The sequence below is a fragment of the Thalassophryne amazonica genome, chromosome 12 (genome assembly GCF_902500255.1).
Source record: "Thalassophryne amazonica chromosome 12, fThaAma1.1, whole genome shotgun sequence".
NCBI classification, from domain to species: Eukaryota; Metazoa; Chordata; class Actinopteri; order Batrachoidiformes; family Batrachoididae; genus Thalassophryne; species Thalassophryne amazonica.
In genome coordinates this window covers 44,994,232-45,066,320 of record NC_047114.1, presented here as the reverse complement: position 1 = coordinate 45,066,320, position 72,089 = coordinate 44,994,232, and the positions used below count along the sequence as shown (strand labels likewise).

The following is a 72,089-nucleotide window of genomic DNA, read 5'->3' as shown; positions in this document are numbered from 1 at the left end:
TGAAGAAATGCAAAGTCTTTAAAGAAGTTCCTCAGTGTTTGTTTTTGTTTCTCAGCCTGAACCAGAGAACTCCAGCACTTTGTCTTGTCAACAAGAAAAATAAGTTATTTTAAAAGTTAAAAGCGTCACAGTGCTCAATATGTTCATGCCAGTATTCAGCCATCTGACATCTTCAGTGTTCTGCTTGTGACAAAAATAAATCCCATTAATTAAAAAAAAAAAAGCATAATAATAACACAAATAAACACAGTGGTTTTAACGAAGTCCCTCAATGTTTGTCTGCTCTGGGTGCATTTCTCAGCGTGAAACACAGGACGCGGCACTCTGTCCAACACTGTCGTTACCTACAACAACCATAATAACAAAATGACTGACAGGAGGAAATGAATGTCATCGGATCATTGTAAAAGGAAACCTTTTCAAGAACAAAAATAAATAAATAACTATATTAACCAGTTACCACTGTTTTAAATAAGTGATTCTGTTCTGGAACATAAAAAATACATAAAGTGTCTGCTTTTGCTTTCGTTCCTATAGCAAAATATGAAATGTTTCTGGTTTTCCTTTTAGGAACCAGTTCAAATCCTTGCCTGAAGTCAGATTATCTGTCTCTGTCTCATGCAAGACTACAACAGGGATAGAGATTATACTCAATCCATGAGTCTGGGTCCTTGGACAAGATACTTCACCAACATTGACCCAGTCCATCCATCTGTAAATGAGTCCTAGTCTTCTCTGGGTAAGTAACATGCATTGGACTGGCATCCTGTCCATTTGGAGTCGTAGACTCTTATCTGTTTGACATTACAGAATCCCAGAATAAACACAGGCATAAATGGGTCTCAAGACATATAAAGAACTTACTTCTTATTCTTTATGCACATGTGCATACATACAGTATGCCAGTCACACTTATACGAGGTCTGTTAGAAATGTATCATACCTTTTTATTTTTTTCAAAAACTATATGGATTGGATTCATATGTTTTTACGTCAGCCAAGCTTGAACCTTCGTGCGCATGCGTGAGTTTTTCCACGCCTGTCGGTTGCATCATTCGCCTGTGGGCAGGCTTTGAGTGAGCACTGGTCCACCCCTCTCGTCGTTGTTTCATTGCGAGGAAATGGCGGAATGATTTGGGACATGCCTATCTCGGCTTTCAGTGCTTACCAGTCGAGTGAGTATAAGAGAAATTGTGGAGAGCTGGGCTTGTCCCAACTTGTCCTTTAACACTCCGAACGGAGGTGTTCCTTTGTCTCGCTTCATCAGCGAATCGGTCGTGACGCGCGAAGCCTCCGCGTGGCTTTCCATGACAAAATCTCTTGTTAAAAGTGAAATCTGCCGGAAAATGGCTGATGTCCAGCTCTTGTGATAACCAGAGAAATTGCACACGATGGTCCCAGCTCCACACAGCCATCCGTTTAGAAATGATGTGGTGGTTTCTGCCTCTCGATGGCAGCTCGGAGTGCGGTGCACCATGCGCCATTGTGGGCCGTCCTTAAAGCTGTAGTAACACTCCTTATTCTCTGTGAAGCCCGTAAAATTTTCACTGAAAGCCAGATAAATTTTTCGAATGGTTTCCAGCTGCCTGTCTCTAACAGTTTCTGAAAAAATTCTGATGGAAAAAAAGCCCAAATCATTCCGCCATTTCCTCGCAATGAAACAATGACAAGAGGGGTGGAGCAGTGCTCACTCAAAGCCTGCCCACAGGCGAATGATGCAACCGACAGGCGTGGAAAAACTCACGCATGCGCACGAAGGTTCAAGCTTGGCTGACATAAAAACATATGAATCAAATCCATATAGTTTTTGAAAAAAATAAAAAGGTACGATACTTTTCTAACAGGCCTCGTACTTGTGCACAAGAGGTTTAACAAAATTAACTTGATTTGAACTGCACAACTTAAATGGCTCTGTCTTGGACAACTTCAAATTTGAGTACCATACATTTAACCAAGAGCCTGTAAAGACTTTGTGGAAATAATACAACATTGTTTTGAGTACTTTTTTTATGAACAATAAAACAACCATTAAAATTGCAGCATAATGGGCAATAAAACACATAAAGAATCTCTGAACATAGAAATAATAGATTATAAAGGCTTCTCTCTCTCTCTCTCTCTCTCTCTCTCTCTCTCTCTCTCTCTCTCCCGGTCTCCAGCTGCCGCTGTCCACTGTCCATGCTGCCATATTTCATCCAATAAGTAGCTGTAACTGCTACATTAGCTGTGCACACATGGAAGGAGCCGCTGTCACTCTTAAATCTGTGTGCATGTGCCGTCTCTTGAGAGAAGGAAATGCGCATAGCTGATAGGGTCACGTCTTCTCAGTACTTGACTTTATGCTTTTAGGATTGTTTTTTTTTTTTTTTTTCACAAACTGTCAGATTTGATAGACGGCTAAGCTCAGAATGCAAACATTAATTTAGCCAGTGATTGACATGTTTGTTCATTTTCTGGTACAGTATGAAGCAGCGGTTAAGTCAGGCTATACTGCGCGTCCCTCCCATTATTCACATTCTAATCTTCGCACACGTCAGGTGGTGCACTGAAGGTTTTCAGACAGAAGCTCTCTCCACACCCATCTCAAGCATACCACAATGTCAGTGTACAGTGTGCATGTGTTTTAGGGCCATTGTGTGTGTCATTGGGTGTCGCCTCGTCTACAGGTCAGCAGAAGAGACCTGGTATATGAAGAGGAAATGTGCAAAAAAAAAAGTTTGTTCTGCTACAGTTAATATTGACCTGCTTGAGGTCATCAGTTTGTTTTCTCAAACCATGAGTTGTGGCCTCAGTAAACGTTCAGCCATACTGAATTAAAATCCAAATCAAAGTAATTTTAAAGCCTATTTAGATGGGATTCATTTTACATGTGGACGTGGGGCAAAGTCATTATGACCACAGTTCATCAGTGATTTTTATCCAGTCTAAATGCTCTGTTTCAGTCATTTTTTCTGAGTGCGCTTTCATGTGTTGTTAACGATTCCAGCACCTTTTACCTTCTGTAAAACAATCTGTAGAAATTACCTCAGTAATATCCTCTGGAAGAGGAATTTTCTATCATTGATCTCAAGTATGAAGAACAAATGTGAATACTTTGTTAAATGAACAATAAAACATTTTTTAAATATGCCCATAAGGAGCAAACTGACCGACATTTGAACACCAAATTTGATGTAGATAGGCTCAAAATTGAAGATTTCTATAAGCATCACACAAGCTCACATTTTCACTCATATATATATATACATATATACATATATATATACATATACATACATATATATATATATATATATATACACAAGGTCTGTTAGAAAAGTATCCAACCTTATTATTTTTTTAAAAAACCATATGGATTTGAATCACGTGTGATTGCGTCAGACAAGCTTGAACCCTCGTGCGCATGCGTGAGTTTTTTCATGCCTGTCGGTTGCATCATTCGCCTGTGAGCAGGCTTTGAGTGAGGTGTGGTCCACCCCTCTCGTCTATTTTTTATTGTGAATAAATGTCTGAACGATTTGGATCTTTGCTGCATCAATTTTTTTCCAGAAACTGTGAGAAACCTCCAGGTGGACACCGTTCGAAAAATTAATATGGCTTTAAGGGACGATTTTATGGGGATTAAACAGATTACGGGGTGTTACTGCTGCTTTAAGGACGGCCCACAACTGCTGAGAGCGCGACGCGCTCCCAGCCCTCATCGACAGGCTGACACCCCGCTGGAACAACCAGATAATTTCCAACGTGAAAGCTTTGTTGATCCGGGACCTCCTCTGACTTTCACAAAAAGGCAGAAGATGTGGACATCAGCACTTTTTCCGGCAGTTTTTTTCATGGAAAGAAAAGCGGAGGGACGCGCCACAGAGCCGTTCATTACGCGGGACAAAACCTCCTCGGTGTTGGTCTCTCAGGACAGCTTTCAGGTGGATTTCAGACGGATTCCGGTTGCTTTCCAGTCCTGTGAATATCCGATTGTGATTGTGCATGAGCTGGACATGCCAGAACATGTCCCGTGAGGCTTCATCACGGCGTTGCTTTGCGCCAAGCGGCTGCACCGCGACGCGCGGAACTCCTCCGCACATCTTTCTTATTGTGCCGGAAAAGTGCTGATGTCCACGTCTTTTCACAATTCCTGTGCTAGTCAGATGACATACCGGATCAAGACAGCGTCCAGTTTAAAAATGAACGACACATTTCACTGTTACAGGAGTTTTTGTCATGGAAAGAGAAGCTGCTCCACCGCGCGTCGCGGTGCAGCCACTCGGCGCAAAGCAACGCCGTGATGAAGCCTCACGGGACATGTTCTGGCATGTCCAGCTCATGCACAATCATAATCGGATATTCACACGACTGGAAAGCAACCGGAATCTGTCTGAAATCCACCTGAAAGCTATCCTGAGAGACCAACACCAAGGTGGTTTTGTCCCGCGTAATGAACGGCTCCGTGGCGCGTCCCTCCACTTTTCTTTCCATGAAAAAAACTCCTGTAATGGTGGAATGTGCCAGAAAAAGTGCTGATGTCCACATCTTCTGCCTTTTTGTGAAAGTCAGACGAGGTCCCGGATCAACAAAGCTTTCACGTTGGAAATGATCTGGTTGTTCCAGCAGGGTGTCAGCCTGTCGATGGGGGCTGGGAGCGCGTCGCGCTCGCAGCAGTTGTGGGCAGTCCTTAAAGCGGCAGTAACACTCCTTAATCTGTTTAATCCCCATAAAATCGTCCCTGAAAGCCATATTAATTTTTCGAACGGTGTCCACCTGGAGGTCTCTCACAGTTTCTGGAAAAAAATTGATGCAGCAAAGCTCCAAATCGTTTAGACATTTATTCGCAATAAAAAATAGACAAGAGGGGTGGACCACACCTCACTCACAGGCGAATGACGCAACCGACAGGCATGAAAAAACTCACGCATGCGCACGAGGGTTCAAGCTTGTCTGACGCAATCACACATGATTCAAATCCATGTGGTTTTTTAAAAAAATAATTAGGTTACTTTTCTAACAGACCTTGTATATATATATATATATATATATATATATATATATATATATATATATATATATATATATATATTCAAGGTTGGGTAGGATTACTTTGAAATGTAATCCAAAAGTAATCAGATTACAAGTAATCCAAATGTATGTACATACATACATGTAATCCACATGTATTCTTTCAAAGTAATCCTACCCAACCTTGTATATACGAGGTCTGTTAGAAAACTATCCGACCTTTTCATTTTTTTTAAAAAACTATATGGATTTGAATCATGTGCGCTTGCATCAGCCAAGCTTGAACCTTCATGCGCATGCGTGAGTTTTTTCACGCCTGTCGGTTGCGTCATTCGCCTGTGGGCAGGCTTTGAGTGAGCACTGGTCCACCTCCCTCGTCGGATTTTCAATGTCAGGGAAATGGCTGAGTGATTGGAGCAGCGCTGAATCAAATTTTTCCAGAAAATGTGAGAGACAGCCAGGTGGAAACCATTCGGAAGATTCAGATGGCTTTTGGTGAGGATACTTTCGGCGTCACACAGATTAAGGAGCATTACAACCAGATTAAAGATGGCCCACAGCGGTGGAGGGCGCGCCGCACTCCGAGCGGCCATCGACAGGCTGAAATGACCAGATCATTTCCAAAGTGAACGCTGTGTTGATCCGGGACGTCGTCAGACTATCACATTCCACTGTTACAGGAGATTTTGTAATGAAAGACATGCAGAGGAATTCGCACGTCAGGACGGAGCCGCAATGGCGCACAACAAAAAGCACATCCGTGTTGGAAGTCTCACAGGACAAGTTGTGACATGCCCAGCTGTTACACAATTTCTCGGATACTCACTCGACTGAAAAGCCACCGAAAGCCGTCTGAATCTTCTGAATGGTTTCCAACACGGACATGCTTTTTGTCCTTAATCTATGTGACGCCCAGAGTATCTTCACCGAAAGCCATCTGAATCTTCCGAATGGTTTCCACCTGGCTGTCTCTCACAGTTTCTGGAAAAATTTGATTCAGCGCTGCTCCAATCGCTCAGCCATTTCCCTGACAATGAAAATCCGACAAGTGGGGTGGACCAGTGCTCACTCAAAGCCTGCCCACAGGCGAATGACGCAACCGACAGGTGTGAAAAAACTCACGCATGTGCACCAAGGTTCATGCTTGGCTGATGCAAGCGCACATGATTCAAATCCATATAGTTTTTGAAAAAAATTAAAAGGTCTGATACTTTTCTAACAGACCTCGTATTCACCTCCATATTAAAGATATTATGAGGACTGCTTTCTTTCACCTGCAAAATATAGCGTATATTCGTTTTGTAAATTGTGTCGGTAGCATGGCCCAAGCAGAGGGTCACCCCTTTGAGTCTGGCCTGCTTGAGGTTTCTTCCTCAAATCATCAGAGGGAGTTTTTCCTTACCACTGTCACCTGTGTGCTTGCTCTGGGGGTTGGTAAGGGTAGCTCTTACCTGTGTGAAGCGCCTTGAGGCAACTTTCTTGTGATTTGGTGCTATATAAATGAAATGAAATGAAAAAAATGAAATAAAATTAATCCCATCCTGTCTGTGGCTGATGCTGAGATCCTGATTCATGTGTTTGTTTCTTCTAGATTGGACTACTGCAATGTTCTATTTTCTGGTTTACTGCAGTCCAGCATGAGGTGTCTCAAATTCATTCAAAATGCTGCTGCCAGTCTTTTGACAGTAAGCAGACCACATTACGCCCAATTTGCTGTCTCTTCACTGGCTTCCTGTCCCTGTGAGATCAGATTTTAAGGTTCTGCTATTAACCTATAAAATTATTCACGGACTGGCACCTCCCTACTTAGCTGACCTAAATAAACCCTATGTACTGGCCTGGGCTCTGCATTCTCAGGGTGGAGGACAACTTTGTGTCCCTAGCGTGTATAAAAAAATCTGAGGGTACAGAGCTTTCTCTTATCATACTCCTGGTATGCGGAATGATCTCCCCGCATCAATAAAACAGTGAGATTCTGTAGAGACTTTCAAGTCCAGACTTAAGACGCATTATTTTCCCTTTTGTATGGTTAGCATACAGGCATAGTATGTTATTATGCGTTTTACTCTTTAAAATTTATTGTATCAGGAAACGGAGTGGGCCGCGGCCTCAGCTTTATCTAAAGTCTGTGTTGTGTGGGCCGCCTGAAGAGGAGGTACTACTGGCCCACCACCACCAGATGGCGCCCTGCCTGGAGTGCGGGCTTCAGGCACGAGAGGGCGCTGCCACCACGGACACAGCCGGGGGTGACAGCTGTCACTCATCATCTCATGACAGCTGTCACCCATCAACACTTCATCATGCTACTCCATAAAACGCGGACATCATCTCCACCTCATTGCCGAGATATCATCGTCCTGTGAAGGTAACAATCTCAGCCGTATAAATAACTGTGTCTAGTAAACTCATTTTTTGCAGCTGTTTTTTCCTGTGGAGTGCACTATCTGGAGATTGGCGTGACCGGCGACAGCTTCGCTTTACACCCCACCAGATAAGTGCTGTGTGACAGGAGCTGCACGAGTGTGGATGAGAGGTGGAGGTGGAATCTCCACCATTGCTGTTACTGGGTGTGCACACACCCACATCTTGTTGTTTCTGCTTCTTGCCAGCAGTACCAGATCCGACATTCGGAGACGGTGGCCACCTGGGGACTCGGGACTTGGCGGCTCCAGTATTCTCCGGGTTCAGTGGCGGAGGAAATCGTGTGGTTCCGGTTCTTCTCAGGACAGACGTCTTCTATCCTCGAGCCTGCCCACACGTCACCCTTGTGATTGACTGTTTGCAAAATTTCACATTCCTCTGTATTGTGGTTGTGCTCATTCACAACAGTAAAGTGTTCATATTCGACTCTTTCATTGTCCGTTCATTTACACCCCCTGTTGTGGGTCCGTGTCACTACACTTTCCCAACAGGATATCTCGGCCAACGTCATGGATCCCGAGGGGCGTCACCCATCTGTTCAACAGCCAATGGAAGGGCAGGGTGCACGGGCGTCTGCAGGAGGCGTGATCGGTGAGTTGCAGCAAATCCTCACCGCCTTTACTGCTCGGCTGAATCAGATGACCGAGCAAAACGTCATCCTTAATCGTAGGATGGAGGCTCTCACCGCACAGGTGGAAGCGCGCGCTCAGGGCGCTGCTGCGGCTCCTCCTCCTGCCGACCCGGTGCAGGATATAAACATTCCACTGGTCGTTCAACGAACCCCCCCACCATCCCCTGAAGCATACATAAGTCCCCCAGAGCCGTACAGGGGTTGTGCGGAGACGTGCGCGGACTTTCTTATGCAGTGCTCGCTCGTCTTTGCACAACGTCCCGTAATGTACGCGTCTGACGGCAGCAAGGTGGCTTATGTAATTAACTTGCTTCGTGGTGTGAGGCACGCGCTTGGGCTACAGCGCTTTGGGAGCAAAATTCACGGCTCCTTACCACTTATACTGGGTTTGTGAGGGAGTTCAGAACAGTGTTTGATCACCCTAACAGAGGAGAGACTGCTTCAACAGTGCTGCTGTCACTGAGACAGGGGTGCCGGAGCGCAGCCGAATATGCAGTCGACTTCCGCATCGCGGCTGCGAGGTCCGGCTGGAATAACGTTGCGCTCCGCGCCGCCTTCATAATGGACTGTTGTCGGTCCTGAAGGAGCACCTGGTAGCGAAGGAAGAACCGCGGGATTTAGATGGGCTTATCGATCTAGTTATACGGTCAGACAATCGGTTGGAGGAACGCCGTCGGGAGCGAGACGAAGGACGTGGCCGGGCACGCACCGTCCCTCTCCCTTCCGGGTCCAAAAGGGTTCCGCCCTCCCCACGCTCCACAGCCGCAGCGCTCCGTGGGGCAACAGCTCCCCCTGCTGACGTTGCTAGGGAAACGCACAGGGCCAAAATGAGAACAGATGACAGAATGAGGAGGCTGGTCCGCGGGGAGTGTTTTCTCTGCAGCTCAAAAGCGCACATACAGAAAAACTGCCCCAAACCATACGATTGTGCCATTGATTTGATTCCGGGCGCGGAGTTCCCGTCCAGCAGGCTGTACAATCTCTCACGTCCTGAACGCGAATCAATGGAGACCTACATCCGGGACTCATTAGCTGCCGGGCTGATACGGAATTCCACCTCCCCGATGGGTGCAGGTTTCTTTTTTGTGGACAAGAAAGATGGTGGACTCCGTCCATGCATTGATTACAGGGGGCTGAATGAAATTACGGTTCGCAACCGATACCCGTTGCCGTTGTTAGATTCCGTGTTCACCCCCCTGCATGGAGCCAAAATCTTTACAAAGTTGGATCTTAGGAATGCGTATCACCTGGTTCAGGTCCGGAAGGGAGACGAGTGGAAGACGGCATTTAACACCCCATTAGGTCATTTTGAGTACCTGGTCATGCCGTTCGGCCTCACTAACGCCCCCGCGACGTTCCAAGCTTTGGTTAATGACGTCTTGCGGGACTTCCTGCACCGATTCGTCTTCGTATATCTGGACGATATACTCATTTTTTCTTCGGACCCTGAGACTCATGTCCAGCATGTACGTCAGGTCCTGCAGCGGTTGTTGGAGAACCGGCTGTTTGTGAAGGGCGAGAAGTGCGAGTTCCACTGCGCTTCTTTGTCCTTCCTGGGGTTTATCATCTCCTCCAACTCAGTCGCCCCTGATCTGGCCAAGGTTGCGGCGGTGAGAGATTGGCCCCAGCCAACAAGCCGTAGGAAGCTGCAACAGTTCCTCGGCTTTGCAAATTTCTACAGGAGGTTCATTAAGGGCTACAGTCAGGTAGTCAGCCCCCTGACAGCCCTGACCTCTCCAAAAGTCCCCTTCACCTGGTCGGATCAGTGCGAAGCCGCGTTCAAGGAGTTGAAACGACGGTTCTTTACTGCACCAGTTCTGGTGCAGCCCGACCCTAGCCGCCAGTTTGTGGTTGAAGTGGACGCCTCTGACTCAGGGATAGGAGCCGTGCTATCCCAGAGCGGAGAGACCGATAAGGTTCTTCACCCGTGTGCCTACTTTTCTCGCAGGTTGACCCCAGCTGAACGGAACTATGACGTCTGCAACCGAGAACTCCTTGCGGTGAAAGAGGCTCTTGAGGAGTGGAGACACCTGTTGGAGGGAGCGTCTGTGCCGTTCACGGTTTTCACTGACCATCAGAACCTGGAGTATATCAGGACCGCCAAGCGGTGAACCCAGGCAAGCCCGCTGGTCACTGTTCTTTGGACGTTTTGACTTCCGGATCACCTATCGCCCCGGGACCAAGAACCAGAGATCGGATGCCTTGTCCCGGGTACACGAAGATGAAGTCAAAACTGTGGGATGGAACTGTCGGATCCACCGGAGCCCATCATTCCGGAGTCCACTGTCGTGGCCACCCTCACCTGGGACGTGGAGAAGACCATCCGGAAGGCCCTGACCCGGAGCCCGGACCTGGGGACACGTCCGAAGGACAGATTGTACGTCCCACGAGAGGCCAGGGCTGTGGTCCTAGACTTCTGTCACGGTTCCAAGCTCTCCTGTCATCCAGGGGTGCGAAGGACCGTGGCAGTTGTCCGGCAGCGCTTCTGGTGGGCGTCTATGGAGGCCGACGTCCGGGAGTACATCCAGGCCTGCACCACCTGTGCCAGGGGCAAGGCAGACCACAGGAGGTCCCAAGGACTGCTCCAACCGCTTCCTGTGCCACATCGCCCCTGGTCCCACATTGGTCTGGATTTCATCACGGGCCTCCCACCGTCCCAGGGCAACACCACCATCCTCACGATAGTGGACCGATTCTCCAAGGCGGCCCACTTCGTGGCCCTCCCGAAGCTCCCTACGGCCCAGGAGACAGCGGACCTCCTGGTCCACCACGTCGTCCGTCTGCATGGGATACCAGCTGACGTAGTCTCGGATCATGGTCCCCAGTTTTCCTCTCAGGTCTGGAGGAGTTTCTGCAGAGAACTGGGGGCCACCGTGAGCCTCTCGTCCGGGTACCACCCACAGACGAACGGACAGGCAGAACGGGCCAACCAAGAGTTGGAACAGACCCTCCGCTGTGTGACATCCGCACACCCGACGGCCTGGAGTGACCACCTGGCCTGGATCGAGTATGCACATAACAGCCAGGTGTCTTCTGCCACTGGCCTCTCCCCGTTTGAGGTGTGTCTGGGGTACCAGCCCCCTTTGTTTCCCGTGGTGGAGGGAGAGGTCGGTGTGCCCTCGGTCTGGGCCCACCTTCGGCAGTGCCATCGGGTGTGGCACACCGCCCGTTCTGCCTTGTTGAAAGCCCAGGCAAGGGCTAAGGCCCATGCAGACCGCCGGCGGTCCCCGGCCCCTGCATACCAGGCCGGGCAGGAGGTGTGGTTGTCGACGAAGGACATTCCCCTCTAAGTGGCCTCCCCTAAGCTGATGGACAGGTTCATCGGACCATTCAAAATCCTCAAGATCCTCAGCCCTGCCGCAGTGAAGCTCCAACTCCCAGCTTCACTGCGGATCCACCCGGTTTTTATGTTTCGAGAATCAAGCCTCACCACACCTCACCCCTCTGTGCTCCCGGTCCGGCGTCGCCTCCTGCCTGGATCATTGACGGGGAGCCGGCCTGGACAGTACGCCGGCTCCTGGACGTCCGTCGAATGGGCTGGGGGTTCCAGTATTTGGTGGACTGGGAGGCGTATGGACCTGACGAACGCTCCTGGGTGAAGAGGAGCTTCATCCTGGATCCGGCCCTCCTGGCCGATTTCTACCGCTGACACCCCGATAAACCTGGTCGGGCGCCAGGAGGCGCCCGTTGAGGGGGGGGATCCTGTTGTGTGGGCCGCATGAAGAGGAGGTACTGCTGGCCCACCACCACCAGATGGCGCCCTGCCTGGAGTGCGGGCTTCAGGCACGAGAGGGCGCTGCTGCCACGGACACAGCCGGGGGTGACAGCTGTCACTCATCATCTCATGACAGCTGTCACCCATCAACACTTCATCATGCTACTCCATAAAACCCGGACGTCATCTCCACCTCGTTGCCAAGATATCATCGACCTGTGAAGGTAACAATCTCAGCCGTATAAATAACTGTGTCTAGTAAACTCATTTTTTGCAGCTGTTTTTTCCTGTGGAGTGCACTATCTGGAGATTGGCGTGACCGGCGACAGCTTCGCTTTACACCCCACCAGATAAGCGCTGTGTGACAGGAGCTGCAGGTGGAATCTCCACCATTGCTGTTACTGGGTGTGCACACACCCACATCTTGTTGTTTCTGCTTCTTGCCAGCAGTACCAGATCCGACATTCGGAGACGGTGGCCACCTGGGGACTCGGGACTTGGCGGCTCCAGTATTCTCCGGGTTCGGTGGCGGAGGAAATCGTGTGGTTCCGGTTCTTCTCAGGACAGACGTCTTCTATCCTCGAGCCTGCCCACACGTCACCCTTGTGATTGAGTGTTTGCAAAATTTCACATTCCTCTGTATTGTGGTTGTGCTCATTCACAACAGTCTAGTGTTCATATTCGACTCTTTCATTGTTCGTTCATTTATGCCCCCTGTTGTGGGTCCGTGTCACTACACTTTCCCAACACTCTGGGTCTTTTAGTGACGCTTAGGACTAGTGGCCAGCAATCATCTTAGTATTTCTTCTGTTTTTCTTGTTGCTTAATGCTGACAAATTATACTATATTTGTCATCTTTCTGATGCCTGATTGTTTTTTTCTCTTTGTTTAAGGTGCGGCCCCATCCAGAAGTGGGAGTGGGTGTCTTCTTCTGCAAACCTCCCATCCTGTACACCAGCATGGACTCCCAAAATGTCCTGTATATTTGTATTGTCAATTGTGTTGGTAGCATGGCCCAAGCAGAGGGTCACCCTGAATCTTGTCTGCTTGAGGTTTCTTCCTCAAATCATCAGAGGGAGTTTTTCCTTACCAGTGTTGCCTGTGTTCTTACTCTACAGGTTGGTAAGGTTAGATCTTTTTTGTGTCAAGCACCTTGAGGCAACTTTGTTGTGATTTAGCACTATATAAATGAAAATAAATTGAGTTAAATTGAAATTGAATTTTTTCTGGGCGTCTCCCCCACACACACCCAGCAACCTTCTGGAATTTGAAACATGTATCCAGGTGCTATTATTATTGGTAATAGTGCTTTCAGATAAAGTTGAGGCTAGTTTTTTTTTTTTTTTAAAACAATGCCTTCTCTGTTGAAAACTACCAGGTGACACCTGCCCAGGGTCATGGGAAGGACAAAATGGAAGCGATTTCATGAATGATTTATTTCAACAAACACAGAAGCAAAGAAACCCAACCAAACTCAATAAACCAAACCCATTTGTAAAGCTACAAAGACTAAATGCTACCAGCTCATGAAGCAATCGGCCAGCACACGTGATGCCTTCATGATGTCCTTAAAATGAGAAGACAACAGACAGAGGAAGCACCCAGCTGTGACTGCTGAAGCAAGAGACAAATCCTGTTTAATGCACAGCCTCTCCAGTCACAGCCAGGCAAACCTGTAAGTCCTTCAGAGGCGTTATACGTGCCTCGTCTTCACAACTTTCATCACATATTTACGATCTCCTGAAATCAACTCTAGGCTTTCTATGTGTGGACTTAGAGATAAAATATTAGCCATAAAACAGCTCAGAATTCAACTGTCCAGTTTCTTCTGGACACATAAAAATCAAAGTGTTATAATTCCTATGTGCTCACATTATTTGGAATGCTTAAAGCTGGTAGTCTGCTCTGTGATGCTAACTAGAAGGGCACTCAGAGAGAACATACATCTACCAAAGCCCAACAACTCTCTGTTTACATCTCTGTTAACCTTTTACTTTCACCCTTTGTTTTTCATTGTGAGAGGGTTATTTGTTTGAACTTTACTCTCGCATGCTTCAATCCTGCTAACTTTTGATCATTCATCCTTGTTTCCGAGTGTGCCATGCAAGAATGGGGCTTCTCTTGAGACAGGAGTGGTTTGGTTTTGAAGCTGACAAACCGGTTTCATATCTTCGTTCGGGTTGTTTATTGTTTGTTATGATTCCACTCACCATCTCCTGCAAGTATTTCTGTTATTTCCACGTGCACCTGTTCATTCATCCTTCTGTTTTCTGCTGCACACCTGTTTGTCATTAGTTAGTCTTTTTAAGCCACTCCCATTTGTCTTTCCTTGGCTGGTCGATTATGTTCATTCCTTGTTTCAGTCCCTCATCTCGTTCGCCTTAAATGGTAAATGGTAAATGGACTGCATTTATATAGCGCTTTTCCATCTGCATCAGACGCTCAAAGTGCTTTACAATTATGCCTCACATTCACCCTGATGTCAGGGTGCTGCCATACAAGACGCTCACTACACACCGCGAGCAATAGGGGATTAAAGGCCTTGCGGAAGGCCCTTAGTGATTTTCCAGTCAGGTGGGGATTTGAACCCATGATCTTCTGGACTCAAGCCCAACACCTTAACCACTAGAACATCACCTCCCCTGGTCTTCACCCTGAATTCCAGGTTGTAAGTGTTTTGTTCCCGCTGTGTTTTTTGACAGCTGTGTTTTGTTACTCCCTCCTTCAGCTTCTCACTTTGGCTGTGGTTATTTTTGGATCTGTTGTCACATGGAAATACCTTGTCACTGCTGTCTGATCACTGTCACATTGGAGAATTAAAACACCTTGTATTTTGAACTTAAGGTTTTGTGTCCTGGCTGTCATGCATCCTGGGGTTCTATTGTACTCAGTACGTACATGTATACCATAACAGTTAATCGCTTTTTTCTTTCAAATAAATATATGATTAGTCAACTTCTCAGGTGGCCACCAACTAGCCACACTGATTAATAGTTTTTGAACCCCTGAGAGAATCCTGCCCTGGACAAGGCGCAAGTCCATCACAGGTTACTTCCATAGTTCCACAGCCTAAAACTGTGTGTTTTACAGCTGGATGGACTGTGGCAATGCAGATGATGTGTCTCGTTCAAGGGCCCAGGCAAGTAGCCTTTGAACATCGGCCTACTATGCATGTGAATCTCATCAGTGACAACGATTTGATACGCACTTCAATACACTACCAGCGATACGACAGGGATAAATGACAATACGATGGGATACGATTCACCCGTTCCCGATTCAATGCAATTTTGTATGTATCTGATGGCGATTCAATTCCTCACAATGTGATACGATTAGGGATGGGTATTGATAAGATTTTATTAAATTCGATGCCATTATCAATTCCGCTTATCAATCCGATTCTTTATCAATTCCCTTATCAATTCCTCTTGTGAATTTTCTATGTACGAAAAGTAGGCTTTACAGGTTTTCTATGTCAGCAGCATTTTATTGAGTCTTAAAGTAAATAAATATGAAATTGGTCACTAAAATCTGTAGATGGTCACTGGATCATTGATGTACATGATGGATCCTAGATCTCTGGACATAAATAGAAATAAACAAAAGCTGTAGCTTTTGTCAAAAGCATTTCCTTTCAGATATTAATGGCACAAATATAACTCCATAGCCTCTGAGGTGAGCTCCTCCAGCTGGCTGCATGTCAAGATGTAAGTCATAAAAAACGCAGGACGTCTCATTTTGGGAAAAAAACAAACAAACCCAGTTTTGGTTGGTTGCAGTTTATTGTTTGTATTATAATGTTTGGAAAGACGTGTCATTTGATTTAAAACATCGATTTGCTCTGAAGTTATTAATTCTGACCAAATTCTGCGCAGCTCTTTGGAGCTGTGCACTTAGTCCCACAAAACAGAGGATATTATTATTATTATTATTATTATTATTATTATTATTTCCTTTACCTGATGGTAAACTTCAGTTAACGCACAAGTGTTCACGCCAGTGGACTTGCCGCTTCTGAAAACCGGTGAAGCAGAGAACCAGCAAACAGCGGGTCGAAGCGTTGCTTCATTGCTTCAAGCAAACAAGCTGCAGTCTGCAATCAACATACAGAAATAATCATTTTCTCAACAAACAACCTGGTGCATTCAATGTGCTCCGGAAAAAATTGTTGGAAGCAGGCAGCGAGCAATGCAACACGATTCAACCTGTCAATTGAATCGATGCACAGTGAATGAACCAATGCACTCGCGTTGCACACATTTGTATCTAGATACCAATTCGTACTGATTAATCTCCACATGCCTACAGTGTACATATTGGTAATTCAACTCTGATCCTACGGAGCCACCCACTCTGTGCAGGAAGAAATCAGCATAAAAATGACACAAACCTGAGTTATTAAACTTTTGTGTGCTTGAGTATCATTTTTCATTTTAGGTTTAATTTTAGTTACATTGAAGTTTGAAGAGTGATATAAATGAATGCTAATATACTTACACATTAAGTGCACTGTAAATCCAGGTATGTCTGAGTCCTGTATAAACCCAACCCTATTGGAACCTATGCCTATCTCTTGATTCCATAAAGCAGGGGTGCCCAACCTTTTTTCAACCGAAATCTACTTTTAAAGTTGAGAGTGTTTTGACATCTACCAAGCCATATTGAACACCATAGCATAGCAGCAATTTATTATGCACCAATACAATAACACAATTTTCTGGCACAAATATGAAGTTTTAACAATAATAATACATTATTGCAGTAAATGTGTGTAGTACAAACAATAAGCAAAAATAGGCCTAGGACTGGCCTGTAGCAACACAACAAACAACTCGAATAATACAATCCTTAATTCAAGTTGGAAAAGTTGTTCCCTACCTTAGTGGGACTTCTGGCACTGAGAGGAGGCAGCTAGTCTCTCGTAATACAGACAGTAGGAGCTGACTGCCAGCCGTAAGCAGGCCACAAGGTGGTCATCTGTAATGGTGGATCTGTATTTTGACTTGATGATTTTCATGTGTGAAAAGGCAGATTCACACAGAAAAGTTGATCCAAAAAGTGCAGTCAAATTCTGTGCAGTTTGTCTGAGGTTGGGGTATTTCTCTTTCTGCATTAGATTCCAAAATTGGACGTTTAAGCCAGGTGTTGCTCTGGATTTCATCTCAATGTCATTTTTCAGTGTGAGGATCTCATTCTCAACAGCACAGCTATCCAGGTTGAAAACTGATTCTGTTTTGGATGTTATACAATCCATATTAATATTTTCCCCATATGGAAAATAGAGAAAAGTGAGAACAGGCTCAATGGAAGCAAAATCAGTAAAGCGCCTGTCAAATTGACAAGATGCTTTGCACTTGCTCAGCATAATGTGCACTCTCAAGCTCCGCACAGTCTTTGCCTTGACACTTAAGTTCTGCATCTATGTGTGGAAAGTTCGTAGATCACACTGTTGCAACCTGCCCAATAGCAAGTGTAACTTGCTTTTAAATGTGTTCACGGAGCTGATCATGTTGATGATGTGTTTATCTTTACCCTGCAGTTCTAGATTCAAGTTATGGAGCTTGTCGGTCAGATAAGTACGAAAGGCTAAATCCAAGAGCCACTGACTCTCTTCTAGCTGTGCATATTCAGCATGAGTTGACTGTTTCAGAAATTCTTTAATTTCAGGCAACAATTGAGAAAACCGTTCCAGAAATTTTCCTCGGCTAAGCCATCGAACATCTGTGTGCAGCAGCAGATCTGTGTGTTCTGCACCTGTCTCCTCCAGCTCTGCATGAAATAATCGCCTCTGCACACTCCTGGCTTGAACAGAACAAGCTATTTTGTTGGCCACATCCATAACATCTTCCATATTTAAAATCTTCCCACACAACTCACACTGTTTGCACAATCTGATGAACCCACCAGCACGTCCAACCATCGCTGGAGCCCCATCGGTGGTTATGGAAATAAGTTTGTAGAGGAGCAGCTGGCTCTTATTAACAAATTCCATAAAAACCTGAAAAATAGCTGTGCCTCTCGTGTGCCCTTTCAAAGCCAAAATTGTCAGCAGCTCTTCTTTTACATTCATGTTGTCAAAAACCATTCTAATAAAAACACATAGCTGTGCCACATCCACAGCATCAAGAGCACAATTTAGAACTAGAAATTGGGGGGGACAAAGTGCGAGATCCACAGGGCTGAAGGCCATAGGCCAGGGTCTGGGGGCCGCTTTAGGCCCCCAGAAGCCAACGGTTTCTAGATAAGCTCAGATGCATTCTGAGCATCCAGAACAGTAATTTTAATGTTTTGAGAAGACCATAAAGTGGACACCATTTGACTTATGTAATTTGAAACTGTGGATATGTGGTAAAATGTATTCATAAATATGAAAGAACAGGCTCTTAATAATTATTAACTATCACATACTGTATTTTTTTTTCTCAAGATTTCTTTTTGCCTAAGTTTGAAAAAACAACAGATCATAAGTTTAGGATAAATTACTTATCATGAATTTAATTTTCGAAGTGGCACTAATGACAACACTCATACTGAACATAATTTCGCTTGCATAGACTCATTTTGGAGATCAAGCAATAATTGCAGATGGGCTTTCTGAGGTCCCAGATAGCTTTTCTGATTTCCTTTTCTAACTTTCAGAATTTAGTAAATTAGCATATGGTCCATTGATACTTATGTTAGACACTAGTCCCTAGAGGCAACTATTTTTGGTTTCAAATCTGGGCAAATGCAGTCACACAAAATTCCGAATGTGACAAACAAGAAACAGGTGTTGTAAACAAGTCAATGCTGGTAAAAATACAAACTTGCAGAAACAAAGATACTATTCTGACATGGTTTGCACATAAGACTGACATGGTTTTGCACATAAGACTGGCATAGCATGTTTCAAGTACACACATATATGTCAGAAGGTTATGGGGGGGCATACCATATTCTGTCCCCCCAGGTTGAAAAGGTGGGGGGGCATGTCCCCCCTATCCACCACCAAATTGTACCCATGCACAGCATCAGTGGATTCATCGAATTGCAGAGAAAAACACTCACATGCCTCAATATCCTCAGTTGCCATTCAATATCCTCCACCATTAATTAAAGTTTAACAGACTTTCTTGAGAGCTGCGCATCCTGAATAGCAGACACAATCTCCTGATTTTTAAAATTGGCAAAGAGCACATCTGCAGCTTCCATGGACGCTTCTTTCACAGTCTCACCATCCTTGAAATATTTCTTTTTCTTTTTGCCAGAACACAGCTGACATGATAAGAAGCTGTGGTTGCAGCCTTACTGGTGGTATTTGACCGGGTGAAAAGGGCCTGTTGTGCTGCAAACTGGCTTTTCAATTCCTGCACTTTTCTGGCACGAAGAGTTCATTTAGCCGGGAAGCTAGCATCGTAGCTCTTGTGGATCGTCTTAAAATGCCGCTCCAAATTCCCTTTCTTCGGTAATGCCACGTTGGCATTGCAGATAAGGCCGATGGATTTGCCATTTGAATAAACAAAAAATAATCTTCCTCCCACTCTGGATGAAAATGATAAGTTTTGGATCTTTTTGCATCCGCCACTGTACACTCACCTCGCTCTCCACTGTAGCTCCTCATGACCTCTTGACCCTGTGCATGCGCAGATAGAATGAACCACGGGAGGTTTTTTTCCATACCTTCATGCGATCGACTGGAAACCAGCCCGCGATTGAGTGAAGCAGATTAGAGTTTACACCTCCCCCTGTTTTTTACAGTTTCAGAATGATGCAGCATTAGAGAAAGATTTTCTTAGAAAAGATGCGAAATTTCAGTTCCAGTTTTCTAGAGGGCACATGTGAGACTACAGTCTACATTTAATCCATTATATTGTATGAAAATAATCCTTCTCAGTTCCCCTCCACCATGAAGCTGTGAGTGGTATTTCAACAATGATTGTTGTACAAAAGCTTCAGATATCTGTTGCTGAGATAAATGATGACTGGAGTGCAGTTTGAAGAAGAAACGAAGTGATAATCATGAACCGTGGCTAATGACGCATGCGCAGTGAAGGCAGGGCAGACCGATTTTTAGGGGAGACTGTTCCGTCGGTGACACCAGGTCAACTTTGAAGAGGCAGCGGACCTAGCAGCTCACCCACACTTCCCTATCCTCAGCCAAATCCTGTAACTTCCAGGGAATCCAGACACTTTCCTAAGACAACTGGGAAATATAATCCCTCCAGCGTGTCCTGGTCTTCCCTGCGGCTTCCTCCCAGTTGGCTGTGCCTTGAAGACCTTGCTCAGGAGAAGACTAGAGGACATCCTCACCAGATTCCTAAACCACCTCAGATGGCTCCTTTCAATGAGACGAAGTATAGAATAGGAGTAAGAATAGGAGTGTAAATCGACTGGTAGATTGAGAGTCTTGCCTTCTCATTCACCTCCTTCTACACATGGGTAGACTGGCCATTGGGAGTACTGGGATTTTTCCTGGTGGCTCGATCAGTAATGGGCTGCCTGTTTTTTTTGTTTGTTTGTTTTTTTTCTGTGCTTTGCCATGGTATCTCTCCTGGCCCAGTGAGAGAGACATACACCGGCGCACAGAGTCCAGCTGCAGCCTGCAGACACAGCATAGGCCCAGTGGCTCATCTGTCAAAAGAATACCTGACTCATTTGTGGCCCTATGATAGGCTACAGTGGTCCAGGAGTCCCACGCATGCATGTTTGAGACCCCCCATCCAGTCACCTTTAATGATGAGCAATCATGATGAGAGAGAAACAACATAGCAGAACACGAAAAACAAAGCGTCTCACAAAATAGTAGAAAAACTGAAAGGTGGTGCAGAAAAACTGAGGGAAAAAAAAAAGCTCTTGTTACTGATGCTGCTAAGGGAAGAAAAATGTCAGAGATGTTTGCTGCAGGGGCTGGCCTGGGAAGGGTGCCTGTGGGTCCCTGTCAGTGTCAGTGAGACTCCTGCTGCTATGTAGGTGGTACAGTAGCAGGTGGAGATTGGTGGTGGTGGCGATGATAGGAGGTGCAGTACAATTACTTTCCTCGGCTATCTATTATACATTTATTTTAGTCAAGATCTGACAACTTGCATAGATATTGCTCAGTAATCATTTAAATAATGCATACATCTTTTGTTGTTTGTCTTTCACGGGGCTCTCTATTCGTGTGATGTGACCTACAGGACCTTGCTGCCAGCCTGCCAATGCCATGACAGTTTCACCTCCTATGAGTGAGTGAGTTAATTTTAAATCCTTTCTCCATTATCCTTCTTAAGCCCAAGTGAGCAACATACTGTGTAGTCATCATTATTTTATTTTTTTTCAAAGCTCTAGAATATAAAGGGATATTGTTCAGTATAGTAGTGTTATTAAGGGCTTGTGTGTTTATATGTATTTCAACAGGGGGCAAGTTGGCACTGTATCGGCACGCGGATTGTAGTGGTGGGCAAGTATGGACCAAAAAGTCCAGGGCCACTCCAGCCCTGCTTATACACCACAACGATCTGTTGTTGTCCAAAATCCTAAAAACAATGTCACTGTCCAGTTACTTATAGGCCTGACCTTATACATTTGTAAACAGATGAAAAAAATGATTAGAAAGGAATAAACATTTTGGTGTAACAAAAAACAGCACGTTAGGGACTTTGTTGAAGTTGTTAAATTGGTTGTTGCCATTGTTCTTCATTCCTGAGCCTTGGAGGACATTGATTTATTGAAATATCCTATCTCTGGTTTGTATCATGCTAGATGTCTAAGGGCCACATTGAACGTGTCGGTCTATCATTTTGACGCCTTTGCTTGCATTGAACGTGTTGCAAACATTCAACACATTGGACACAGCAACAGCGTGCAGAGGGGGCGGAGATGTCTACATCACAATCGGGCTTTTTGAGAACCTGTGAACAACCCAAACAATTGGCATCATGGATTTGTGACAGGAAAAAGCAAAACACTCAGTCTGCCAGTCATAACCACAATATTAAGAGAAAAAAAGCAGAAGCATGAGTGGCAGACATCACCCTGCTGGGAGAAGCTTTTTTCAGTGACTGTTTGGCCCGTCACAAGTATGTGACACTTACGAGCTGGAGTGGCCGGCCAGACGAAGATGAAGTAGGAGGTATTCAGGCCAGAGACTCGAGCAGAGACACACACACACACACACACTCACACACTAGCCGGTGTGACTCAGCAGACACACTCAATCTGAAATGCTTCACTTTTGGATATATCCACACACCCAGTTTGACCAACGGAGCTTCTGCAAATTTGTCTGAGGTGAGAGTAATCTAAAAATAAAATGTGACGTAGTGCACCGCTGAAGATCTGTCAGCTAACTTTAGCTTAGCCTTTAGCTGCAGAATGGCTCAGTCGAGCTGAGAGAACATTTTATATTTGTAAATTGTTGAATCTATTTTATTATTACCAAATAAAGCTACACAGTTTTTTATTGTTACTGCTATGACTACAAGACACAAAGAACCTTAAACTTTTTGTTTTACTGTTTCGTGTTTCTTTATATTTAAAGAAATATATTTCTTCACTTGTCCCACATCAGGAACATTTCAACATATGCTGTGCAGAGAACCTTGCAATTACAGATGCACTTCAAAAACTTCCAGTGTCTCCAAATACTCCAAGAGGTCGAAGTTGCCGAGGAGACCATCATCTGGTTAAATGTCCTGAGAGCCCAGCACCTGTCGTCTCTGAAAACTCACACCTGTTGCTACACTTCAAAATAAAACAAAGGCTGTTTAAAGAGGAACTTTTTCTTTTATATTTTAACATTAAATGACTGAATCATTAAACACACCATGAAGTCAAAGTTCAGTCAAAAAGACACTTGCACAGGTAGAAGAAGCCCCACCCCTATTGTGCACAATTTCAAAGCATTCACAATCACTAGAATAGTCAAATTCATATTTTAATAATTACTCTGTTGTGATTACAACAATAAAAGCATTCACATATTCAATGAGGATGTAATTAAATGTTAAAATGACTGAAATAAAAATGATTTCATCATGAGGTTTATGTCACATTGAGAAATCCTAATTAACAGACAAACTGCAGTCATTGGTACATCATCTCCTGTTGTGTTTATAATAAATATTTATATTTATTTACAGTGTCTTTTTTCCTGGTTGAAATGCAGATATGAATGAATGAATCTACCAGACTTAAAAATGTACACATTGTTTTTCATATTCATTTGTCTAAAAATAAATATCCAAGGTTTATTATCATGTTAATCAAGAAATTATTTCATCTGAAACAACAACAACAGATAATTTATGGTTTTAATTTACAGATGAACATCGAATGTAAGAAGTATTTTTAAATTAAAAATGTACACTCTAAGAAATAAACAAATTGAATTAATAAAGTTAAGGTAACTTTTTCCATATAACATTGTCAATTAAGTGCAAAACAATATTGTAGTTGAAATTAATTAAATCAAATGAAACATTATTACTTAAATCCCTAAAATGAACAATTATATTGAAAATAATAGTATTACATTTACAACCCTTGTGTTTAGAGTGTACAGTAATCAGAAATTAATCTTGAGGGGAAAAAAATTGTAAGGATTTTCTTCAGAAAACTGCTGTGTATAAATGAATAGTTCTGATGTTCCTCTGGCACACATTTCTGCGCTCTGTTGTCTTCCGTGTTTTGGCCTGATGCCTTGTTTCTATTGGACGCACAAAGCTACGTCACAGCGTGCAGCGGTGAAAGATGGAGTGGGTTGAACTTTGACTTGACAACAAGCATCAATACGTCCTCCTGGCGGAGCATTGCGCTAGCTCAGTTTTGCAACGTGTCAATAACAGTGTTTCTCATTGACAACAATGGGTTTTAGAATGATGCTCGATGCGTTTAACGCCCTGAACGCGTTCGGTGTAAAAAGCACTTTACTCTTCTGGTTGCTGATTGGTGGGATTTCTATTCCTCTATTTGTTTAAAGTGTTAAATCCAAACACTAAAACTGATTATTCCGTCACCTTGTTTTAAAAGTGGCCACACCCCCTGTTCCTACTACAGACAGATGGAGAGCCACACGAGCAGGAGCAGCATATCAGGCACACCTGCCATGATGTGGAAATATATTCCACACAGACCACATGATAACAGAATCATTTCACACCTCAGTGATCCTCCCCACATTCTCTTTGTGTGCATGCATCTGTGTGCGAGTGCCTTCGTGCACATCTACTCGGGTGCTGGCAGACTGAATATGTACTTTGACAGACTCTGCTACTCACAAATTTCCATATGATGAGCCCGGAGGCTGTCATGACAGAGAACAGTGCAGGAAAAGGGGACAAAAAGACAAATCGCAGTCCTTCAAGACATCACAGTCTGCAGGGTGAAGCAGTGTTCTTCTGAAATGGAATGCCACTGAACACTGTGTTCTCAGGGACCAGCATCATTAACAGATCAGCATTAACAGAATGAAGCAGCATCCTGCTGTCATAATGACTTCGTCTGCAGGCGCATGTGTCAGTGCACGCTTCCTGTTTACCATTCCTTTGTATGCACGTGCAGCATGTTAATGTTCGTGTCACTGTGTCCTCTAGCACACGTGTTTATGTAGCATCTGTGCACGCCGATCAGTGTGATGTGGAGTATGATGATCCCTCCTCACGCCTCACAGCCTCTGGCAGGCAGAAGGCTAATAATAAATGCAAATTACAATCAGAGGAGTAGATCGGAACTGGAGAGGATAATTGCTTCATTATGGCTGCTTGTGTGTGTGTGTGTGTGTGTGTGTGTGTGTGTGTGTGTGTGTGTGTGTGTGTGTGTGTGTGTGTGTGTGTGTGTGTGTGTGTGTGTGTGTGTGTGTGTGTGTGTGTGTGTGTGTGTGTTGTATAACAGACAAAGATGGAGTGACCAAATAGCAGGTGCTTACGTCACAAACAGACCACATAATGGGAAGAGTAAGAGTGTTACAGCATTGATTATTTTATTTTTTGGCAAAATTTTACTTTTCCATGATCAGTACCAAGTAAAGCTAAAAATAGGGAGGGGTGTTATTTCAAAAAGTTTGGAAATCTATAAATGTTTGCATGGAATATGGAAATATACATGAAATAAACCATAGCAGGATAAATTTTGGGTCATTTGGTACCAAAAACCCATATGGACGGAGCCAGTGAAGATATCGGGTTCAACAATATTGACAAAAATGTCATATCTTGAGAACCGCTGCACCTAGAGACTTAAAATTTGGCTCCAAATGTTGCTTGTCCCCAAGTTTATATTCAACTTCTATAGTAACAATAAGCTTATCTGGTGTTTTTTTTAAGAGTAATTGACAAAAAAAACAAACAAATCATTTCAGTACATATGTTACGATCAATTGTAACAAACAAAATCTATGTAGTTTTTATACTCATTTTCAGTTGAATATAATCATCACATGTAAAGAATGACATGGCCAAACGCTCCGTCCATATGGGTTTTTGGAACAAAATGACCAAAATTTATCCTGCTATGGTTTATTCCGTGCATATTTCCATATTCCATGTAAACATTTATAGATTTATTATGTTTAACTTCAGAATATGACAGCCTCAACACTGCATTTAATCTATTATTAGACTCAATTGGCTTTGCTCAAAATGTAAATGAGTCCACCCACCACTTTAATCATATCTTAGATCTTGTTCTGACTTTATGGTATGGAAATTGAAGACTTAACAGTATTCCCTGAAAACTCCCTTCTGTCTGATCATTTCTTAATAACATTTACATTTACTCTGATGGACTACCCAGCAGTGGGGAATAAGTTTCATTACACTAGAAGTCTTTCAGAAAGCGCTGTAACTAGGTTTAAGGATATGATTCCTTCTTTATGTTCTCCAATGCCATATACCAACACAGTGCAGAGTAGCTACCTAAAGTCTGTAAGTGAGATAGAGTATCTCGTCAATAGTTTTACATCCTCATTGAAGACAACTTTGGATGCTGTAGCTCCTCTGAAAAAGAGAGCTTTAAATCAGAAGTGCCTGACTCTGTGGTATAACTCACAAACTTGCAGCTTAAAGCAGATAACCCATAAGTTGGAGAGGAAATGGCGTCTCACTAATTTAGAAGATCTTCACTTAGCCTGGAAAAAGAGTCTGTTGCTCTATAAAAAAGCCCTCTGTAAAGCTAGGACATCTTACTACTCATCACTAATTGAAGAAAATAAGAACAACCCCAGGTTTCTTTTCAGCACTGTAGCCAGGCTGACAAAGAGTCAGAGCTCTATTGAGCCGAGTATTCCTTTAACTTTAACTAGTAATGACTTCATGACTTTCTTTGCTAATAAAATTTTAACTATTAGAGAAAAAATTACTCATAACCATCCCAAAGACGTATCGTTATCTTTGGCTGCTTTCAGTGATGCCGGTATTTGGTTAGACTCTTTCTCTCCGATTGTTCTGTCTGAGTTATTTTCATTAGTTACTTCATCCAAACCATCAACATGTCTATTAGACCCCATTGCTACCAGGCTGCTCAAGGAAGCCCTACCATTATTTAATGCTTCGATCTTAAATATGATCAATCTATCTTTATTAGTTGGCTATGTACCACAGGCTTTTAAGGTGGCAGTAATTAAACCATTACTTAAAAAGCCATCACTTGACCCAGCTATCTTAGCTAATTATAGGCCAATCTCCAACCTTCCTTTTCTCTCAAAAATTCTTGAAAGGGTAGTTGTAAAACAGCTAACTGATCATCTGCAGAGGAATGGTCTATTTGAAGAGTTTCAGTCAGGTTTTAGAATTCATCATAGTACAGAAACAGCATTAGTGAAGGTTACAAATGATCTTCTTATGGCCTCAGACAGTGGACTCATCTCTGTGCTTGTTCTGTTAGACCTCAGTGCTGCTTTTGATACTGTTGACCATAAAATTTTATTACAGAGATTAGAGCATGCCATAGATATTAAAGGCACTGCGCTGTGGTGGTTTGAATCATATTTATCTAATAGATTACAATTTGTTCATGTAAATGGGAATCTTCTTCACAGGCTAAGGTTAATTATGGAGTTCCACAAGGTTCTGTGCTAGGACCAATTTTATTCACTTTATACATGCTTCCCTTAGGCAGTATTATTAGATGGCATTGCTTAAATTTTCATTGTTACGCAGATGATACCCAGCTTTATCTATCCATGAAGCCAGAGGACACACACCAATTAGCTAAACTGCAGGATTGTCTTACAGACATAAAGACATGGATGACCTCTAATTTCATGCTTTTAAACTCAGATAAAACTGAAGTTATTGTACTTGGCCCCACAAATCTTAGAAACATGGTGTCTAACCAGATCCTTACTCTGGATGGCATTACCCTGACGTCTAGTAATACTGTGAGAAATCTTGGAGTCATTTTTGATCAGGATATGTCATTCAAAGCGCATATTAAACAAATATGTAGGACTGCTTTTTTGCATTTACGCAATATCTCTAAAATTCGAAAGGTCTTGTCTCAGAGTGATGCTGAAAAACTAATTCATGCATTTATTTCCTCTAGGCTGGACTATTGTAATTCATTATTATCAGGTTGTCCTAAAAGTTCCCTGAAAAGCCTTCAGTTAATTCAAAATGCTGCAGCTAGAGTACTAACGGGGACTAGAAGGAGAGAGCATATCTCACCCATATTGGCCTCTCTTCATTGGCTTCCTGTTAATTCTAGAATAGAATTTAAAATTCTTCTTCTTACTTATAAGGTTTTGAATAATCAGGTCCCATCTTATCTTAGGGACCTCGTAGTACCATATCACCCCAATAGAGCGCTTCGCTCTCAGACTGCAGGCTTACTTGTAGTTCCTAGGGTTTGTAAGAGTAGAATGGGAGGCAGAGCCTTCAGCTTTCAGGTTCCTCTCCTGTGGAACCAGCTCCCAATTCAGATCAGGGAGACAGACACCCTCTCTACTTTTAAGATTAGGCTTAAAACTTTCCTTTTTGCTAAACCTTATAGTTAGAGCTGGATCAGGTGACCCTGAACCATCCCTTAGTTATGCTGCTATAGACTTAGACTGCTGGGGGGTTCCCATGATGCACTGAGTGTTTCTTTCTCTTTTTGCTCTGTATGCACCACTCTGCATTTAATCATTAGTGATTGATCTCTGCTCCCCTCCACAGCATGTCTTTTTCCTGGTTCTCTCCCTCAGCCCCAACCAGTCCCAGCAGAAGACTGCCCCTCCCTGAGCCTGGTTCTGCTGGAGGTTTCTTCCTGTTAAAAGGGAGTTTTTCCTTCCCACTGTCGCCAAGTGCTTGCTCACAGGGGGTCGTTTTGACCGTTGGGGTTTTTACGTAATTATTGTATGGCCTTGCCTTACAATATAAAGCGCCTTGGGGCAACTGTTTGTTGTGATTTGGCGCTATATAAATAAAATTGATTGATTGATTGAATACAAAACTGCATGGGTCATCTAAGAGCACATACAGCTGCCATCCGGCTGATAACAGGCAAGGGCGCAATTGAGAACTAGAAATTGGGGGGGGCAAAGTGCGAGGCCCCCAGAAGCCAACAGTTTCTAGATAAGCTCAGATGCATTCTGAGCATCCAGAACAGTAATTTTAATGTTTTGAGAAGACCATAAAGTGGACACCATTTGACTTATGCAATATGAAACTGTGGATATAAATACTTTATTCTGTTCATTGATTTTATTAACATCCTGGTGTAAATATAGGTTGAATGATAGGTTGAATTAAAAAATTTCATTAAAAAACAACTGCAATGTAGTAAAATGTATTCATAAATATGAAAGAACAGGCTCTTAATAATTATTATCTATCGCATACTGTATTTTTTTTCTCAAGATTTGTTTTTGCATAAGTTTGAAAAAACAACAGATCACAAGTCTAGGATAAATTGCTTATCATGAATTTAATTTTTGAAGTGGCACTAATGACAACACTCATACTGAACATAATTTTGCTTGCATAGACTGATTTTGGAGATCAAGCAAGGGGAGGTGATGGTCTAGTGGTTAAGGTGTTGGGCTTGAGACCAGAAGATCCTGGGTTCAAATCCCCGCCTGACTGGAAAATCACTAAGGGCCCTTGGGCAAGGTCTTTAATCCCCTATTGCTCCTTGTGAGCGCCTTGTATGGCAGCACCCTGACATCGGGGTGAATGTGAGGCATAATTGTAAAGCGCTTTGAGCGTCTGATGCAGATGGAAAAGCGCTATATAAATGCAGTCCATTTAAGCAATAACTGCAGATGGGCTTTCTGAGGTCCCAGATAGCTTTTCTGATTTCCTTTCAGAATTTAGTAAATTAGCATATGGTCCATTGATACTTATGTTAGACACTAGTCCCTAGAGGCAACTATTTTTGGTTTCAAATCTGGGCAAATGCAGTCACAGAAAATTCCGAATGTGACAAACAAGAAACATGTGTTGTAAACAAGTCAATGCTGCTAAAAATACAAACTTGCAGAAATAAATATACTAATCTGACATGGTTTGCACATAAGACTGGCATAGCATGTTTCAAGTACACACATATATGTCAGAAGGTGGGGGGGGCATACCATATTCTGTCCCCCCTGGTTGAAAAGGTGGGAGGGACATGTCCCCCCTATCCCCCACCAAATTGCGCCCATGATAACAGGGGTAAGAATTATGATCCCTTTAGCATCTGGCCTATATGCACTTAGCCATGATAGCGAACATTATATACTGTATCTTTGTGATGTCAGTCATGTTGACATGATGGCATCATAGATCAGAAAGATTAGGGCTTCCATTATGAGCTCATAATTTAAGTGTTATGATTTCTTTTATGAGCTGGAGCCACACTGCTCTGACCACACGTGATCTTGTCAGATCTCAGATTGGAATAGGTCCTGATTTGTAATTGGTTGGAAGATTGCCTGGAATCAGTAGCGGTTTTTGGTACACGTGAATTGGTTAGCCGCCTGGGGTGGCAGCCAAGGCACCATGGGCAGGAGCACTTTAAAAAAAAAAAAATAATCTGCACCACAAAGGGGTTTTCTTATCGGTGTGTGTGGAATTGGCAAATTGGTGCCCCCTGCAGCTGTACAGGCGCACTTGCTTGCTGAGAAGGAAGGTACACAGAAGCAGTGTGAGAAAGGGGAGGAACACGAGGCGGACAGTTCACCTCTGAGTTCCTCTAATGGAAGTGACAAGGACGGGGGGTTAGTGGGCTAAAGTTATTTACACCTCGACTCCAAATAACACACATCTCATTCATGATATTACAAATACAGACCTATAATTCTTCCAGGTTTTTTTGAATTGTGTGAAATGGCAAATAAAAAAAGGTGATAAAAAATGATTATATATGGTCACACGGGTCAGATGGTTTTCTCTTAACTTTGACTTCTGGTCAAAGTGAGGCAGGGGGCAGAAAACGGTCAAAGCTATCATGTGCCCAATTTATTAAGAAGAGGAGAAACGAGCAAAGGATAAATGTATGCAACTGGGTTCTCTCTGTATGATTACAGTGTCCATGTCATGAATGAAGGGTTAATGTTAATTGGTGGTGTAACATTTGTTAGCCTTCCTGCTATGTGTTTGCTAAGTTGGTATGCTTATACAACAATACGAGTAATTTGGTCTTAACTCAAACATATCTAATTTCACCATAAAACTGTACTCAAAATGGTCAGAGAAACTGTCAGACTTTTTAAAATAATTATTTTACACACTGCTAAATGGCATAAACTTCTGGAACTTACTGGGTTCTTGTGCTTTGCATACCACTCACCTGTTTGTCCTCTCCAGATCGCACATCGACAGCTTGCAGGCGGCCCCTTGGCTCCCGGAATCTCGTCACCCACTCTTCACTCTGGTTCCAATTCCGGCCGGACTGTGGTTCTCTGTTTCCACCGTGGTATGGGCCCTGTCTCCACTCTCTAGGCCACTGACACACCCAAACCCCTCCATGCACTGCACATTTATTTGTCATTAAATCCATTTTCTGGTTCCACCAACTCTTGTTTCAGCTCCCAGCATTTGGGTTCTCCGTTTCACTCTGGTCTTAACTGTAACACAAAGCAAGTGAAACTTGATCCAAAATCTGGATCTGGACCACCTCCAAAATTTAATGAAGTCTTGGGCTAATATCTGTCTGTGGTGAAAATTTAGTCTAAATCTGTGCCGTAGCTTTGACATAATCTTGGTATCAGACAGACAAATGAATGAATAAATAAATAAATGCCAATGATTTTATTACATCCTTGGTGGACGTAATGATAAAGAAAGAGATGGAAGGTTCTGAATCATATCTGGATCTGTCTCAAATTTGAATCAGTCCTACTGGTGCAATGATCCTCAGACCCAGAGCCGGCCCAAGGCATACGCCAACTACGCGGTCGCTTAGGGCCTCCACGCCACCAGGGGGCCCCGAGAGCACCGAGACGTTGTGATAAAAAGTAAATATATACATGAAATTAAAATAATATTGAATAATTTAAACGAAATTGTATTACACCCGAAAAAAAAATTCATTTTGACAAAATACCAATACTAGGTTAATTGATGCCTCCTGTTGGCTGCTGCCACCGTTGGGCAAATTTAGATACACCGCTTGGGTCAGGTGGTCGATGACTAATCATGAGGAATGAAGTGAGTGTAAGTCAGGTCTCAGAAAAGAAATTATCCCTCTGGAGCGGAGAAAAGAAAAAAAGAAGTTGGAAGACGAGAAAAAACAACAAGACAAAGGTAGGTTTGCATGTCCAATATTACAATTTTTGTTGTCATTATTTGCGAAATGCTCCGTTCGTTTAGTGTAAAGTGCTTTAGGTGTCTTAAAGTCAGAGGCGATTGCTCTAAGACTGCAAATGAAGCTCAGCTTCCCCTAAAATGTCAAAAAAATAAGTGATCAAATATATACTGTTGTGTGTACATGTCATTGACTAAATATGCGCTACAACGCGCTCAACTTTTGTTCAGAATCAGCTTCTTATCACTGGTAACGACGCGGCTTTCCTCTCACTCAAACCCGCAGCTTCACAGTGCTTTAAACAGTGTGGACGCTGAACGTCCAGAAACTTCAATAGCAACACAAAGCATGCAGCGAAACGAGACGAGTCATTGGATAAATGCTGGGCTTTGTCCCGCCCATCGGACGCTCAGCGTGTCTGGGGGTCTATGGGGCTGTGGGCTGGCCCGGACGCTCAGCTTCTGCATGATGATTGGATGATCTGTCTGAGGCTGAATCCCTTTTTGAGTGACAGCGAAATGAGCGAATCAGCGATCTTTTGGTGTAAACATCCGTGGGAGCATTTTTTTTAATTTTCATTCTGTTAAACAGCAGGGCCGATCAACTCCTCAGATTAATTTGGTGCAAAAGGTGGAGAAAAGTAGCTCAGCTCTCAATGGTTTGCAGGCCAAAGTTAAAGCAGTAGCCCACAGTGCAATGTTTGTGCATTTCTATGTTCATTTTGGAGATTATTTAAGTATTGTATTTATTATTTAAGTATTTAAATTTGATTACAACTTTATTTTTCTGTAAGATAATGTGAATGTCATTTGATTGTATTTTGTATTTGGATATTGAACATTTTGCACACCATTGCACATCTTAAAGAAATTAAACTATTTAACGTGTTTACTATAAATGCAGTCTCCTGACTGCTGATGTTACTTTCAAATAGTTAAATTAATGAGCCATACTTATACATCACTCTGTATGTAGAAGTTAATTAAAACATATTTATGAGTTTGCTACCCCTTTAAGGTTAAAAACAAGAATGACACCTGTATGATGTAAGATAATTACAAATAATGCTAATGATTGTGGGTACGTTAGACACACAACAGTGTAGCCTATGGAATAATGAGGCATCTGGTGCTGAGGTGATGGTAGGGGGGCCCCCAAATGAAATTCTGCTTAAGGCCCCATAAAGGCTTGTGCCGGCCCTGCTCAGACCACTTGATTTGATCAAAATCCATCTTCTAATTTTTGAGTAATGTGTACACAATATCACAGACAAAAAGACAAGCATGTGAAGAGGCAAGCAGGCAGGCCAGCCAACAGACAGGCAGGCAAATGGACAGGCAAACAGGCAGGCAAGCCAACAGACAGGCAGGCAAATGGACAGGCAAACAGGCAGGCAAGCCAACAGACAGGCAGGTCGATGTACAGATTTCTTAATGTCACCATGATTTGTATGTTTGTATTGTATTTTCTACCTTTTGAGTTACTGTGCACAAAGAGACACGGGCAAACAAACAGGCAGGAAAAGACGCAGGCAGGCAAACTGGCTAGCAGGCCAATGGACAGGCAGGCAAACACAGGAAGACAGAGAAACAGGCCAACAGACAGGCAGGCAAAAGGGAAAGCAGGCCAGGTCAGTAGTGCCATAAGTGGGGGCCTCAAGAAAAAAGACCGGGAACCACTGGTTTATACAAGCACATCTTGACTGTTTCATTTCAGTTCCATTGTGTTGGTGTATACAGGCAAAATTATATATAAAAAATAATGTGCCATTAATCATGAAGGTGCAAGTAACTAAACATAGGAACACTAGATTTAATCTCTGATTGTGGCTGAGTGCCCTTGAACAAGATCTTGGGGCATACTGACCAACAGAAAAGTGGGATTAAGTTGTAGAAATCGAAGTATGCATTGTTTTCTTTCAAATTCTGAAACTAGCAAATGCAATAAGACCTAAAACATGTTTTAGCTGCAGTCTGTGCAGAAAAATGTCAAATACAGAGAGCTGCTATGAAACTGAGCTCTCGACTTTCCTTCCAGGTAACACATTTAAATGGGATTCATATCTACTGGTTCATTTCCTTTATGAGATGTCCAGGAAATAGTCTTACCCTCACTTCCTTCATTCCTCCCAGTGAATCTGCACACGTGCGTGTGCATGCACACACAAACACACATGCACACACATACACACAGCAGTTGTCTTGCTTGTTGTCTTTAAATCACTCTCTTGTTTGTGTCCTCAGATAAGCCAAAGGCTTTATCTGTTAAACCGAAATGCTTTGCGTTTAATGTGAAATCTATTGAAGAGGACGTCTCCAGCCTCTGGTCTCGTTAAATCGTGTCGTGTCATCATCGTCATCATCAAACCTGGCTCCCAAAGCACACTGTACACTCTCTCTCCTTCCATTCTCAGTGGCACTCGCACCATCTGCCGCCTTTCAGCTCATTCATCATTTCTTCACTCATCAACTCTTTTTATATCTTCATTTTCTCTCTCTTGCTCCATCTCTGTCTCTCCCTCACTCATCATCTTTTTCAGGGACTTTTGTTCCACCTCTTTTTATCCATCTGCTTGTCTTTTGCTGATCAGTCATTCTTTTTTCCTGCATCAGTCATTACGCAGTGATATGAATTTTACAGAAACAATTCTGACAATCTGTCACTGGATGAAACCGATGTGGAAAAAAGTGACCATATATATATATATATATATATATATATAGCACATTTGTCTGTTTGTTGACTTACTCCTCGCAGGTCCTTTGGCTGCTTTCCTCCAAATTTTGATTTTTATTCTGATATCCACCAAATGTGTCACACATTCTGGAATTGTTTCTGGAATTGTCCTGGCAAAGCTAAAGTGACCAAAAGTCAATCAGTGAAACCAAGGTCATTGGGGTCAAAGGTCCAAATTTAAGTTTTTCTTCATTCAGATTTGCAATAAATGTGCATTGGTTCTAGAATTGCCCATCAAGGTCAAATTTGGCAATGATAAATCACTGGAGTCAAGGTCATTGGGGTGAAAGGTCAAAGTTCAAGTTTTTTTCTTCCCACTGCACACATAAGGAGGTATCTTCTGGAATTGCTCAGTAAGGCCAAATTAGCAAAGGGTCAGTCACTGAGTGTCCAGTCACTTTTTGTGTCTCTAGTCTGGTTGTGTCTGTAGAGGTTGGAGACATTTAAAAACCCTTATAGTGCAGCAGATAACAATATTTACAGAGGAATACTTCAAATGGTGACAAAAACACCACATTTGGCAGAAGTACATCTTAGATATTACTGTTTTGAAAAAACCGACGGGCCATTTGAATTTTCAATTGGCGGCCACATAGGGGTCAATTAAAGAATTACATAGGGGTCAAAATATAAAAAGGCTCCAGTCATATTGAAAATTATACCACATTATTTGTCTGATTGTAAAGATTCCAAAAAGGTATAGTTTGGACTATCTATGACTGAATTTGCTCACAGGGGGTCGTTTTGACCGTTGGGGTTTTTCCGTAATTATTGTATGGCTTTGCCTTGCAATATAAAGCGCCTTGGGGCAACTGTTTGTTGTGATTTGGTGCTATATAAATAAAATTGATTTGATTTGAATTCTATAGAGTTATGGGGTAAAAACAACAAGAATGGTGACAAAGTTCACTTTCAGTTAGTACATGGGTCAAAAGTTAGAGTTGCTCCAGTTTTGTTCAAAGGTGATGCAAATTATTGGTTGACGTAATAGGGTTTCAAAAAGGAATAGTTTGCACCATGTATCATGCTTAGTTATCACGTTACGGGGTAACATATGTCACATGTCATAGAATTCAATTGACGTCAACATTAGTTGACCGTTACTTTAGAGACCAAGCATTCAACACAGTCAAAACTATTCCATTTATTAATCCAAGTAGCTCAATCAATAATTTGCACCATTTTTTACTAAAATTGGAGCAACTTTAATTTTTGACCCCTGTACAAACTGAAATTGAACTTTGTCACCATTCTTAAGGTTTTTACCCCATAACATTCAGTCATAGATAGTCCAAACTATACCTTTTTGGAATCTCTACAATCAGACAAATAATGTGGTATAATTTTCAATATGACTGGAGCCTTTTTATTTTTTGACCCCTATGTAATTCTTCAATTGACCCCTACGTGGCCGCCTATTGAAAATTCAAGTGGCCCGTCTGTTTTTTCAAAAGAGTTATATCTAATGTGTTCTGCCAAATTTGGTGCTTTTGTCACCATTTGAAGTATTGTTTCAGTTATTTGCTGCACTGTTACAGGCATAGAAACATAAAGGGTTAGTAGACTGTCAGGACAACTGGCAAATAAGGCTAGGTGTTTATTATTCATTATTTTATTGACGACTTAGTAAATAAAATTAAAATAGAGTTAATTTAAAGTATTAAATATCTCTTGACTGGCTGTGACTTCAGTCTGTTTGTGTCAAAACCTTTTGTTTCTTTACCTGTCACAGCTTCATGGTAGAGTGACATGCAAAAAAAAAAAACCTTAGATCTACAGTTGAGCTTTCTTTTTCTCTGACACTCTACTGTGAAAGTGTGACTGGTGAAGCAACAAAAAGCTGTTATAGGCACGGTGTCTCCAATGAGATCCACTAAAGCTTGAAACCCATCCAGAATTGTCATGGGCATCTTTTTGTGACTTTCCTCACGAGTCTCCATCATACAGTCACTCGTTTTCTTGAAGGCGGTCTATGCTGGACATTTACTGCAGACTAGCAAACTGTTTTCTCTCTATATCTTAGTGACTGATTTAACTGAACTCCAAGAAGCAAAATAAAATCTACAGCTTTTATGTGGTGTGATTGAAATAATGAGGAAATACAACCCCTGGACCTGAATCAGCTAATGTCCAGTTACTTTTGGTCCCACAAAAATCGGAGATCACTAATAAAAACTGCTTTAAGTTTTTCAGCATTCACCATGTTTGGGTATAATTACCAGCAAACTAACGTTGACAGTCTACAATTTGCTTTCTGCTTTAATATATTGTGTTTAAAAAAAAACAAACTATCAAGTCCAAATACATGTGGACCTATCTGAGCAGATCACATGTTTCACTGAAAGTAGTAAAATATAGAAAGCTGGACTGCCTTTACATGGGAAAGAGTCATTTCAAAACTGTGTACTCCAGAGCCAAATCCAGATCCAACTATACTTGAAACATTACTCCCAGAGGAAACAATCTGCCATATAAGCATTGTGTTTTGTTTTGTGTTTTTTTTATAATTTGCAGTTGTTTAATGAATTATTAGGTTCATATCGTTTTACATAGAATTTCTATATGTTCAATGAAGCCCCTCTATCAATCAATCAGTCAATCCAAAACATAATTTACATTTTAACAGCGTCTGTAGGAGGCTTTGCGTGTGCGTGTACATGAGCTTTTGACAAAAGTGGAAGTTGTGCAAATCAAGGAATATTTGTAGATCACCCTCTGTGCATTAATGAGACAAATTTAGGTCCATAGGAAGCTAGCTTTGAGTTAGCGGAAGTTAGCGTGCATGTTGACGTCTGCCAAATGTCTTATAAATCCTTCCAGAGGTGTTGTTAGGTTCCAAAAACAGCATTTTCAGTTTTAGAAGTGTTTATTTCTCACTAGCTTTTACATAATATATACTCAACAAAAATATAAACGCAACACTTTTGGTTTTGCTCCCATTTTGTATGAGATGAACTCAAAGATCTAAAACTTTTTCCACATACACAATATCACCATTTCCCTCAAATATTGTTCACAAACCAGTCGAAATCTGTGATAGTGAGCACTTCTCCTTTGCTGAGATAATCCATCCCACCTCACAGGTGTGCCATATCAAGATGCTGATTAGACACCATGATTAGTGCACAGGTGTGCCTTAGACTGTCCACAATAAAAGGCCACTCTGAAAGGTGCAGTTTTGTTTTACTGGGGGGGATACCAGTCAGTATCTGGTGGGACCACCATTTGCCTCATACAGTGCAACACATCTCCTTCGCATCATCCGTGAAGAGAACACCTCTCCAACGTGCCAAACACCAGCGAATGTGAGCATTTGCCCACTCAAGTCGGTCACGACGATGAACTGGAGTCAGGTCGAGACCCCGATGAGGACGACGAGCATGCAGATGAGCTTCCCTGAGACGGTTTCTGACAGTTTGTGCAGAAATTCTTTGGTTATGCAAACCGATTGTTTCAGCAGCTGTCCGAGTGGCTGGTCTCAGACGATCTTGGAGGTGAACATGCTGGATGTGGAGGTCCTGGGCTGGTGTGGTTACACGTGGTCTGCGGTTGTGAGGCTGGTTGGATGTACTGCCAAATTCTCTGAAACGCCTTTGGAGACGGCTTATGGTAGAGACATGAACATTCAATACACGAGCAACAGCTCTGGTTGACATTCCTGCTGTCAGCATGCCAATTGCACGCTCCCTCAAATCTTGTGACATCTGTGGCATTGTGCTGTGTGATAAAACTGCACCTTTCAGAGTGGCCTTTTATTGTGGCAGTCTAAGGCACACCTGTGCACTAATCATGGTGTCTAATCAGCATCTTGATATGGCACACCTGTGAGGTGGGATGGATTATCTCAGCAAAGGAGAAGTGCTCACTATCACAGATTTCGACTGGTTTGTGAACAATATTTGAGGGAAATGGTGATATTGTGTATGTGGAAAAAGTTTTAGATCTTTGAGTTCATCTCATACAAAATGGGAGCAAAACCAAAAGTGTTGCGTTTATATTTTTGTTGAGTATATGAGAAAGGTGCTATTTCTAACCAAACACAAAGTGAAGTTAGCAGCCAGCGACACCAGCAAGTGATGTCACCATGCTAACATCCACGAGGTCATACTATACTGGAAGAGAATGTGATTTATCGTTTTTATTTTTACTTATTTTTCATTATAACATAACAAATCACATATAAAAGAACAATATCACAACAAAACAAAGTGACATGTGACAACATATTACATATTCACATAGAAATCTTAGATAGATCATAGATTTCTTCACCGATGTTTGAATTCTGTCCATTTTTTTCCACAGCTCTTCACATTTTGGTAGCTGTAGTCTTATGATATGTGTAAGTCTTTCCATGTTATAAATGTCATCCACTATTTCTCTCCAATTGTCTGAGGTGGGAGCGGTGGCCTTGTACCACTTTTGTGTAATTGCTTTTTTTATGGCCGCCAAAAGAATCTTCACCAAGTATCGGTCTTTAATTGGGATTGCAATGTCTGTTAAATGTCCTAAATACAATACTGTACATGTTTTGGTTAGCTCATATCCAAGTATGTCTTTTAATTCTTTCCAAACATTATTCCAGTAACTTGTCAACTTAATACAATGCCAAAATATACGAGGTCTGTAAGAAAAATAACGTACCTTTTTATTTTTTTCAAAAACTATATGGATTTGAATCACGTGCGATTACATCAGCCAAGCTTGAACCCTCGTGTGCATGCGTGAGTCTTTTCACGCCTGTCGGTTACGTCATTCGCCTGTGGTCAGGCTTTGAGTGAGGAGTGGTCCACCTCTCCCGTCGGAATTCCTTTGTCTAACAACTTCCTGAGAGACTGGCGCTTTGCTTTATCAAAATTTTTTCAGAACCTGTGAGGCACATCGAAGTGGACACCATTCGAGAAATTCAGCTGGTTTTCGGTGAAAATTTTAACGGCTGATGAGAGATTATGGAGTGTTGCTGTCGCTTTAAGGACTTCCCACGGAGCGGGACATCGCGCCGCGCTCTGAGGCGCTGTTGTCAGCCTGTTTTGAGCTGAAAACCTCCAAATTTAAGCCTCTGTTGACCCAGGACGTCGTGAGAGAACAGAGAAGTTTCAGAAGAGCTCGGGATCAGCAGTTTATCCGGACATTCCACTGTTAAAGGAGATTTTGTAATGAAAGACGTGCGGACGGATTCGCGCGTTGGCAGGCAGCCACAGGAAAAACACCTCCGTGTTGATAACCATTTGTAAAAACCAGGCGGCTTTTGATGGCTTTCAGTAGAGTGAGTATCTGAGAAATTGTTTAACAGCTGGACATGTTCCAACTTGTCCTTAAGGCTTCCAACGGAGGTGTTTTTCCTGTGGCGGCGCACCGCACCAGCTGCCTGCCGACGCGCCAATCCGTCCGCACGACTTTCATTACAAAATCTCCTTTAAACAGTGGAATGTCCGGATTAACTGCTGATCTTGAGCTCTTCTGAAACTTCTCTGTTCTCTCACGATGTCCTGGGTCAACAGAGGCTTAAATTTGGAAGTTTTCAGCTCGAAACAGGCTGAGGACGGCGCCTCAGAGTGCGGCGCGACGTCCCGCTCCGTGGGAAGTCCTTAAAGCGACAGTAACACTCCATAATCTCTCATCAGCTGTTAAAATTTTCACCGAAAACCAGCTGAATTTCTCGAATGGTGTCCACTTCGATCTGCCTCACAGGTTCTGAAAAAATTTTGATAAAGCAAAGCGCCAGTCTCTCAGCAAGTTGTTAGACAAAGGAATTCCGATGGGAGGGGTGGACCACTCCTCACTCAAAGCCTGCCCACAGGCGAATGACGTAACCGACACGCGTGAAAAAACTCTCACATGCCCTCGAGGGTTCAAGCTTGTCTGATGTAATCGCACGTGATTCAAATCCATATAGTTTTTGAAAAAAATAAAATGGTCCGATACTTTTCTCACAGACCTCGTATGTGTGTGATCACTGACCTGCTCTCCACACAATCTCCAGCAAGGTTGATGTGCCAACAATAAACTCTTCTTTATCTTTGGAGTAATGAAAAATTTTTTTCCAACAGAACATTTTCCACATTTTAGAACTCGATGTGTCCTGTTCTGTTTCACGTGTCATACCACATCTCATCACTTATTTCCATCTTTAGTTCTTTTTTCCATTTATCTCTTATGTATAATGTTGAAATTTTACTGATACCTACCAAGCCATGGTACAATTTTGAAATCAGTTTTCCAGACATATTCTTGTATGCATTACTTAATACTTCTGTAATTGTATTTATTTCCCCTGTGAGACCTTGTTTTATTTCCTTGTGATAATAGTCCCGAATCTGAAGATACATATAAAAGTCATGTTTGTCCAAATCAAATTCTCTTTGTAGAGTCTGAAAGGTCTTAATTTCCCCTCCTTTTATTAATTAACTAAACATAGTCAGTCCTCTGTTTGACCATTCCTTAAATTTTGAGTTCATAATTCCTGGTTTGAAGTTTGTATCGTACGCCAACCAACTGAAGATCTTAATTTCATTCTCCAGCTCATATTTTTTAACTACTGAGAACCATGTCTCCATTGTGAATTTGGTAAGTGAGTCTAAATGTTTTTCATTTTCTTTAAACATTTTCTTATTGGTTATCATGCTCTTATACAGCCGCCCTCAGTATCCAATTCTATTTCCTTCCATTTAGTAGAACAGTCCATAGTACACCAGCAAATCAAGAGTTTCAACTGTGCAGCATAGTAAGAATTTTTAAGGTTTGGCAGTGCCAGTCCTCCTTCTTTCTTAGGTATTTGGAGTGTTGATTATTTGATTCTTGGTTTCCTCCCATTCCAAATAAATCTTGAGATTTTTTTATCCCACTCTACAAATTGTGTGGTAGGTATTGGCACTGGCAAACACTGGAACAGATACAAAATTCTAGATAGAACATTCATCTTAATTATATTAATTCTTGCATTCAAATCTAATAATAATATTTTCCACTTCTCCATATCCTTCTATATTTTCTGACTAAGGGGAATGTAGTTTGTTTTATACAGATTGATCAAGTTGCTTGTAATTGTTATACCATACATGTCAACCCCTTTGAGGGTCCACCTGTATAACCAAGTGATAAAATCCATAAAATCAACATAATATCCTTATATCCTCCAAATCACACCAAAATCAGTTTTATTACAGTACACACAACTGCATAGTGGTATCACATAACTGGAGTTTTGTCCATATATTAATAACACCAGGCATCTCCATGGGCTCTTTTATGGTGGAAGTCCCACAGTTAAATCCTCTTGCTCCACAGTAAAATTGCTTGCTGTCAATAAAATCAATGTCTACAAGTACATTGTAGGTATTTTGTACAAACTCAATATATTTGCCGTGAATATAGTGTCACACAGCTGTTCTATTTTTACAGAAACAAGAACTCACAGAGTAACAGATCACTGCTCCTAACAATCTTTGGCCCTACCATCTGAGACTGCTCTGCCCTATGATTGGATATTGGAAAACCATGTGATGGTGAACCAATTCCGATTGGACGCTCACATTATGCACGTCATCACACAGCTTCTACAAGGAGTACAATGATGGTGGATGGCTGGCTGAAAGTCCGCGGATTTGAGAAAAACAACAGTAAAAAAAATAAATAAATTTAGAACAGAAAACCCTGAATATCCGTAAGACTTTATTAGTACGTCCGTATGACTCTGAAACTCGGAAAAATCTGTATAATTACGGACAATCCGTATAGGTTGACATGTATGTTATACCCAGATAAATTGATCGATTCTTTCCCCCACTTAAAGTTGTATTGTTTAATAATGTCTGTAGATGGACTATAATTGAGAGACAAAACTTGAGCTTTCACTATATTCAATTTGTACCCTGACAGGTGACCATAAAAGTCTAAAAGGTTCAACAATTTAGGGAGACATGTTTCTGGTCATTTTAGGTATATTAAGACATTGTCTGCAAATAATCCAATTTTATGTTCAGTGTCTCTGATTTTAACTCCTTCAATTTCCTCAGCCTGTCTTATTGCTTTGGCCAAGGGCTCAATGAATATAGCAAATAGAGTAGGGGAAAGGCAACAGCCTTGTCTTGTAGACCATTCAAGTTTGAACCAATTCGAAAGATTACCAATTATCTTAATTCTTGCCTTAGGATCCTGGTAAAGTGTTTTGATACATGTGACGGATTGTGAAATTAAACCAAATCTTTCAAGACAAAGATACAGAAATCGCCAACTAACGCAATCAAATCTAAACTTAATAATATTGCATTTTCCTCTTTTTTTCTGGATTTCTTCAATTACGTGTAGGGTCCTCCTAATATTGTCATGGGTCTGCCGCCCTTTAATAAAGCCAGATTGATCTTCGTCTATAATGTCTGATATAAAGGTTTGGAATCTATTGGGTATGAATGATGTGTATATTTTATAGTCGCAGTTTAATATTGATATTGGTTTACAGTTTTCACAGTATTCTTTGTTTTTGCCTTCCTTAGGTATGACAGTGATTATGGCCTCGTTCCATGATAGAGGAAGTTTTCCATTCTTTAGTGTTTGATTAAATGATGCTATCAACATTGGATTTCTTTCTGAAGTTCTTTTTTGAAGGTCTTGTACCATTCTACGGGAAATCCGTCAGTCCCAAGAGTCTTATTAGGTTTCATTCTTTTAACAGCATCTTCTAATTCTTTCTCTTTAATCTCAGAACAAATTTTAGCATTTTGTGAATTTCCTATACTTGGAAGATCTAATAAATTTAGAAATGTTTTAATTGTCTCGTCATCGGCAGCTTTGACTTGTTGGTATAGATTTGTATAATATTCTTCAAATGCCCTCGCAATCTCTTCTGGTTTAAACTTTAATGATTTTGATATAGGGTCTCTAATTTTAAAAATTGTATTGAGCTGTTGTTTGTTTCTTATTTGCCTCGCCAGTGTTTTAGTTGCTTTCGGGCCTCCTTCATAATGACTGTTTTAGAAATCTAATTTTTTTTTTCAACTTCTATTGTTAGTATATTGTCAATCATAGTTCTTACTTCCTTAATTTTTAACTATGTATTTGTGTCGTTTGTCTTCTTATGCAGGTCTTTGAGTTTTTCTAGCTCCTTTGCAGTTCTTTGATCCTGTTGTTGAATGCATCCTCTTGTTCTTCTCCCATCTCCACATCAAGTCCTCTCTCCCACATCTCTTTTGCTGCCTCCTGTGGGCTGCTGTAGGTTTTGGCCCGTCTTGCCAGTGGATTCTGATTCTTGTCAACGGTGTTTGAAATTTAATAATGTGTGTCTTCAGTACCGTTTTGATGTCACTGTATGCTTTACTTTTTTAACTACCTCGCTGGGGTAGTCGTGGTCAAAAAACAGTGGTTTATCGTTCACTTGTATTTGTTTCTTCCATGCTTTCCGAAGAAGGGACTCTTTAGTATCAAATTCCAAAAAGTTCACAATGATCGACCTAGGCATTGCTCCAGGTCCAGAGCGTCCAGCTATTGTCCTGTGTGTCCGTTGAATTGAGAGATGGGTCTCAGCTGGTAGCTGGTAGCTTCTGATGGCCATCAAATATGGCCACTGGGTAAAAAGGGAATAAAATGTTTTTTTGTTGTTGTTTTTTTTCAGTAAAAAAACACACATATATTCACATTGACTCAAAGTATGAAAGGGCAGTTAAAAAGTGACAGAAATTGGTCTGAGAGTGTAATGCTGCAGTTAAAAGCCAATAGGGCTCCTTGCTCACAGCCACAGATTTAATCCCAGACACCTTCAAAACGTTTGTCTGGGGCATCGTCACTCATGGACAGCTCCAGGTTGACAGGATGATGATGAGGTGGCACTGTGACCTCCCCCACCCCACAGTTTTCCTATGACACAGTTGAACAATGAGGTATTTTGAGTGACAATCAAGCTGTTGATTTGAAAGAGAATAAAAAAGGCAGAGAGGCTTACAAGAAGTGTTTTCAACAGATCCATGGAGGGGCTCCCAACACTGGACTATCTTTAGGCCCTGTGCCGCATTGCAAAGTTCCTCACCAGAAGGTACCCAAAGTCAGTCCAGTGGTGCTCAAAGCTGTTAAATTGGTACCCATAGTCATTCTAGTGCTACCCAAAATCTTTCCGTTGGTACACAAAGTAATTCCAGTAGTACTCAAAGTTGTTCCAGTGGTACTCAAAGTCATTCAAGTGGTACCCAAAATCTTTCCAGTGGTACACAAAGTAATTCCAATGGTACTCAAACTCTTTCAAGTGGGACACAAAGACATTCAAGTGGTACTCAAAGTCGTTCCAGTGATACTCATAGCTGTTCAAGTGATACCCAAAGTCATTTAAGTGGTACCCAAAGTCATTCAAGTGGTACTTCAAGTCATTTAAGTGTTATCCAAAGTCATTCCAGTGGTACACAAAGTTGTTCAAGTGGTACCCAAAGTCATTTAAGTGGTATCCAAAGTCATTCCAGTGGTACACAAAGTTGTTCAAATGGTACCCAAAGTACCACTTAAATGGTAATTCAGAGGCTAATTAGGTACCACGTTTATGTGGTACCTAATTAGCCTCTGAAGAGTCCCAGTACCACAGACATCCAGCCATCACCTTCAGTCACCAGTTAGCATCCAAGTCTCACAACCACACAGTAAAACAGGAAGCACATTGGCCATAAAGTCTTGGATCTTCTTTCCCCTGCAAACAAAGCATGACTCTATAATATTTTCCCAGCCGTCAATCTGAAAGGCAGAGGTCTCCGAGACATGAATGTTTCTGCCAAGGTAAGTGAATGTCAATACTTTCACAGATGCAGCTGTGATGACCATGTCCAGGAAGCCACTGAAAACCTGGTTCAGCCTGGTTCAGGACAGTCACAAACCGGCACACAGATTCCTCACTCAGCTTCATTAAGTGCTGCAATCAGGGCATCCGCGGATTGTCCAAAGGTCACAGCATCATCTGCAAAGTCAAGGGTGGTAAAACTTTCAGCACCAACTAAAGCACCTAAGCTGCTAAGAGGCTCTACCCCTGAATTCTTACGATGTCCTACAGATCATCCTGATCAAATGAATCAAAGGCTTTGTAAAAATCAGCATAGGCTGCAAAAAGTACTTCTGGTATTCACACTAGCATGCATTGAGTATTTACAGAACTAGGATGTGGTCGGTAGCTGACTTCTTAGGTCTGAAGTCAGACTGTTACAGTCACTTCAGTCACTTCATGTCAGAGTTAAAAGCAAACAATGAGAAACTAGAAGCACTCAGAGAGTGCAAACCTCCGCCAAGGCCATGGGGTCACTGACCCCATAACATCTACACGCCGTGGAATCATTGAACCTAAAAAAGTCTAACAATGATTTTTGCTCAGTAGTAAAAAAAAGTCTCATCTGCTGTGACTGGATAGCATGTATCCTTAGCGCTTGGCATCACAGTTTATTGCAACTTGCACCTTTCCCAGAAGCTACTGTCATCTGAGCACTGATATTGATATTGCATGTGCTTATAGACAAAAACAAATAAGAGACAGAATTCAATTTATTATTCAACTAAACTGCAAATATATTAATTTTTTAACATTTATGAAACACTTCTCTAAACAAGGTCATAGGGTCACTGACCCTAAAGAGATTCCCTCCTTGGCACAGTGATGTATTTCTTTTTGTCTGTTTCTCTAAAATTGTATATAATAATCATTAGATTATTAATATATAAACAAAAATAAATTTAAGAAATATTATAATTTGAAAACAAATGTACCCGAACGTGATGACAGCTGCAACTGCTTAATGCTAACTTTTAACACTGAAAATGCCATAGACATGCTAACGCGTTAGCATCGTGATCCGGATCACTACTAAAATTTAGTCACTTGTTCCTCTTGTTATTTCCAACCACTCCACAAAATTTCAACAAAAATAAATTTAAGAAATATTACAATTTGAAAACAAATGCACCTGAACGTGATGACAGCTGCAACTGCTTAATGCTAACTATACTGCTTAATGCTAACTATTAACACTGAAAATGCCATAGACATGCTAACGTGTTAGCATTGGGATCTGGATCATGATCCGGATCACCACTAAAATTTAATCACTTGTTCCTCTTGTCATTTCCAACCACTCCACAAAATTTCATCAAAATCAGTTCAAAACTTTTTGAGTTATCCTGCTGACAGACAAACAAAAACCAAACAAACGCGACCAAAAACATAACCTCCTTGGCGGAGGTAATGAACTCAAAGTGCAGATGCTCAGCTTAAATTTGAAAATATTTTTTATTCAAATCAGGTGAACAAAGTCAGGAATTATGCAAATGTATTTGGACATTTTTAGGCACTCAAACGTATTTGGACAAACAGATGCATGCAGGGTTCTAAATCAGTTAGGGCCTCGCATCATCTCCTGGTGCCTCATGTGAGGAGAATTATGAAGATTTATTTGTGGGGCGCCCCATTGGCACTGGTATGATTATGATACCACAACACAAGGTACCGTAAAGAAAATGCTGTCAGCTAAATGAGCAGCAGAGTGCTGAAATGTGCTCACCATTATGTGATCAATCACACCTGTCAAACACGCAGCCCTCCATCAAGAAAGCTGTTGTCGCCATCGCCTGTTTTCTCCCTCGCCTCTGGCTTTCATTTTTTTTTTTTTTTTTGGGGTGTTTTGGGTCATTTTGTCTCTTCTCAAATGGCCACAGTCTACAAGTCTCCCACGTACCTCACATGAAAGCTGATAAAAGGCGAAGCTTAAGTAAACAGTTTGACCACGTGCTGGCTGAGATCACACACACACACACACTGAACCCCTCCACCCCCCACTCATCCTAATATTTCACAGCGAAGAAGAAAGGGATGCATAGATCATTCTGACAGAGCAGGAATGGAGAGAGACATCCCTCTGTTATCTCCACACAGGCATGCACTGTCAGAGATTTATAGTACAAGGCTTTAATGGCGCCCCCACACACCTCTCCCTCTGTATACCTCTCTGCAGTCATGCACAAACACACATCCATCTATTATTCACCTTCCTCTCTGTTTTCCTCCTCTCCATCCTTCCTCTGTCGCACATCTCCTCCACTGCTCCTCTTCACCCCCGCTGTCATGCGACAGCTGGAGCTACAGTAAAAATAAAGACGTCAAAGCTGGTCAGTTGTCCTGTGGGGGGGGGGGGAAGTGTGGAAGAGGGACGGAGGACAGAGACGTACCAATGGTTCTTTACAAATAGCTTAATGTTTCCAATAAACACCACGCTGACAGCCAAACATGACTCTCTAATGGAGAGCGGTTAAGTCTTAAACACAGCCCATTTGCCCATCTGATTTATAGAGCTGCTCCTGCATCCACTCTACAAAACAGGTCCTCTGAAAAAGTGTGTGTGATGCCGCCAGAATCCATGTTTCCTCGCAGCGTGTCAGGCACTGACACTGCACATACATGACTGCAGAATAACCAACAGCATTAAATCAGCCTACCATATCTCACGGCATATCGTGATTCAGCATCACGACATATACAGTGATCTATTGGTTCGTGATGATGTCACGAAAAGTGCCACGTTTTCACAGCACAAATTTATTTGAATATATTCCGTGAGGGGTACACAAAATGAAAAGTAATACGAGGCAGGGGCGTTAAGGTTATGGTTAGTCATAGTGTTGCCACAGTTACTTTGAAAAAGTAATCTGATTACTGATTACTCCTTGAAAAAGTAACTTAGTTACTTTACTAATTACTCAATTGTAAAAGTAACTAAGTTAGATTACTAGTTACTTTCCCCAGCTGCCGACAACAACCCACGTCAACATGACAATGATACCTGTTTTGCCAAAACTCACTTTATAGTCACCCTTTCTTGACTTCAATGAAAATAAATACTTGTTTTATAAAAAGTAAAATAAAGACCTCTTTCTTGACCTCACATTTAACTGTTGACAGCACTATAACAGTAAAACTTGCAATTTCAAACCTACATTGTTTATAAATGTAACTATTAAATTCTAACATTTTTCTAACATTTAAATTCTCTCTAAACATTTTACTTGTCGAAATTATTATTATTTTAAGCAATATTAGTAGTTGTAGTAAAAAACGGCTTCAAAACTGGACCTTTAATCTAGGGGTGTTGTGGGGGGGCACATCCTTGCCCCACGCCCCCATTCCATCTGGATTCGCCCCTGCTTTGGCGTTTGAGCTTAAAGAATGGATAACATTTATTTATGCAGAAAACAGGACCAGATTTACAGGTAAGAAAGTTTTATTGGGTTTTCACATCATGTGGTCCTCAGAAAGAGAGTTTAGGTGCATTTGAGTGGAAAATAGTGTTAGTTGTTGACGCGTCGCGGAGGATCAGCTGTTTTTAGCAGCAGATATGGAGCTGCTCAGATCAGAATTCTAAATAAAGGAGGGGAAAAAGTATAAAAATGTCTTTGTAAAGCTCAGTGCAGGTGTGCTGATCACGAGTCGAGCAGTTGCAAAAAACCGTGGATGAAAAGCTCACAGCTCGCTGAAAGTGGGCAGATCAGTCGAACCCCGACCTCCTGCCCACGGACCAAGTTTAATGCTGCTGTCGACCCACAATGAAAAATAATAGTAACTCACAGTGACTTGGAGAAGTAACTTTAATCTGATTACTGATTTGGAAAGATTAACGCGTTAGATTACTCGTTACTAAAAAAAGGGGTCAGATTAGAGTAACGCGTTACTACCGGCATCACTGGTCATAGTAAGATTAAAAAAAAACCCTGTCACAAGAATCTGACTCATTTCGTGAGAGGAGCACGAAAAAAAAAAAAAAACTCAGGAGATTGCATTGAAATCAGCATTAAATCAGTGATGAAAGTTTTACAGATATTCCCAGATTACTGGGGGGTTTTTCCAGCCAAATTGAACATAGTCTTTCATGTTTTAATTATTTTTCCAAAAGTCTTCAAAATACAATTTCAAATTATTTGCGAATATTTCGTTTTGGTTTGGTTATGGCTGCAGCCATTTATGTTGTTTTGTTTGGCTTGTTTGAATATATGATGGCCGACAAATTTAAGGCAATTTGATAGGAAATCTGGTCGGGAATGTACTGTTCAGCATGTGTTTATAGAATAAAAGTCTCCACAACTCAATATCAGGGCATTTGTGTTCCATTGTTGAGTTTCAGGCACATTTATTGTGTCATGTCAGCTAAGCTAATTATGTAACTACAACCCCAATTCCAGTGAAGTTGGGATGTTGTGTGAAATGTAAATAAAAACAGAATACAATGATTTGCAAATCCTCTTCAACCTATATTCAATTGAATACACCACAAAGGCAATATATTTAATGTTCAAACTGATAAACTTTTTTGTTTTGGTGCAAATATTTTCTCATTTTGAAATGGATGCCTGCAACACATTTCAAAAAGCTGGGAAGGGGGCAACAAAAGACTGGGAAAGATGATGAATGATCAAAGAACACCTGTTTGGAACATTCCACAGGTGAACAAGTTAAATGGAAATAGGTGAGTGTCATGATTGGGTATAAAAGGAGCATCCCCAAAAGGCTCAGCCATTCACAAGCAAAGATGGGGCGAGGATCACCACTTTATGAACAACTATATGAAAAAATAGTCCAACAGTTCAAGAACAATGTTTCTCAACATTCAATTGCAAGGAATTTAGGGATTCCATCATCTACAGTCCATAATATAATCAGAAGATTCAGAGAATCTGGAGAACTTTCTACACGTAAGCGGCAAGGCCGAAAACCAACATTGAATGCCATGACCTTCGATCCCTCTGGCGGCACTGCATTACTGGGTAAAAGATCTTACCACGTGGGCTCAGGAACACTTCAGAAAACCATTGTCAGTTAATACAGTTCATCGCTACATCTACAAGTCTTTTTGGTGTAGTCAATTGATTATAGGTTGAAGAGGATTTGCAAATCATTATATTTTTATTTACATTTTTTACAACATCCTAACTTCATTGGAACTGGGGTTGTATCATGGCCAATCAGTGTGTTGATTTTGAAAATTCTCTTTTTTACACTGTCAGTTTTCATGAGTCTGATATCTCTGGACCTCATAACTTGTTATTCATCATTTCTGACCTGTAAAGTGTAGTATGGAGGTGCAAATTTGGGTGAGTTGTTATTCATAAGTCCCTCTGGCTTTTTCTGCTTATTTCTATTTTACAGATGAAACTAATCCGTTATCAACTCTCAAAACTCATTTTCAAAGCCTGAATAAAAGGTTCTATATTCATATACTCCTCAGTCCATGACAACACAGATAGTTGCCAGTGATCACTCAATCATAAAATTATTCTGAAAACCTGATTGAATTTAATAAGGTTAAGTACATTTTTCAAAAAAAGGAATTGTTTGAACCACCTGTTGTGCTTAGTTATGTTACTGGGTAACGAGTATCTTATGTCACAGAATCAACTGGACCTTGAACTTGTTTGACTATTATGGAACCTGATCATTCAACACAGTCAAAACTATTCTATTTATCAATCCAATTAGCTCAACCAATAATTTTGTATCATGTATTACCAAAATTGGAGCAGTTTTAATGTTTAAACCCTGCACAAGCTCAAACTGACCTTTGTCACCGCTTTTTGCTGTTTTTTTTAAACTCCATAACATTCAGCCATACATAGTCCAAACTATACAGTACCTATTTAGAATCATTATGATCAGACCAATAATGTGGTATTTTCAATATGATGAGTGTTTTTAAATTTTGTAATCTTTCATTGACCCCTTCCTGGCAGCTACCACCCTGGGATGACTATCCTACATTTTTGTAGAGGCCGTGGTACACTGAGACTGGATTGTAAGTGTTGTTTGGCTTTGGGCGCAGTCTAATGCTGAACTCGCAATGTGAGTGAACGTCAGGTATGACGTTATGGTCATCTGTTGCATTTTCCTGAGCATCACCCAGCATGCAAATGACTCGGTGCTGAGGAAACTAGCAACTGAAAAGGCCCAGGCGATGCCCATGTGCCACCTCACTGCAATACATAAATGGCTACATTAGGAAGATGGGGATGGACTGGTGGTCTACCTGGATGGAAGCCAGGGTGGTTCCACAGGCTGGTGGATATGGTGATGTGTAGCACCACTGCATGTTCCCAGACCTGACTTAAAAGATATTAGTGGGCATGCAGTACTGATCTGAATTATTGACATCCTTGACTGTATTGTTAAAGGTGAAAAGTGGTAAAGTGAATTGGGTAATCAGCAAAAACACACTTATTTTGGTTTTAAGATAAGCTCTAAGGACACTGAAAAAACCTTGGTTTGCAGATAGACACAACATTTACAAAAATGTGCTCATGGGCTTCACTACAGCCTTAGAAATAACAAGTCGAACTTTAAACTGATGACTGAACAGGCCCAGACTTGACTTGCACTGGGTTGAACAGACGCTGCACGTGGTTACTGTGGGAATGCTTCTGCTGGTCAAGATGAGGGTGAACGCTGGCCTAATATTCTCCCTGCATATTGTCTATGGTAATAGGGACAGGAATTAAGGTGATCTACTGCTCAGCCGCTGAGTACTACAAAACAAGTACACATACTACAAAACTAGAAAGGGACTCAGAGAGCACATAGTATATATATATACATATTCTATTTCTATCTAATTTTCTTATTTTATTGTACTGTTACAAGTATTATTATTATTATTATTATTGCTTATCCTTGCACACGCTGTTTGATGAATATTTTCCTCTACTTGCACCCATCTTGTGTGTGTTTTTGAGAGCTGACGTAACATGTGAATTTCTCCTCTGTGAGATCAGTAAAGTTTTATCTTATCTTCAACAAACATAAATAATTGGCGAACTGCAATAAAACTTCTGCTGACATATGGAGGAAGGCATTTATTAACCCATCTTCTGTGTTAGGAGGTTTTTAATGCAGATTTAGTCCAAAGACCAAATCACTTTGTGAACAGCTGCGTGAAAAAAATAGTCCAACAGTTTAAGAACAATGTTTCTCAACGTTCAGTTGCAAGGAATTTAGGGATTCCATCATCTACAGTCCATAATATAATCATAACATTCAGAGAATCTGGAGAACTTTCGACACATAAGCAGCAAGGCCGAAAACCAACATTGAATGCTTGTGACCTTTGATCCCTCAGGTGGCACTTCATTAAGAACCGACATCATTGTGTAAAGGATCTTACCGTGTGGGCTCAGGAACACTTCAGAAAACCATTGTCAGTTAACACAGTTTATTGCTACATCTATAAGTGCAAGTTAAAACTCTACCATGCAAAGTGAAAGCCATAATAAACGGAGTAGTAGTAAAAGAGTGCGGGTACTAGACTGACCTGCCTGCAGTCCAGACCTGTCACCCATTGAAAATGTGTGGCACATTATGAAGTGCAAAATACGACAATAGAGACCCCGGACTGTTGAACAACTGAAGTCATACATCAAGCAAGAATGGGAAAGAATTCTACCTACAAAGCTTCAACAGTTAGTGCCCTCAGTTCCCAAACGCTTATTGAGTGTTGTTAGAAGGAAAGGTGATGTAACACGGTGGTAAACATACCACTGTCCCAGCTTTTTTGAAACATGTTGCAGGCATCCATTTCAAAATGAGCAAATATTTGCACAAAAACAATAAAGTTTATAAGTTTGAACATTAAATATCTTGTCTTCGTGGTGTATTCAATTGAATATAAGTTGAAGAGGGTTTGCAAATCATTGTATTCTGTTTTTATTTACATTTCACACAACATCCCAACTTCATTGGAATTGGGGTTGTACTGTGTTCCACATCAAAGCATAATAAAACAATCTTTTGGAGCAAGTGTAACAGCCATTATAGTATACAAATAATGAATGTTTATGAGTTCAATGGTACAAATATTTCAGGAGGTGAAAGATGGAATGTTCCATTCAACGAGGCAAAGCAGAGTTGAATGGTCTGTCCCAGCTTTCACCAAATTAAATATTTATTCCATTGAAAGAATGACAAAACATTCATTATTTGTTTAATATAATGGCTAAAATAGATCCGTGTCATTTGATATTTTATTAATTTATAAACAACAGTTACATTTTGGTGTTCGTCACTGGTGCTTGACAGTCCAACAGGAATTTTAAATTCATCGTCCAAAATTGCGACGATGTAGTCCATGATGGCATGCACTGACTTTGTGTACTTTTTGAAAAAAAGACTCCATGTACTTCCTCAGTCCAGTGAAAAATCACATCAGAAATTTGTCCAGCTCTTCATGCTTCCAGACGGCTTACAGAGTAGTGGATTTGTTTTTTTGTTAGAAGAATTAGCACCTTCAAATCGTTGTCCGTCAGACAAACTCCACCATGTTTCGCTAAACACCGCCCCCAGTAGTGTGAGCATGTGCGATGGGTGGGGCGTGCAATAGCACATTTCATATAGCACTAAAACTGCATGCTATAAAAGAACTATTGCACGGTCAATGAAGCACAACAGCAAATGGTACGAGTAATCCATGTCACGTGACATACAACCCACCAATCGAATGACAAAGATCCACTCAGCCGTTATATAATATTCACTATAGTATTCCACTATCCAAATGTTTTTATCATTATCAATGCATGACAGAAAACAAATGTTACTGCAGAAGGAATCATTGAGAAGGTAGCATGATTTTAGGGTCGTCTTGTTCTACTGGTTGGCAAACCTAATGCGTTACTGCCACCAACTGGGCAGGAGCATACTTAAAGTACAAAAGATAAAAGTGCTTATTATGCACAATTGTCCATTTCAGAAAAATATTTATTATATTATTGGATTATAATCAACCCGCCTCAAGCTGGGATGGGCTCCAGCTTGTCCCTGCCCATTCTCTATGTAATGTGGAGTTGCATCAGGAATGGTATTTGGTGTAAAGGTTGTGTCAAATAAACACACAGATCCACAACAGATTTGTGGCGACCCTTAGAGAAAACAATAGAGAAGCTGAAGGTACTTAATTAGTACTGCTGTATTTTCATCCTGATTATGACACTGTCTCTTTATATGATGTTAAGGCGTCTTTCTCTTCAGTGTGCTCAGTCATACTGTGCAATCCAAATACTGCTCTAGTAATACCAGTCTATCAATGTTATGTATTTATCACCCTTGGAATAATTTCTAACTTTCCATTGTTTATCAACCAGAGTGGATGTGATTTCTAAAGGACATGTACAGCAGAGCATGTTGGAATTCAAAATTTCCTGGGGGAGGTTCCGCAGAACCCCTTTTGGTGGCCTCAGGCCTTAAAAGACATTCTCACAGAAATGATTTTGGACTGCGATAAAACACAGCTATCACACTGTGGAAGGTCCTTCATGGGGAAATTCTCAGTGGTACCTTCTTGAGTTCCGGACGTTTGATGCTGCGATGGTGCAAGAGGCCAACATGACAGATTAAATCTTAAAACTGTCATGGACTGTGAAACTATTCATGAACGGGAGTCTTCATGGTGTTTTGCAAAATTGTGGTGGTTCTTGGTTCAGTCATGATGAATAGTCTATGAAGTTTTAAGGTCAATTGTGTTGTCGTAGAGGGGTTTTGTGACAATACAGGTCATGGTCAAGATTCATCACGACAACGCTGACATGGTGCTATTCATGGACAGTCATGGTCAAACTTGAATATGTCGGAACTGGGTTTGAACTGTATTTTTACTAAAACCGAAAGAGAAGGAAGCATCAACACAAAAAAATGAAAAGCAAATAACATGCAAATAAAATGCAAATGTTTATTTTGTATTCTGGTCTAACATGATAGATAGATAGATACACTCAACAAAAATATAAACGCAACACTTTTGGTTTTGTTCCCATTTTGTATGAGATGAACTCAAAGATCTAAAACTTTTTCCACATACACAATATCACCATTTCCCTCAAATATTGTTCACAAACCAGTCTAAATCTGTGATAGTGAGCACTTCTCCTTTGCTGAGATAATCCATCCCACCTCACAGGTGTGCCATATCAAGATGCTGATTAGACACCATGATTAGTGCACAGATGTGCTTTAGACTGTCCACAATAAAAGGCCACTCTGAAAGGTGCAGTTTTGTTTTATTGGGGGGGTACCAGTCAGTATCTGGTGTGACCACCATTTGCCTCATGCAGTGCAACACATCTCCTTCACATAGAGTTGATCAGGTTGTCAATTGTGGCCTGTGGAATGTTGGTCCACTCCTCTTCAATGGCTGTGTGAAGTTGCTGGATATTGGCAGGAACTGGTACACGCTGTCGTATACGCCGGTCCAGAGCATCCCAAACATGCTCAATGGGTGACATGTCCGGTGAGTATGCCGGCCATGCAAGAACTGGGACATTTTCAGCTTCCAAGAATTGTGTACAGATCCTTGCAACATGGGGCCGTGCATTATCCTGCTGCAACATGAGGTGATGTTCTTGGATGTATGGCACAACAATGGGCCTCAGGATCTCGTCACGGTATCTCTGTGCATTCAAAATGCCATCAATAAAATGCACCTGTGTTCTTCGTCCATAACAGACGCCTGCCCATACCATAACCCCACCGCCACCATGGGCCACTCGATCCACAACACTGACATCAGAAAACCGCTCACCCACACGACGCCACACACGCTGTCTGCCATCTGCCCTGGACAGTGTGAACCGGGATTCACTCTCCAACGTGCCAAACGCCAGCGAATGTGAGCATTTGCCCACTGAAGTCGGTTATGATGACGAACGGAGTCAGGTCGAGACCCCAGTGAGGACGACGAGCATGCAGATGAGCTTCCCTGAGACGGTTTCTGACAGTTTGTGCAGAAATTCTTTGGTTATGCAAACCGATTGTTTCAGCAGCTGTCCGAGTGGCTGGTCTCAGACGATCTTGGAGGTGAACATGCTGGATGTGGAGGTCCTGGGCTGGTGTGGTTACACGTGGTCTGCGGTTGTGAGGCTGGTTGGATGTACTGCCAAATTCTCTGAAACGCCTTTGGAGACGGCTTATGGTAGAGAAATGAACATTCAATACATGAGCAACAGCTCTGGTTGACATTCCTGCTGTCAGCATGCCAATTGCACGCTCCCTCAAATCTTGCGACATCTGTGGCATTGTGCTGTGTGATAAAACTGCACCTTTCAGAGTGGCCTTTTATTGTGGGCAGTCTAAGGCACACCTGTGCACTAATCATGGTGTCTAATCAGCATCTTGATATGGCACACCTGTGAGGTGGGATGGATTATCTCAGCAAAGGAGAAGTGCTCACTATCACAGATTTAGACTGGTTTGTGAACAATATTTGAGGGAAATGGTGATATTGTGTATGTGGAAAAAGTTTTAGATCTTTGAGTTCATCTCATACAAATTGGGAGCAAAACCAAAAGTGTTGTGTTTATATTTTTGTTGAGTATAGATAGATAGATAGATAGAATGAGCCGATCTATAATATTTCTGATGCTTTCAAGCAATTTTTTAAATCCAGAAGCTAGCCCTAAGTTTATATGAAAGTTTTAAACTTTGAATCAAAACAGAATATTTTGAACACTAACCAAAACATCACTGTATTGTTTCTTCACAAAAATTGCTGATATAAGTTAACCCAGCAACTTCTAAGATGCTGACGACTTTATTATTCCTTGTGTTAGTGCATTCATCTGCAATTTGTTCTGTCAGTTTGCATTAACCGGATTCAAACTTTGTTTTCTAATTAAGTGGGTAACCTTTGTCCTCTGTACTGCCTGCAAAGGCTCAAGCATAGATTTTAAGATCAGGTTGTGACCGGACAGCCCTTGGATTAATGAAGAGTTGAGTAAATTTTGGTGATATAATGATAATTCTAACTTTTGTCTCTTTGTTTGTTTGTTTTAACTTTTGGCTTCTGCTGTTCATTTTGGGTTATTGCAGCACATCATCCATCTCCAGCACAGAACATAGATTTTGCATGGAATCTCTGGAGAATAGTTTTTCTTCTGTGAAACTGCTTTGTTGACCTTTTATGGCAGTTTGTGAACTCACTCTAGACAAAACACATTTTGCACTGGAAAACAAGCAAATAATGAAACACAAACCCAACTAAAATACATGACAAGTTTGTCTGTTTAGCGGTGATAAGAAGCAATTTACTCAAGTTATTTGTGTCTCATAGCACATTAGCTTCTGCTCGTTAACATTACGTTTGTGTTATAAATAAAGATGGCATCAAATAAATTTATTTTGCTTCTTGCTGCACAAAGTAGCTGGACCACATTTCAAAAATAAATGTGACATATAGTATGATGTGAATTGTATATGTTTTTTCGTCTTAATGAAACAGTTTTGGAGGGATGCATCTGTAGAGAAATATTTCAAAAAGATTAAAGATTATTAATGAGTAACATTAAAGATTATCACTGCCATAAATTGATAGATGGTTCTGTTTGTCTGAAAGTCGATATTGAAAAATGAAAAAAAAAATGGTGATGATCTCAATCAACATGTCTTGTTTTGCTTTTTATCTTGTTTGTTTGACATTCTCGCCTAATGACATCTCCTTTGTCGGTCGGTGGAGGTTGAGAAGGGTTATACATTGTCATACCTGTATAGGTAGGCACTGTGTATTGTAATTTTAACCAGCATAAAAATATATATTTTGTTCTATCACACAACGAATGTCTGCGGTTTCACAATAGCAATGCAGCTGCAAAACCTGATAAGGTATTACAGGTGTTAAAAATGATAAATAGCATTTTACCTCACCAAGCTACCAATACCTGCTAACAGTGCTAACTGTGCCAACCAACATACAAATTAATACTAAAAATACTGGAGCACAGACCTCTTAGATGATCAGTTAGTAAAATCAACTGCTTAGCAAGCCATGTTAGCTTAAATATTTGCAATGAAATGCTCAGAAATATGGTCATCCCACAACAGCATGCAGTTTCAGACTTGCAGGAGGAAGATCTCCACTACTTGTGAAAAAATGTGGACTACAATGGCCTATGGACTGCTCATTAATGAACAGTTTCTTTTTCTGTTTTGCATGTTTGACATTTCTTTGTTGTATTTTGTTTATTTGATTTGTGTTATTGTTAGAATAGCCTAAGCAGTGGGTCACCCATCTCAGTCTGGTCTACTCGAGGCTTCTTCCTCAAAAACATCCAAGGGAGCTTTTCCTTACTACTGTTATTTACAGTGCCCTCCAAAAGCATTGCCCCTGTGGTTTTTCACACATTTTAATTTGTTTATGCCATTTCAAATACAAAAGGTAAATCAGGGTTTCTAAAATGATCTTCCTTAAACTCAAAGCAAATCTCTACAACCTGATATAAATTAATAAAAATATAAAAGCCAAGATGATGGTTAGATAAGAAATGGGCCACTTATAATACCTGTAAATAATCAGTTTTATTGCTAGTTTTCTTCAGACAAGTCAGGGGATGGATACAAGATCATTTCCAAGTCAGTGAATATGTCTTGGACTTTATTTGCATCATTTATAATACAGACAGGGGTGGTACCCAAGAGGTTAGTGCACTTGGTTACGATGCGGAACGTTCCTGGTTCGAGCCCCACCCCTGTCACATTTCTCCATGTAATGTTGAGTTACATCAGGAAGAGCATCCGGTGTAAAACTTGTGCAAAACATGCAGGTCCACCTTGGATCTGGTGTGGCGACCCTGAGTGCAAGCAAGGGCTGAAGGGACTTACATACCAATTATGAAGGAATAGAAACAGTATGGCACTCTATGGTAAATCTGTGTGGAGTAGACAGTTCTCAAAAACTGAGTGACTGTGCAAGAGGGAAAAGAGTGAGGAAAGACACCCAGACAACCCAGAAGAAGTTATAGGCGTCTGTGGCTGACTGAAGAAATTGTGCATAGTGCATGTTTTCCATTTTGTAACCCCAGTGATGAAGTGGTATAGAGGAGGATTTTCTTAAAAAGAAGACCTGAAAGTTCAGCTACAATTTGCCAGAAGGTACATCTGAGATGCAAGCCTAGATTTAATGTTTTGGTGAAAGAAAAAAAGAAAGGTGTGACTCTCTTGGAGCCAACCTCAAACAGCCATTCACCTGCAAGATCCCCCCTTTCCTAATTTTCTTCATTTATCTGGACTGGAGGTTGGATGCTGGATGGCAACCACTCAGACAGACAACCGTTCATCACCACGTGTCAAACTGTAACATCCAGCTGCCACAGCTAGGTGCAATGTGAACATTCCCTTGCCTTTCCTCAGCTGCTGCACAGTAAATTTTTACTGAGTAAAATATACTCTCCAGGAATAACATTTGGTCCCAGTCTAGAGTAAAATGCACTCTATTATAGAGTGAAATCAGCTCTACCGTCTTGTCAAAAGAGTTGATTTTACACTGTGATAGAGTTGACTTAGCACTGTAATAGAGTATATTTAACTCTATTTGGACTGGGACCAAATGTCATCTCAGCAGAGTAAATTTTACTCTGCAAAATTTACAGTGTGGGGAACTCAACATTGGGGCAGGTATGTGCTGGATCATGCACAAAGACACATGCCACATGGGCAAAATGTAAGAGCTGATGTTCCTTTACAGTTGCCCCAAAACTACTTTATTTCACTATTGGGCACCACAGTCTCGTTTGAGGGCGGCGCTAAAAGGGTCAAATATGATGCATATGACAATTTCTCTACTTCTGGGGACTAACCACAGCATTTTCAATGTTTTTTTTGTGGGCAAATTATACACAAACAAAGTTAAAATGCAAAGAAAAAGTGATGATGTGGAAAGTGCACGTGTTGATGTATGTTTATGACCCAGAGCACAAATGTGTCAAGGCGGCTTTGCAGGCGAAAGAATGGAGATACTCTGGTTAGCTGTGTAGGCTAACACTTACCGACACGATGTCTCCTATCTGTCTCACCGTTTCTGCTCCACTGGGAACCGAAAAAAAATATATATATACTTTTCGCGACTGCTTTGGTGATTGCAGTCAAAAACAAAACAGTACACCATTTATCCGTGTGAACTTTTTCTGTGTTTCAGCCCAGTCTCACAGGGTTTTTTTTTTTTTGTGCTCCCATGATGAAATGAGTGAAATTTTCGTGACAGGGTTTTTTTAAACTCACTATTCCTAACCGTACTCCTACCCCCAACCCTAACCATAACCACCCCCGACCCCCTGCTTCACTTTTAATTTCGTGCAGCCATCACGGAATGAATTTGTGCTGCCGTGACGAAAATGAGGAGCTTTTCGTCACAATACCATGAACCAATAGATTAATGTACAGTAGTGTTCAGAATAATAGTAGTGCTATGTGACTAAAAAGATGAATCAAGGTTTTGAGTATTTCTTATTGTTACATAGGAAACAAGGTACCAGTAGATTCAGTAGATTCTCACAAATCCAACAAGTCCAAGCATTCATGATATGCACACTCTTAAGGCTATGAAATTGGGCTATTAGTAAAAGAAAGTAGAAAAGGGGGTGTTCACAATAATAGTAGCATCTGCTGTTGACGCTACAAACTCAAAACTATTATGTTCAAGCTGCTTTTTTAGCAATCCTGTGAATCACTAAACTATTATTTAGTTGTATAACCACAGTTTTTCATGATTTCTTCACATCTGCGAGGCATTAATTTTGTTGGTTTGTAACCAAGATTTTGCTCATTTACTAGTGTGCTTGGGGTCATTGTCTTGTTGAAACACCCATTTCAAGGGCATGTCCTCTTCAGCATAAGGCAACATGACCTCTTCAAGTATTTTGACATATCCAAACTGATCCATGATACCTGGTATACGATATATAGGCCCAACACCATAGTAGGAGAAACATGCCCATATCATGATGCTTGCACCACCATGCTTCACTGTCTTCACTGTGAACTGTGGCTTGAATTCAGAGTTTGGGGGTCGTCTCACAAACTCTCTGCGGCCCTTGGACCCAAAAAGAACAGTTTTACTCTCATCAGTCCACAAAATATTCCTCCATTTCTCTTTAGGCCAGTTGATGTGTTCTTTGGCAAATTGTAACCTCTTCTGCACGTCTTTTATTTAACACAGGGACTTTGTGGGGATTCTTGCAAATAAATTAGCTTCACACAGGCGTCTTCTAACTATCACAGCACTTACAGGTAACTCCAGACTGTCTTTGATCATCCTGGAGCTGATCAATGGGTGAGCCTTTGCCATTCTGGTTATTCTTCTTTTCATTTTGATGGTTGTTTTCCATTTTCTTCCACGTGTCTCTGTTTTGTTTTGTTTTTTGTCCATTAAAGCATTGGAGATCATTGTAGATGAACAGCCTATAATTTTTTGCACCTGCGTATAAGTTTTCCCCTCTCCAATCAACTTTTTAATCAAACTACGCTGTTCTTCTGAACAATATCTTGAACGTCCCATTTTCCTCAGGCTTTCAAAGAGAAAAGCATGTTCAACAGGTGCTGGCTTCATCCTTAAATAGGGGACACCTGATTCACACCTGTTTGTTCAACAAAACTGACGAACTCACTGACTTAATGCCACACTACTATTATTGTGAACACCCCCTTTTCTACTTTTTTTTTACTAATAGCCCAATTTCATAGCCTTAAGAGTGTGCATATCATGAATGCTTGGTCTTGTTGGATTTGTGAGAATCTACTGGTACCTTGTTTCCCATTCTGAACACTACTGTATATTTTGTGCTGCTGAATCACAACTTGCCGTGAGACTGGGTTGTGTGTTTATATTGCACAACAGAATGCAGGTCCCCATAAGTGGTTAGATCCCGCGATATCACGCAGGGTTCAAACGAGACCGTAAAGCCCTATTATCCATTCAAGCTTCCTTATGTTGTGTTATTTCAGCAGGTATTGCACCATGTAGGAGGCGGTCGAGCAGAATGATCATAAACTGACAGGCCTTCCCTGTGTCATTGCGTAAAATTATTAAAATTTTAGGATATTACTATAGAGGTAATCGGTTACTTCAAAATGTTGGAGCTGAACATATTAGTCTTTGCAGTGTCCTTAAACAGCGTGGGATCTGGTCATGAAAATGACACCTGCATCAATTGGAAACTGGCAATGACACTTGAGTTACGCTGTGCACCGGGTGAAAGATAAAAATGTGCAGCTGTCTTGCTTCCTGCAGTTTAATGTGTGGATCTGTAAGGATTGACTGGAAAAATAATAATAATAGCTGGTCATCCATTTCTGCTTCTCCTTTTTTACCTAAGCATCAGTTTTTGTATGCAGGAGAGGTTCACCATCAGACACTTCATACACACACCCTCTTGCCCTTCAATACAGCCCTATAATTTGCCATATGCAGCGAATCACTGGTTACTATGGCAACTACAAAAGGGAGACTTTTCAATTTTGGTAACAGGGGTGTGCGCGCATGCTCGAGCACTCACATGCACACACATTGTGTTATCTGGTTGAGGCGGTGAATGGAGCTCTGTATCTGCAGCTGATGAATTTGACTTAAATGCTGGTGACAGCAGTGATGGGCTGCATGAAATCCTCCTGGAATCAAATGGATATGTTGATTTGCATATGCAGATGAAATGTTCCGTTTGTGCTGAAGGAAAACACCAAAACGAAAAGAAGATATTGCAACTGCAAAAGCTACACCAGCTCGCATGTGTGACCTCAAATGGTAATACGTGTCTGACTGTCTGCAACTTGTGCATCTCATTGCCAATGTGTTAAATAAAGATGTAATGAAGAACGGATAGAAAATTCTGAGCATTGATACTAAGCCATAGATCAGAACAAAGTTATCAAATACAGCAGTCGAAAAAACTAAGAAAGAGTCAGACAGACAGCAGTCTGTCTGACTCTTTCTCACTCTGCAAACTGCGATGTGGCACCGCCTGGAACCAGTGCATGTCTCTAGGGCTGACGCTGACCTGACCTGCTGGAGGTATGAAGGTGCATCTTCTGGAAAAAAAAAAAAAATCTTCAAGCTAAATATGTTCAGAAATTCACATATCTAATGAATACACATTTTGTAAATATGAATCTGGCTTGTGTGTAGTTCATGTCTAACATGCTTTAATAACACAAGAGCTTGTTGAACAAAAGACTTTTGGAGTAAAGACTTTCTTTGATTCGTTAGTATGAAACTTTTTTTTAATAAAGTGTTGCCCATGACCAGTGGTTTGGTTGTTACTGAGAAATGTCATGTATTACACATAACTCGTTATGTTTTAAAATGTTGCTCTCTGTAGAAGGTACAGTTGTGGTGAGAAGTTTGCATGTACTCATTCATTCATTCATTCAGTGTATTGTAATTTGGGTCTGATAATGATTTCTTTGAACTGTTCTTTTGCCAGGGTGGAATGATTGTACAGAACACATTAATGACTCTAAAGAACAGGGGGGACACTTGCATAAAATGCTTATATGTATGTACAGATCTGATCACATGGCGGCCAGACAGCAAGGTCTGATTGCACACAGCACGGGGAGGGGCCTATCAGCTGATCACAGCACACTGACAGCTGGATAACAGCTCAGTGCACACAAACACAGAATCAACCGCCAGGACAGTTATATAAATATTTACGACAATACCTACATACGCATTTACATAACAAAAATAAATGACGACATAACACAGAGAGTGACACATTGGTCTGAACACTGAATGGACGGGGGGTCCGCTCACAGCCGTGGCTGTAAAGATCTCTGCTCCTGGATGTCCCAGCTTGAGAACGCGTTCCGTGCTTGGAAGGACATGAAGTTACAACATTGTTCAGTGAGGGGCATGTCTCTGCCTGCTGTCCTCACATGGAAATATATAAAACATCTTTCACCTTAGCACCGGGCTGCAGCGGCTGCACACAGCGCACCTCCTCCATGTCCTTGTTGATTTCAGGCATTTTTCTGCACCAATTATAGGCCAGTGATGGTAGTGCAGTGGTAAAGTTTCCATCTGGTAATCAGAGCTTACAGGTTCGAAACGCGTGAGTGGCATTTTTTTTAACCAGGGTTATTTAACCGCAGGGTTCTGTATTGCTTTTATGTATTATTTATATCAACCCAGTGATATTCACTAATTATACAGCTGGTTTTTATTTTACTGTTCTCCACATCAGTGGTGTGTTGTGGCGCAGCTGCTTGCACTGTGTTCCCGCATGAACGAAACTGTCACAGCATGTATTTTTTATTTATTTTTTCTTCACAGCAGCTGCGCAATGTGTAAAACCACATTGCGCAGCTGCTCGCACTGTGTTACCGATGTGCAGGCATGCATGATGCCACTGCGACGGTTCGTGCATGCCTGCCCGTCGGCACAGTGTTTCGTGGTTCGCTCATACGAGCTGTTCCGCCGTGAGTCACCCTGAGTTGTACTTATTCGTACTATGTGTGAAGGGGCCCAAATGAAAATTCTTGCTCCCATTTTAGTGATGTTAAAGAAATGGTTGTATCACATTAGCAATTACTCTGTGCATTTTTAAAATTGTATGTTTTTTAATTGTGAAGCTCAGCATGTTCCATATGAAAGGAGGAGAGACAGAAACATTAACATTTGACTTGACTTTTACATCTGATTAATCATCCAGAAAGTCATTTTTACCCATGTCAAAGTTCACACTCAAATAGATGTGTTATTATCAAAAATATGTTTAATATCTTAAATAACAGTTTACTTTTCTGATTTGGTCAGTTTCTGTGCAGAAACTGTTCTGTCTGAGTCACTGACATAAGGATTGTGGCAACTAACCCATCGTCAATCCATTACTGTCTAACAATCCAGCAGGTTACAGACACATCTATGGGATAATTTCAGTTCAAATTAATTTTACAATGCAAACACACACACACAAAGTCACCTTAAGGAGCAACACACACACAAAACAATTTTTAACCACACCCACCCCTTGAGAAAGCATAGTTTAATATCAGAGCTGAGGCTGTTGTGATTTACTTCACTAGTTGTCAGATTTACAGTAACCCCAGAATGCAGGCAGCCAAACACAAGGAGTATGTGAGGAACTCTGTATTTCTCTGAGAATCTCAGCCACCGCCTCACCTCTGTTCTGGTGTTTATAAAATTGCCTGCGTTTATTTGTCTGTCTATCTGTTAGCAGGATTACATCAAACCTACTGCATGGATTTTGACGAAATTTTCAACACAGATAGAGATTAGGCCATGGAAGAATCCTTTAAATTTTGGAGATGATCAGGATGTGGATTCTGGATCAAGTTTAGCTTTATATAGGCTTTGAAGAATTACAGTTAGCAGGATTACTTCAAAACTACTGCACGGATTTTGACAAAATTTTCAACACATATATACATATTAGGTCATGGAAGACGCCATTGAATTTTGGAGGTGATCTGGATTCTCTATCAAGATTCACATTATATAGGCTTTGAAGAATTATGTCAAAACTACTTCACAGATTCTCACCAAATTTTCACCATGGATACATATTAAGCTATGGAAGACTTCATTAAATTTTGAAGGTGATCTCATTCTGAATCCAGATTCTGTATCAAGATTTCACTTTGTACAGTATTTGAAGGATTACATCAAAACTACTTCACAACATAGCCACAAGTGGTGATCCCTGGGGTCCAAGCCCTCTTCAAACATTGACACCCGGCAGTAATGGCTGTGACAAATACCCCGTCCCCCGTCACTCAGATGACCTGTGTGTCCTAAAAAAAATTCATGACTAGTGGTTGCCTTGGAGAGGCTATGTGACAAATTTAATTACCATCACACTTACAGTGTCTGAGCAAAATAGGTATTAGTAAAGAGTAAGGATAAATCAAAATGGCCCAACAATCGATAAGTCCTAAAGAGTGTTTCTGTCATGAACTTGGACACCAAAAGACTGGACACAAATGCAGTAGTCACACAGAGGCATGGACTGAGTAAAAGGATTTACTGTGGAAAATCTAGGAATCTAGTAAAAAGGATTTACTGAGTAGAGGTCAGTACACAAAAAGGCAGGAAAGAATCAGCACCTGTATCCAAATCATGAAACAAACTCAAGGTTGTAAAACAGGCAAGAGGTTAAAAAAAAACACGGCATGGAAATAACAAATAACAAGGACTGTGGGAAGGCTGGTAGTGATGACACGTATGATGAACTGGCAAAGACAGTAGGGAAAACAAAGGGCTTAAATAACAGAGGTGATGAGGGAGAAATTAGGAGCAGGTGTGATGTAACACTTAGGAAAAATGTGTGGCAAACAAAAGGAAAACACACCCAGACCCAAACACAAGACAAGAGCATGCAGTAACTTGAACACAAAGCAATAAAAAGCCTAAACAAGAACATGAAGCAATACAAATACCAAACATGTACATACAGATGAGCCTTGTTAACTCGCGATTCAGTTTTATGATTCAGTTGTAGACCCTAAAAATTTAGACTGTCTATAAAAGTCAATTTTGATTTGACCATTAATGCGAGGGATTGTCAGTGCGGACGATTCTGGACAATGATTTCTTCTTCCTCCTCCTGCTACTGCAGGTTAGCGATGAGGGCGGACGATTCTGTGCGGGCGTGTGGTGGGCACGTGTGGAGGACACGTGTATAAATTCCAGCCCAATCTGAACCGGCAGTAAGAATCGTTAAATGAGAGTACATCACAGCAGTAGAAGCTGCCCAATAAGACAGCTTTACTTTGAAACCGAAAACTCATACGATATAAACAAAATTATTCCATACATGTATTTTATTTTAATTTTCATAATTGTAGCCTATAGATCCAAAAAATCCCTGTATCTCTGAATATTTCATAAGATCAATAAAAAAATATTTCTAATACAGAAATGTTGAACTTCTGAAAAATATGTTCATTCATGTACTCAGTACTTGTTTAGGGCTGTATATGCAACATTAAAAATGGTAACAGTAAAACAGCACAAAATCATCAGCTGTACTATGTAAAAATAAAATAAAATAAATAGATAGATAAATAAATAAAAATCAAGCCAGTAATAGCAGAGGATTATCCTCTCCTACACTGCTGTGTCTGTTCAGGGCTGATAAGAGGAAATTCTCTCCCCAGAGGGAATCAAGAAAGAAGGAAAACATGAGGGGAGGAGTTGTGATGTGAGGGGTCGGAACACAGGGAGGAGACGGGAAACATTTGTGTCGCATGGACAACAGCAAGGGCTTATGTCAGTGGCATCAGCGGCATCACCTCCAGTAATAACAGGTCAAATATATTTTTATTGAAATCCCTGAGTACATCTGTGTGTGTGATTGTTCCCAGCATGCTTCAGGGTGACTGTGCCCTTTACAGGCTGGATCCAGAAAATAACAACAAATCAAAACACGTACACATGCACACATGTACCTATGCATCCCTGTATCCTTTTATAAAGGATCCAAATACATGGCAGGTCCTCAAGTAGCTGGACAGTGACACAAACACAAGGGAGTTGAAATGAAAGATGTTCCTGTAGTGTAGACTAATTTTTCCTTCAAGGAGTTTAGCAAAAAAATATTACATTAACTGTTACATTTTAGTCAATGTCAGATGGAAGCCCAAAGTGCAGGCAGCAAGAGGCAGGTGGTAAGTGTAAAAAACAGGTGAATTATTGTCCCAGTAACAACCAATATGCCAAACACTGACAAAACGTGAGGCATTGGAAAAGGGTCCAAAAACACACAGAACAGATCCCAAACTGAGTGACAAGGAATGAATCAAAAAACACTTGAATACTCACTGAAAGCAGGAAGCAATGTGAAACAACTGGCAAAGAATCAGGGACAGAGGTGTGGCTTAAAAGCAAAACCAACTGATGAACAAATGAATGACAGGTGTATGACAAGTTCAAAGGTGACTAGAACAAAACAGACATCTAAAGGAAGTAGAAACAACACAAAACCACAACAAAACATAACCTAAGAAGAAGAATACAAAACCAAAAACACAAGGCGTGTTGTGTGGGCCGCTGAAGAGGAGGTACTGCTGGCCCACCACCACCAGTCGGCGCCCTGCTTGGAGTGCGGGCTTCAAGCATGAGAGGGCGCCGAGACAACAGAGAGTGACAGCTGTCACTCATTTACACCAGCTGTCACCAATCACCACCGTCCCTACAAAAGCCGGATTATTACTCCACCTCCTCGCCGAGAAATCAGCTACCGTCTAAGGTAATTTTCTCTGCTGTGATTATTCGTTGTCTGAAAACAGAAGGTCTGTGTGCAGCCGTGTTCCTGCGGGGTCTATTGAAGGCTGGATTGGCGGACAGTGAGAGGACGACGGTCTTCGTCTCTCACTCCATCCAGGAAGGAGACCAACAGGAGCTGCACGGGTGACATTGTATCTGGAGGTGGAGGTTTTCCCTCCTAGAAGATCTGTAGGTGAAGGATTACTGGGTGTGTGGATACACACTCACCATTAACTGTTTTCATCTTCTGCCAGCAGTACCAGGGTCTGCAACAGAAGATGGTGACCACCTGGGGACTCAGGACTTGGCGGCTCCGGTGTTCTTCAGGCCGTTGGTGGTGGAAGCTGTGTGGGTCCCGGCTCTTCGATCGCCAGAGGTCTCCTATCTTCGAGCCTGCCCGCACCTCACCTTGTGTTTAATTGGCATTATATTTTTGTCTGTATCCCGTTGTGCGTTTCACAACATTAAATTGTTACTCTTTGTCTTATCCATTGTCCGTTCATTAGCGCCCCCTGTTGCGGGTCCGTGTTACGACACCTTCCCAACAAGGCGATTAACACAAACAACCTCCAGGGCAAAGTATAAGTAATAAAACATTACTGAAATCACAAAACCCCACAAAGAAAGTGACACAAACAAAAAATAAATCCAAGTGTACAAAAGCAAAAACAACCATGGAACTCAAAGGTGTAAAACGTTTAACACAAGTGAAAAACTCACAACAAGAACTAACACATGAAATGAGGCAAACAAAGTACAAAAAACAAAAACTAAGTCAAGAACTCAAACAGAAAAGCAATGTGAAGCTCAGCATAGAATAAAGTGCTACAGTGGAAAAACTAACTTGAAGATGAACACATAAAAGGGGGCAATCAATAATCAAACTACAAAAAGAACTGAACACTAACCAAAAATAAGCAAATAAATCAAGGAACACAAGCACAAAATCAGCATGGAACTCAACAGAGAAAAGAGTGCAAACCAGGAGGCCACAGGGGAAACATAACACGGAGAACTCAGAACAAGGGAGACAAAACACAGACAGTGGAGAGACAGACCCGAGACAAAGACAGAGGATCAACCACAATGAGGACACACCCGGATGACAGACAATGACAGGGCACAGGATACTGACTGCAAGACACAGACATAAATGCAGGGCCGGAAGCGCGCGCGCACACACACACACACACACACACACACACACACACACACACACACACACACACACACACACACACAAAACAATTCATCATTGAGGAATTAAGGCTATTTCTAAACATAGTCTTTATATTTTGTGTGCATAGTGAGCAAATAACATAATGACTACTTTGAGTACACATGATCACTTTTACAACCAGGTTTCTTCAGACAAGTCAGGGGATGGATACATGAACATTTACAATCACTGAATATGTCTTGGACTTCATAAAGCAATAAGAAATACAAACAGCATAGTAGTGCTGTTTGATAAATGCGACCATGCATAAAGCCTAGTGGGAAGCTACCAAGACACCCTTGACAACTCTGAAGGAAGTGTAGGCTTCTGGGGCTGTGAGTGAACAAACTGTGCCTTGTGCATCTTTTCTCTGTTGCATCACCTCTCACAGTTTTATGGTGGAGTGCAACAGAGTAGGATTTTTATACAGGAAAACCGATCAAATCTAAGCTTGTGTCCCCATGTGCAAAATATTACAACCACAGAAGCCTATGACTTCTTCAGAGTTATCTGTTTTTTTTGTTGTTGTTTGTTTTGTTTTTTGGCTTCCCTCACTCACGTCGTTCTTACACAGTCAATGAGTTTCTGAGAGCTGCTTACTCTGGCCAATTTTACTGTACAGTACAATATTCTTTGTATTTATTAATGATTGATGTAACTGAGGTTCAAGAACTATTCAGTGACTTGGAAGTGTTTATGTATCCATCCCCTAACATGTCAAAAGAAAAACGTGTTGAAAGTGTGCATTCTTGTTCGTTGTCTGTTGTCCCAATCTACTAAACAAACAAACAAATTTGGCCTTGTCCTTGAATTGCCCCTCAGAAGCATCAGTAGTTATTTAAGGATAACTCATGAGATGCGTGGTCGTGCGCGTCCATGCGTAGATGTTATACATATGTATGATGACTAATGCAACCACATCAGCTGACAAAATCAGGTCACTCTGAAGCCCGTTTGCTTCCTGACAAGTTATGCAAATTTGAACGTAAGCTCTGAGCCTGCTTTGTGGGGGTGCAATGCTTAGACCAATGAGAACTAAACAGTGTGGCAGGAATTTGCATAAATCTGCATGGCTAATGTACTGAGCAAATTGAAGGAGTGACACTGTGGCTTCACCTCCACTCAGCGATTTTATAACTGACCTCAGATGGAAAATGCAATGACCTGATGAATCCATTTGTTTTATTTTAGTCTGGAAAAACAAACTGCATTTGTTTGCGTAATTGCCCATAAACCGGGGGGGGGGAGCAGTGAATAAACAGGAGATGGATGAGTCTATTAAAGCAGTCGGTAATCCAGGCCATTAGAAAGCAGGATGAAGAAGTGTTAGAGAAGAAGAGACAGAAGTTATTCTAATTACTCTAAACAGACCTAAAGATTATTATAAATGCAGCTTGGGTTGTCGTTAAGAATTATGGGTCTTATCCTCCTGAGTTGCATGTAAACTGTCCTGAATGCTGCTTGTAGTCACCGCATTTTCTTTTTCCTAGTCTCCACAACTCATTATGAGCAATTATTGCACACACACTCTTCATCAAAAACATGCTGATTGCAGTCATTAGTTAATCAGAACACTTTCACAGGCAGTTTTACATTCAAAATATCTTACAACAGGAAAAAGAGACAACACTTTTTACAGGAAAACCCATTATTAGGAATGCGCAGCTTGATGACTGAAGCAACATCCAACTGCTCATACGAGCTTACTGTATAGTAGGCAACAAGCAGTACATCGCTACCCGTAGGGTATCCAAATACCCAGTAGGCATTTAGTAGCCCTCAAACAGTACTTGTATGATCTCCTCTCTCCATTATTATATGGTATAGGATTTTGCCAACATCTGATTGGCCCATTCGCCACTTTCTGAGCTGTACCACATGCCGAGTTGACCACTGGTGGAGCCAAGTAGGCCGCGCGTGCAAAAGAGTACAACTCGCGTGCAGCGTAGCGCTAGCCAATCGAGCGGCATCTTCTATCGATAACGACCAATCAGATAACGCGATACGACTACTTTGGTTGTCAATCCAATCCAATCCACTTTATTTATATAGCACATTTAACAACAAAAACATTCCAAAGTGCTGCACATACAGTAGAATCACGATAGATAAAACCCCAATTGTCAAGAAATAAATTAAAAATAAGAAAAGTCAGTTTGTTGACAAGATGGCAGAAGACAGGTTTGTGTCTGTTAGTGATGCTGACTTAAAACAAATTTTACATGAAAAAGATGTGAACACCCACAGAAATACACAGTCAGCAGCCAACCTGTTTCGCAAGTACGTCATTGAAAAGGGACATGCACCCAACTTTGAAACTTATGACAGATGGATGCTTGACGGAGTACTCGGTTGATTTTATGTGGAAGCTAGACAGGCAAATGGCGAACTTTATAAGAAAACAAGCCTGATGACTCTTCATCATGAACTTAACAGGCATCTCCAGTCGATTGATGGGATGTCAGTTGGTACAGTATGACGATAATAATAAAGAGTTGTAACTTGAGATTGATTTTTCAGTTTTAGTATGTTGACAAACTCCCAATTTTCTTGTTTACCATATAATAAAGCAGTTATAGACTTTTGATTTCGGTGTACCCGTGATTATGCGGACCTGGTCAGGGTGGGGTTCACAGAGGCCTTGGCCAACCTACTAATTGC

At 41.4% G+C, this 72,089-nt stretch overlaps 2 long non-coding RNA genes across 2 annotated transcripts in view; one reads left to right on the top strand and one right to left on the bottom strand.

Moving 5' to 3' along the window:
• The window catches only part of LOC117522063, a 61,050-nt gene extending 40,089 nt beyond the window's left edge, over window positions 1-20,961 (top strand). The window contains exons 2-3 of the long non-coding RNA XR_004564135.1: window positions 571-739; window positions 20,936-20,961. This is a non-coding gene — a long non-coding RNA (uncharacterized LOC117522063). The remainder of the gene's footprint in view (window positions 1-570; window positions 740-20,935) is intronic.
• Window positions 20,962-50,897: 29,936 nt separating this feature from the next.
• Window positions 50,898-68,785, bottom strand: LOC117522568. The gene is made up of 3 exons (XR_004564246.1): window positions 68,774-68,785; window positions 57,189-57,192; window positions 50,898-50,986 (listed from the first exon to the last, which is right to left on the bottom strand). It is a non-coding gene; the product is annotated as an uncharacterized LOC117522568 (long non-coding RNA).
• Between the last annotated feature and the right edge of the window lie 3,304 nt (window positions 68,786-72,089).